The following is a 72,089-nucleotide window of genomic DNA, read 5'->3' as shown; positions in this document are numbered from 1 at the left end:
TATGGTGGAAACAATGGTGCAGGGATCAAGGGACTTCAGAGGGGTCCGTTACCTGGGAGAAGTTAAAGCAAGCCGTGCAGGGGAGATATTTGCCACCTGCATATCGTACACAGAAAATGAATGAGTTCTATGAGCTAAAACAATTAGGACTCACCCTTGACGCTTACTACTCTAAGTTTGTCTCACTCTTAAAGTATGCGCCACAAATGGACACGACGCAGCAGGTGTCCAAATTTTGCGCGGGCTTAAACCCACCTGTAAATACTCGTCTCGAATCTATGCGACCATCAGATCTTCAGGATGCACTCATTCGAGCGGCACCTATAATTCAGGAAGTGCAAGCTAGACCGAGGGGTAACAAAAATTGGTCTTATAGCGACCTGAACAGAGGGGCATTCAGACCCCAAGTTAAGAGAGTTCAAGGCCACAATCAGGGACAAAGGAAGAAGGCAAGGACAAATAACGTCAATAACTTTGTTCCTACTCACAGTAATGGCCGAAACCTCCGATGTTTCCACTGCAATGAACTCGGTCACTTCAAAAGGCAATGTCCCAAGCTCAGCGAGGGACACCGTCAAGGTGCAGGCCACGGTCAAGGAGCCGCCACCCGTGGAAGAGGAAGAACTGCCTGCATTACCAATAGGCAAAGATGTGAAGCAGAAGAAGAGGAAGATCCGACTATGGAAGCAGAGTTCGAAAGAGCGACAGTCCATGCCGCTTTACACAAGAAGGGGCCGAATCGCCAGTTCTCGGTGATTCAAACACCGTCGGACTATCAAGGTAAAGGTTTCAAAACCTTGATTGATTGTGGCAGTACACATTCCTTTATCTCACCAGCGTGTGCTAAAAGATTAGGGATAGCCACAGTAGAAGCTCCTACCCTACTTGTGGAATTGGCAAACGGTCGTGAGGTAACTTGTACCAGGCAAACTGCTAAGGAGGAGTTCTATCTGGGAGGAAAGAAAACCTCAGTCAAATTCAGAGTCATGAACTTAGGTATCCATGAGTGTCTACTCGGGATGGATTGGCTTAAGCCTAATGACGCCCACATCCACTGTGGAAAGGGTTAAGTTTCCTTTCGGAACTCTGAAAAAGAGTTTGTTACGACTCAAGGTGAAGCGGGACTGCCAAGAATCCAGTTAGCCAAAGTATCGCGGATCATAAAAGGGGCTAGAAAAGGATTACCTGTGTACCTGATCAAACTCAACAAATTAGATCAAAGCCAAAAGTCTCATGAGGGACCCTCTTGGCTAAAGGAATACGCTGACGTATTCCCTGAGGAATTAACTGAACTTCCACCTCCAAGAGAAGTTGATCATGAAATAAGGCTAATACCTGGAGCTGCGCCAATTGCAAAGAGACCTTATAGAATGTCCATTCCGGAAGCTATTGAGTTGAAGGAACAACTCAAGCAACTGTTAAACCAGGGTTACATCCGGCCTAGCAACTCACCATGGGGAGCTCCAGTTCTATTCCAGAAAAAGAAAGATGGGACACTTCGACTATGTATTGATTACCGGGGGCTGAATCAATCAACAATCAAGAATAAGTATCCTATTCCTAGAATAGATGAGCTTCTTGATCGCCTTCAAGGTGCAAAGATCTTCTCCAAAATTGATCTCAGATCAGGTTACTATCAAATCAGGGTCAAGGATGAAGATATTCCAAAAACGGCCTTCAATACAAGATATGGGCACTTTGAATTCTTGGTTATGTCATTCGGGCTTACAAATGCACCTGCCACCTTCAATAGATTAATGCAGGATATTTTTAGACCATATCTTGATGATTTCGTGCTTGTCTTCTTCGATGACACTTTAGTCTATTCTAAACAGGAAGAAGATCATGAATCTCAACTTCGGATTGTCCTTGAGACAATGAGGTCTCATAAGCTGTATGCAAAAATGAAGAAGTGTGCATTCTTCAAACGTCAGATTGAATATCTAGGATTCATAGTATCATCAGAAGGGATATCAGTAGACCCAGCCAAAGTCAAAGATGTGCTTGAATGGCCAGTACCAGTATCCGTCAAAGAAATACGCAGTTTTCTTGGCTTGACAGGATGGTATAGGGTCTTTATCAAAAACTATGCTTTGATTGCAGCACCTCTTACCGACTTACTAAAGAAGCAGACTTCTATTACATGGTCAACTCCCGAGCAAAATAGCTTCAATCAATTGAAGCAATGTTTGATATCAGCACCTATTCTAAAACTTCCTGACCTCAATAGGGAGTTCGAGGTAGTAACTGATGCCAGCATTCTTGCCTTGGGGTGTGTACTTATGCAGGAAGGTCATCCAGTAGCATATTCTTCAAGGAAATTGAAGAGTCATGAAAAGAATTATGCCACGCATGATCTGGAGTTATTAGCTGTCATCCATGCTCTAAAGCTTTGGAGACATTACCTCTTGGGTAACAGGTTTACTCTAGTAACCAATCATAAGAGCCTCAAATGGATTTTTACCCAGAACGAGCTCAACATGAGGCAACGTCGATGGATTGAAGTATTGGAGGAGTATGATTTTGAAATCAAGTATCGACCAGGGAAAGAGAATGTAGTTGCCGATGCACTCAGTTGCAAGGCATTCCTAAATTCCCTAATCTTGCAGAATCCATCAACGGCCAGATCTCTGGCTACAAAGGTATCTATGCCAAGCAACCCTATACTCGAACTAGCTAGAGAGGAAGCATGCCATGATTTGGCCTACCAAACCATGATAAAAGAAATATCTACCAAGGAGCAGAATCTGAAGTCACAAGCTAAGTATCGGGAATTTTCCATTGATAATGGACTTGTCTATTACAGAACAAGGCTATGTATACCAACAAGCCAGTCACTTAAGCAAAAGATATTATGGGAAGCTCATGATTCCCCTTTCGCAGGACATCCTGGCTATGCTAAAACTCTTAATGCAGTTAGGAAGAGCTACCATTGGGAGAGGCTCAAAGGTGACGTTCTCAAATATGTCACTGAATGTTTGTCTTGCCAACGTATCAAGGCTGAACATGTCATGATGCCAGGAAAATTGCAACCACTTGATATTCCCCAGATGAAATGGGAATTCATCAGTATGGATTTTGTGGTGGGCTTACCCCAAGTCCAAGGAGGATACAACTCCATTATGGTTGTAGTTGACATGCTTACTAAGGTTGCACACCTGATTCCAGTAAAGACAAACTATAAAGCCTCCGACATTGCAAGAGTGTTTATCAAGGAGATATTCAAGTTACATGGGTTACCTAGAAGGATTATTAGCGATCGAGATTCTCTCTTCACTTCACACTTCTGGAGAGCTATCTTTGAAGCTATTGGAACTCAACTCTGTTTTAGCACTGCCTACCATCCCCAAACAGATGGACAAACAGAGCGAGTAAATCAAATCATTGAGGATATGCTTAGGGCATACTGCTGTCGAGAGCCGAAGAGGTGGATTCAGTACTTGCCGTTAGTAGAATTTGCCTACAATGCTTCTTACCAGCAGAGCATTCAAATGACCCCTTTCCAGGCATTGTATGGTCATGATTGTCGAAGTCCCCTAAATTTTTCTGATCCTACCCTAAGAGTGGAAGCTTCAGGACAAATGTTGGAGGACATGGATGACCAAATAAGGTCAATAAGACAAGACATACAAGCAGCCAAAGATAGACAAAAGGCATATGCGGATTTGAAGCGCCAAGAGAGGATCTTCGGAGAAGGAGACATGGTCTTCATTCGTGTACGCCCAAAGAGGAGTTCTCTATCTCTAGGAGAATGCAAGAAGCTAAGTCCAAGGTATTGTGGGCCGTATAAAATCCTCAAATGCCTGGGACCCAATGCTTATAAATTGCAACTTCCGGATAACCTAAAAGTTCACAATGTATTCCATATTAGTCTCTTAAAAAAATATGTACCCAACCCTAATCATGTACTTGATGACCAACAAATTGTAATGCCTAGTCAAGGAGTCCTTGAACTAAGACCGGATAAGATTTTAGATGTTAGAGAGAGACAGTTAAGATCTAGAACCTTGAAAGAATGCCTCGTCCAGTGGAAGGATTATCCCGAAGAGGATGCTACCTGGATGGATGAAAGCTCTCTCAACCTTCAATATCCCCAATTTATCTCGAGATGAGGACATCTCGGTTCTTCTAAGGGGGAGAGAATGTAATATTCCCACCCGTGAATATTGACTTTCTGCACACAACGTAAACCTTGTGTAGAGGTTATCTCTCGTATTGAAATTATCGGCGGTGCAATGTGTGACCTGCACGCGTGAAATGGGGTCCTCCGCATTGGTAAATCAAAACCGAAAGTTCGAAACCCCAAGTCTCACATAAACACCCTCTTGGGAGGAGCAATTTGAATATTCAAGGCAAATTTTTTTTATTTTTATCCCTTTTTCCCCAGCCGATGCACGACTGGAGAAAAGGGAGTGTGGGGGAATGGGTCAAGAATGAGTCGTGGGCTTGCATGGGAGGGGGGGAAACCCATGCAAGGGCCACGTGGTGGAGGCCTTCTTCCCCCCCCATGCTTATAAAATCATCCCCTACGTGCTGAGGGGAGAAGGTGGGATACACGTCGCCGTGCTGAAGAGGGGAATGCTAGTCGGAAGGCTACGTGAGGGAGGTTCGAAGGAGGAGGAGGCTGCCGTGACCACCGTCTGCTCCCGCGACCAGGAACGCCGCCGCCTTGCTGAAAGGCCCAGGCCGCCGCCCATCCTCTTCTTGACCACGACCTCCTTCCCAATCATTGGGACCCCCCGACGTTGCTGCTGTTGCCCAGAAGCTTCTAAGGATAAGGCCATAGGCCTTGATCCTATGCGGGCTTCTCAGTTTTAAAACCGGGATTGGGAAACTCCTATTCCTACGCGAGGAGAAGGTATCGACCTCCTAGTCGTCTCGAAGAGCAAGAGTAAAGGCTAGAGGGAATCTACGGGGTCCGTAATCACGTCTACAATGGCTCCCAAGAAGACGCAAGGCGCACCTGCGGGAGGTTCATCTCCTAGCATTCAAGTGGACATCTCCCCGAGCCCACAGACCCAGGTTTTTTTTTATGATTTTTGATTCTACGCAAAAGTAATGCATTAGGTATAATAACTCTCACGGAATAGAAAGCACATATGCATGTTCAAATTTACCAAGCCGAATTAAAAAGGCAATTGAGGAAAATTTGTCTATTTGATCGATTACTAGAATTAGCTCATGACATGAAATGGAGTTATTAACATTTTCAATATGATGAACGTGAGTTGTCTATCCATCTTACGACCCTAGTATTATGCTGCCTTATCATGCATTTCAAAGTGACGAGCCTAGAACACCTACCGCCTATCATTATAAGGCTGAAGTTATTAAGTGTATTTTTGACTAGACATGGAAAGAATAAGCTTATGTCGCAATTTAGGAAAAATCTTTATTGTAATGGTTCATGGGGAAAAGCTGTTAACACCCGTAGGAGGTTGTCCGAAAAGTAATGGTGGTGTATCAAAAATGAATCTAGGGATTGGCATGTGGCATGTGCTTGCAAGAAAGAATATACCAACACTAACTCTACAATAACCTCATTTAACTACGTTGTAGTTATGAAAGGGTTGCATGTTACACTTTCATCGTGCATAAAATTGATTCATCAAGTGTTGCATTTGGGAAAGGTTGCAGAATTTAAACAAAGCATGAGATTCTAAAGTGTAGATAACAAGGTAGTAGTCATGATTATTTGAAGTAAGTCCTAGTAGGTCCTAAGAAAGTTGGTACCCAGCTTATCATGTATTTTTACTTTACCAATAAAAGATAGAGTGAGTCGCATGTTTACATGTATTGTGGTAGTCGAAACCATTTTTCTTCTTTAGATCTAGTTTATTGTCTCTAGGGAAGGATTCATCCTTGTCGCGAGACAAGCATAGTGAATTACCCAAATCACCTAGCCGCAAAGGATTTGTATGGGCATGGTTCAGTCAATACGATAGATACCACAAACACGAACTAGGGATTAGCACGTTAAGGATTCGGCCAAGTTTTCCAATTGTCGCTAAGTCGAAACCTTCATGCCCAATAGTCCTAACCACATTCCCAAAATGTTGAGTTGATTGGATGCTCATGCAAACAATAATCTAGGGTTCCTACCTTAAGGACCAATCGTTCAAAATGATGAAACTCGAATTGAGTTGGAACCCTAGGACTAAACGTTGTCGATCTAGTGAAATTAGGGATGGGTTGGGTAAAAAGACGCCCTAAACCCTGCATCTCGTCTGAAGATAATTCCGTGACCAGAAAACGCCATTTAATAGGTGAAATGGTCTCTTGGAATGGAGGCGACACTTGTGCAACAAGTTGCAACGTCGCATAGCCTTGTGGTTTGATCGCAAGAAAGTTTTGCCATTTCTTGGAATGGCGTTGGCAGATTCTTGCGCAAGTTTAACTTGCAAGGGGATGGTTAGTCATCCTGTTACATCGCCCTCATTAGGGAAAATTTGCCAAGTTAAGGGAAGTTAAGTAATTGCTCGGACGCAAATGATTAATCAATAAATTAAAGCGACATGGCCGCCGGGATTTACTATTAATAAAACCTAAAGCATTGGTTAAGTTGGGTTAACAGGGTATGACCCTAACCCAAAGACAATAGGAATCTTGCCAAGTTGCAACTGATTCCGGATCCAATGCTGGATGCATTCGGAGAGAAGGATTCACTTCTTAACAGTTTGCCAACTAAACAACCACTGGAATTGATTGTGCTTGTAACAGTTTAGAAAGCACTGTTTGCATTGTTTGTTCAAGGAACTAAAGGATGAAAGATATATAAATGCTTCAGGTTGAAGGCCTGAAGGGAGTGGCAGCTCAGTTACCCCCGACTGCCTGCCTGACCCTAACCAAGGGGGTTGTTGACCGCGCCGGGAACGTGGACCGAACCCGCCGCGAGAGGTCTTTCCGTTGAGCTCTACTTGGAGCACGAGGACGCTTGGGTGCCAGGGGGGGCTCTGGCCGTAAATCCCTCCCCTTCCGGGTCCTGCACAAGAGGCTAACGTGACTCGGGATTGGATCTCGAGGCCCGCATACTAGTCTACGGGTAGAAGCTTGGAATAGTGATCCCTAGCGGATCACTGATAGCCTTCGGGCGGATTATGAACAAGCCTACGGGCGGAATCCTCCGTATTTCAAAGATAAAATGGTGATATGATAATAAAGAAGTTGTTTGATATTGTTTTTCTATGTCACGTGATAAGATTACGTGAAGGAACCAGTGCTTAACAGGGCTAATCAAAGAAGCTGTTTGTTATATGTCAAATTAATGTGTTAGGTAATTACATAACTAAAACAAACCGAGGAAAGTGCGGAGGATGGACCATGGGTCCGTCCTATGGATGGGTGGTCCCGGTTAGCCGGGAACTTTTCTCAAAATCACTCAACGAATAGCGGGATGATCATCATCATCAAAGCTAATAATGAAAACGATGACCTAGAGTTACATCCTACCCGATTTACGCTGTTTTAGGGGAACGGAATGGGACTATGCTTTATGGCAGAGAGGTTGAGCCTTGCATCCCTCTCGTTTCCCACTCTCCTTGAACCAAGTGCAGCGTGAATCCGCTTCGGACCTGGTGTTCCTGCGTAAAGTAGTTCGCTCGGGTCTGACGCTAGTTGCTGTTAGCTAATGACCAACCAGGGAAACCCTAATTCCGGTCGATCCTAAGTGGGAAACGGCCAGGATACTTCCGCTACGTGGTAGACACGGGAAGACCTAGATTGCAAAAACCGTAACATTCCAAGGGAGTGCCGGGCGGAGTTTTCTAGACATTCTTCCCGATGGACTACTAAGACGTGTCCTAGATGATTCTAGTGGACACGTTACACTAACCAACTAACCTACCAACTAACATAAACACAAACTAACATTATAAAACCAGCCAGCTAATGACTAACCAATAACTACTTAACCTACTAACTAACGAACTAATCAATATAAAATAACATGTTACTAATATGACTAATAACAACTAAACACAAACATAAACTAATCTACTCTCTCATTGATATAACCAACATAACTAACCTACACACACTCTTTCTCTCCCATTCTCTCTCTCTCTCTCTCTCTCTCTCTCTCTCTCTCTCTCTCTCTCTCTCTCTCTCTCTCTCTCTCTTGCCCCCTTTGTTTTTAACTACCCAACCAACTAACCTATTCACCAACATGAACATAAACTATCATAAACCAACATCATAAATGTACAATAACTTACTAACTCACAAAAAAGAAGACAGAACCTACTAACCTAACTACCCAACTAACCAACTTACTTTTCTCTCTCACATCCTCCTCTCTCTCTCTTTCTCTCTCTCTCTTTCTTTCTCTCTCTCTCTCTCTCTACCCAACTAACCAACCCATAAAATTTATTAGAGAGAGACAGAGAGAAGAAGATGAAGAAGGAGAAGAGAGAGAGGGAAGAAGAAGAAGAAAAAGAAGAAGAAGAGAGAAAGAGAGAGAGAGAGAGAAGAAGAAGAAGAAGAAGGAGAAGAAGAATTCAAAGAGACAAAGAGAGAAGAAGAAGAAGAAGAAGAAGAAGAAGAATGAGAGAGAAGGAGACATCAAGGGGGAGAGAGAGACAGAAAGAAGAAGAGAGAACCTACTAATAGCTAACCAACTAACTAATATGATATATATATCTCTCTATAACCACCGAACTAACTAACCTACTAACTAACGTAAACACAAAGTAACCTACTAACCAAAAAACTAATTAACATAAAACAACATGTTACTAATATGACTAATAACAACTAAACACAAACATAAACTAATGTACTCTCACTAACATAACCAACATGTAAGTAATCCACATGCTCTCTTTGTTCCCCGTCCTCTCTCTCTCTCTCTCTCTTCTCTCTCTTCCCCATCCTCTCTTTCACTCTCTCTCTTCTCTCTCTCTTTAACCACCCAACCAACTAACCCACTAACCAACATAAATAAAAACTAACATCATAAATTTACAATAAACTCACAATAAAGAATGTACATAGACTATTTGAAGAGCTATACAAATATTTATTATGCTTTCACAATGGTACTCTCTAAAGAAAGTAATCTAACATGGAAAGAATCATTAAGAGAAAAGAGAGATCACATATAATCATATCAAAAGTGAGTGATTTAAAAAGTTTAATTATTAGGAGGAAAGGAAGGTAGTAATCTAATAAGTAGAGCATCATTTGGAGGAAAGGAAGATATTGAAATTCTCTCATCATATTGCCCAATCATTCAATACTTGATATATTACCCAACCCTAAACCTTCAATCAAAATAATGAGGCTTATAAACAAACATTTAGCTTTGGAAGGTTACATTTTGTAATAGAAATGAGTACTAACCTAACCACCCAACTAACTAGCATACTAACCAATCAATCTACTCCTTTCTTTCTTTCTCTCTCTCTCTCCCTCCAACTCTCTCTCTCTACTCAACTAACCAAACCATTAAATTTGTAAGAGAGAGAGACAAAGAGAAGATGATGAAGAAGGAGGAGAGAGAGAGAGAGAGAGAAGAAGAAGAAGAAGAAGAAGGAGAGAGAGAGAGAGAGGAGAGAGAGGGGTAAGAGAAGAGGAAGAAGGAGAAGGAGAAGAGAGAGATAGAGATAGAGAGAAGAAGTATAATAAGAACAAGAATAAGAGGAGAGAGAGAGGGAGAAAGGAGGAGGAGAGAGAAGAAGAATGAGAGTGAGAGAGAGACAGTGGGGGGGAGAGAGACAGAGAGAGAGAGAGAGAAAAAGAGATAACCTACTAATAGCTAACCAACAAACTAATATCATCTCTCTCTTTCTCTCTCTCTCTCTCTCTCTCTCTCTCTCTCTCTTTGTAACTACCCAAACAAGTTACTCGGGTAAGTTACTCATGATTATATGTGTGCATCACGTGGGTTCAAAATAAGGTATTTTTAAAATACCAATTGTATGCATTCTTTACATACGAAAGGGTTTAATATAAAGGGGTTATTTACAGATTGAATAGGAAAGGGTTATGTTTTAGTCAGGAAAATTTCATAGATAAGGATATTTACAAATAGGCTTTGAATGCACGTGATGTAGAGGATATACATATAGTAACTTCCTCAAGACAACTAACTAACCTACTAACTAACATAAACACAAACTAACATCATAAAACCAACTAACTTAACAACCAACTAATAACTAACTTGTAATGAGCAGGATATATAGGAACTAGCGGTTGGACACCCACTGATTGGGATATATAGGCTGTAACAGTCCTAGTTTAGGGCAACCAATGATTATCAAGAACATACTCTTTGCCTTTGTCTTTAGCTTCCATGGCTTCCTCCTACTTTCTCCTCTCTTTCATGTTCTCTCTCTTCTTCTAGTCTTTCTTTGTCTCGTTCTCTCTCTTTAGCTCATTATCCTCTCTCCTCTCAGTTTCATTCATTATAAGTGATATCAGAGCATCAGGCTTTGGTCATTTTCTTCTTTCCTCTTTCAACCTTTTCACATCCCAAAACCCTAGTTACTCCGATTACAAGTACAGGTACAAATAGAAAGGACCATAGTTAGTCTCAGCTTTTTGGAGCAAGTAGGAGGTATGGTTGGAGACTTAGATATATCCGGAGGTAAAATGGCTAACTTAGCAGGTTGTCACTCCTTTCCATACAAATTTTAGGGGTTCCATGCCAAGTTTAGAGACTGAGAATCTAAAAGAGGGAAAAAATCTTAGTTACTTTTTGCATCAGCCCTTTCTCTCTCTCCTACAAGCTGCCATGGCTGACAGTCCCTATAACCTCCCAAATCTTGCTCTAGTCTGCTCTAGGACATCAACCACCACTAGGAACACTAATCCCCTACATCTCTAGATTTGTTGCAGATTGAGTACCTTGGAGGCAAGGAAAGCCTAGCCACAAGCACAAGGTAGCAACCCGCGATTTGTGACACGAATTACGCTGTTGTCCCTGACCTCCTCTTGCCTTCTTCTCTATCATCCTGCAATGCCTTTGGCCTTGACCCCTAGGAACCCTTGGGAAACTAGCTGAACCCCCTAAGAAAGATTAGTACCTTCTCCTCCAACATTGCGCTCTTGTATATGAAAACCCTGTTGTACACTATTTGAGGTAGTCATTGAAGTTGAGTCCAAGCTCTTAATTCAGCCCACAACCTCTAGAAACTTAGCCCTCAACAGATCCTTCATCCCTTTTGCCCTCTTTTAATTGGATTGAACACATGGAGCTCAGTATGCATGGGATTCTTATGGGTAGCCATGAATGCTCCATTTGAAACTTTCTAATTTGAGACTCAAATGGGAGCCCCATCATTAGTGGAAGCATTCAAAAGCTTGAAGTCTTCATCCATCGGAGTGCTCCAACCAATCGGGCCTACTTGATGGAGTAATTGGCATCATGATGGGTTATGATTCAACTATCTTCCCTAAACATTGAAGAGGTATGCCAATCTAATTTTAATATCTCACCTTAATCCACTCACTGAGCTTAATCCTTTTTGTTGGAGAGATTAAGATTGCATAGGCTTTACAAGTTCAATCCCTCATTCTATGCATGTGTCCACTCAAAATCAATATCCCATTTGCCTCCTAATGCATCATAACTAATCCTAAATCAATTTTATTTGCTGACATTAACCCCTCTCTTTATCTTGTGTGCCTTGGATTAATCTCAAGTGAGTAATAGACCTTTGTAAATGGGTAAGTAGCAACCAGTGAGTCGCTGGACTGTCAAGGTAATCCCTATCCAAGCTCTTGTTCATCCATGCATCTCATGAAATGACCCAATGCTTCTTTTCCAATGCATCTCATGAAAATTTCTTAATAAAAATGTCTACCATTTATACCTTGGCTAAGGAAAAAGGCCGATACTAGGCAAGGTGGTAAGAGAAAAGAGAGATTACCCTCTCTTACCACTTAAATCCCTGAAGGGGTGCACAACCCAACCCTCGAGGGGGAACTTTATCCACCTCTCAGTGATCGAGAGCCCGATACTTGTATGCACTTGCAAGTACTGTCCTATAATGACCACCTCTCCCAATGAAATGATTCCCCTTGAATACCCTTTTAGTGCTAATGATGGTACCTATGTATGACACTTGAAGTGTATGCAATCAAAAGAGATGTATGGCAGTACGCTTGACTTATGCAGTGATGATGACAGAGTAGATGGACATGCAAATGTGATTGGGATGGTTATTATTAAGCTTAGGATGTTATTTATGATGTTGCTCAAGCTCCTCAGTATATGAGCCATTCATATAGTACTTTTGCATTAAGGGACAAACAATGTTTTTAGTCATAGTCAACCAAGACAATCATAAGATTCAATTACACAAAATTTTGTATTATACTTAGGAATAAACCCTATAGCTCCTCTTGAAGAGGGATTTTTCCCCTCCGATTTGAAAAAAAACTCCCCAATCAAAGCTACAATCTTTCAAAGTTATGGCCATTTTTATGCACTAAGGTCACTATGGACAGGGTGCAGAGACCACTCTCTAGAATAGACACAAAGATCCCATTACGAAATATTATGATCATTTTTTGTCACAAATCTTAATAGCTCATCTCAAAGAGGAAGTTTTTCCCTTTGATCAAAATCTCACCAATCGGAGTTTCCCACCAAAAGTTACATCCTATTTACTAATAGCAGTGGGTCTTGTGGATTACATCCAGATGACTGGTTAGAAAAGTAAAAGTTAGGCCCATGAAGAACTCCAAAGGGATATTAGAGACTCTAGGACCTCCATGAATGATGAAATGAGCTCAACACAAAATTTCCATGGTGATATGCATGAGGAAATTCCTGATGCAAATTCATATAGCCTCCTTAACCACACCTTATGTCAGCATGAGCTTTGTCACATGGAGAGGCATAATGACATGGTCACCAACCACTGCCAAATGATTTCCAAGTTCGATGAAGCAATTGAGAAAATGTCCCTCTCAAAATCTAGGACTTAACAAACCTTGGAGCAACTCACCACTCTTGTTAGTCAACTAGCTACAACTTTATCCCAAGAGATAGCAAATGAATGTCCCTCTCAAACTCTAGCACTCAACAAACCTTGGAGCAGCTCACCACTCTTGTTAGTCAACTAGCTACAACTTTATCCCAAGAGACAACAAATGAATCTAAGTGCGAATCTAGATGCCTGCCACCATTGGAGCCCCTGCATGGCCCATGGGGCATCCATGGATCTAAAGGTATTCCCCCTTCTACCTATGAGGTTGCTGAACCCTCTCATGCTCATGACAAGCTCCTATTGAGCTCCCCCCCATCAAACATGTAGCCAAACTCCCACTAAGGCCCTCTCCTACCATTGGTAGAAGCTTCCCCACTATTCCTTGGAGCCCCAATGGAACTTATATGCATCAGTTCCATCATGGATAGTATGGTATTAATGGCCAGCATGGCAATTAGGGGTAGCATGGAAATAATGGGTCGCATGGCTATAAGAGTGGACATCAAGGAACAAATGCACCACATCATATGTATGGGCAATAAGGTATGTATGGACATCATGGGATGTATAGATATCTAGAGTTTCATGGGCAACAAGGCCCTCATGATCTACATGACAATATTCTTCTCACTAAGTACAATGGAAAATCTCCCTCACCATGAGACTTGGAGGAACGGATGTCCAAGTTAGAGTCCTACTTCAATATCTACCCCTTTACTAATGATTAGAAAATTATCTTTGCCTCTCTCCACTTAGAAGGATTTGCCCACACATGGAGGCACTATATCAATCAAGAGAATCATCAGCTCATTAATTGGGAAGAATTTAAAATGCATATGGTTCAAGTATTTGTATCCCCCATGGAAAAAGAGTGGTTGCCAAGACGATGGTACACTCTTGACCGATGTAATCTCTATTGGTTACTGCGAGGAAGATGAGAGATGAAAGGAAGAGAGGAGAGAAGAGAGATATGAGACACTAGAAGTGGAACCCCAAAAGTATGTCAACTAAACACACATGATAGGAATATATAGAGGGGACCTGGGGTGCTATATATATATAGACAGACTATATATAGCTAACACCCCTGCTCAAATAAAGGTCCCTTACTATGGATGAAAAAACCCTTGGGGGCTCAAGGGAAAAACCCACAGCTCTATAGGCCTACCGTTATATTAATATTCAAATTATAAAATTACAAAGTTGAACTTACAAGAGCCTATTCATAGGCATCAAAGGAGCTACATCACTCAGGAGCTACATCACTCCTGAATTACAACAGCCTATTCAGAGGCATCAAAAGAGCTTTACCACTCCTAAATATACAACATGTAAAATAAGGATAAGCGACATCACTGCAAAAGATAAAATCTCCTAGAAATTCCTTCAACTAAACTTGGGATGTAAGCAGTATATCTGTCACATCAAAACTTAAAGAAAAATGTTACAGTGACATTAGAACAACACAAGGTCTATAGAGACAGTTCGCGACGCCGCTCTATAGACCACATAACACATGTGGGGCCCCATGAACAGAATATAAATAAAAAAATTTGTCATCAGCTAGAATATAGACGCTCATCAGCTGGAATAATGAATGAGGACGCTCATCAATGGAATAACGAACGAGGACGATTAGCACGAAGCATGGCAATATCAACATCCAAAATTAATGTTGATGTTGAAATGTAGAGAGAGAGAGAGAGAGAGAGGAAGCTTATCTGCTAAGAAGCTCTCGTAAGCTACTAGGTTTCTAAATAACCTCTATGTATCATCTCCCACTCTTATTTTGGGCAAATACAGAATGGCCTTCTTAACATCGAAACTGACTGAGTTCATGTAACCTGGTGCTACAGGTTGGAATTTGATACCACAATTGTGAAGATCAACTGCAGATGGGAAGTGAGTTGGCTTCTCCACAAGCTTTTGAGTTTGGGAGCCTTGAGTGGCAATACCCAAGTAGCCTGGTAAACGACTGCAGTAGGGTGATGACAATACATATCATCTCATTATCATACATATCTCAGTCCAGAGAATTCTCATAGCTTAAACTTTCTTGGGGCTGTGCAGAGGGCAGTACCAGGGACACAGCCTCCTAGAACAGTAACAGAGATACATCACCGTGATAAATCACCAATACAACCTAGCCCTCTCTTACAGTGTCAATGAGCTTGCATACACCACGACCTTTGCCTCAGCTCTTGCCTCCTACACAAAAATAGCCATGTTTACAAGAGTCCATTCCTAATTATTGCTTGGATCCAAAGTGCAGGAAATCTAGATTTGAAAGAAATCTCATGTCACTGTTAAACGATTGCAGCCACTGCTAATCTGAGTAGCCTGGCAGAAAACGGGTGGCCCAAGCCCCCCTCTCCAGTTGAATTGCCCCCAATTTGCTTGTTGCGGTCTGAGCACAGTAGAAAAAGAATTGCAGCTATTAGCTTGTCACCAAGATTTAAAGTCTCTGCTTGCAATAGACCCATTTTACACCTGAGTGCAATAACTTCTTTGGCTAAACTTGATGGAAGCTGTTTTTCCAAATCAACAGTGTCCATATTAGAAATAGCAATCACATGCTTAGATATAGACTGTAGTGAGGCATCCTCATGTACATCTGTTGCAACAAGAACAGGAAGGACCTCATCAACATGTGCCTTTTCCACCATAGTGTGAAGTTGATACTGCCAGAAAGCTTTTTGTTTTCTAGGTTCCACATTGTACAGTGGCTATTAATGTCGGTTTGTATTTATGAGTGCTTTGAGAAAAGAAGAACAGAGATCAGGATCTATAGCTAGTTTTGTACTGCTTGAAGTAACCACGCTTTGTGGGACAGTTGATGGGAGGGGTTGCCATCCCTAACAAATAGGAGTTGTAAACACAATATTAGTGAGTTTGGGAATCTCCCAATTTCCATTTTTTGAATACAAAAAAGGTGGCACCCGGATAACATACTCATAAGTTTCTCAAAACCATTTGATGTGACCTATCATTGGAAAGCACTTGAAAAATGGAATCTATTGAGCTATAGAGCACTCGATTTGGAGTTATAGTGTTCAAGTTATGACAAATCCAAAGATTTGACCATGTGTCCCAAACTTTGGAAAATTCCCATATTCCCCAATATGGTGTTTGTATGAGTCTGAAAGCTCGTATTGTTAGAGTCTCAGCCATGGTTGCTTCAACACCAAATTATCTCTGAAAATGGTAAATTTTGAGCTTGAAGGTTAGTACAAGTTTGTTTTGTTACTTAAACCTGAAATTAGAGAAAATATTATTATCAAAGATCTTGATACATATGAAGATGTAGTCCAGAAATCCAAAGAAAAGCAAAGGAAAATACAATTGAGGTCAGATCAATCAAGAGGTATTGCTGTGCATGCATTTTTATGGCCTAATCAGGTTGACATTGTTGAAGGAAATCCAGGACAACAAGTTATGAATTTTCGTGGGGCATTTGAAAGAGTGAAGAATGGGACTCAACAAGGCCATAGGAAACCTGACGATGATGTGGTTAATAAACTGTAGGAGCAGTTGGAAAATCTGAATTTGAATGTGAGCCTATTACAGGCAAGGTAGCCTCAAATTCAGCCTAGATGTAGAGGATCTCTAAGAAATAGATGGGAAAACTTTGAATGTTTTAATTGTATGGGTTGATAGTAATCACCTATTTCCAAACCCTCCCTCCTCAGCAACTCAGAAAACTGTTCATGGAACGTGAGAAGAGGAATTGTGGGTGTCTGTACAAGAAACAACACATTCTCCTTTGTAGCAAAACTCCCCACTACAGAAAGCGTTACAGGAAGGGGTTGTGCTTTTGTTGCAAAGTTCTTGATGACATTGTACAACTTGGTTGGCTCGAGATTGGAACTGGCAAAGACAGTAATATGAGGCTGTGCTTCAACCTCAATCAGCTGTGAACTAATTTGCCTTCTTGCCAATACATTCCAAATCTTGAGTACTTGATTTTCAAGCACAGGATCAAAATAAAGCTCAACAGAATAGTTCTTGGGCATCCTGGGACCTCTTAGTTGAAGTACTGTATTTCCCGATGCTCTCTGGCATGTTATGTTTTTAATAAGAAGCCTTCCCATGATAGTTCTCCTAGCGGAAAAGAAAAATGCTCTCTCACAAGAATATTTTCTAACGAACCAATGTCAAACAATGCCCATTTAAGGGCAGCTTAAAGTCTCTCAGAATGGAAAAGACGTCTGTCATGCGACCTTTGGGAACATTATCAATGGGGAGGAGGCAACTATGGCAGGCGTCCTCTTCATTATCTTGAGTACGAACGTCTCTTGCCCAGTCACTTTCGGCATCGTCTTCTTTTTCCTTCAATCCTCTTTCCCCTCCTAAATTCGATCACAATAACATCTCCCCCCATTGATCGCTCCCATCAATCGGATACAAAGTAGGTCGAAAGCCTCCTTTGGAAATAGCCATTCATCCCCTTTCTTTCTGCTTTTTCCTTTCCCCTCTATTGTTACCAGCACGATGTCTGGAATAGTGTTTTCCCCAGCTATAGAGTGGCAAAGCACAAAACCTTCAAGGCTATCACTCCCATTAGCTTCTCTGTCAATCATGTCCATTATATCCTCTTCAACCTGATCCCCCTGATGGTATCCACTAGCCCAATTATTTCCTACGCCACCTCCGTGATAAGCAACAAACACATTTTCATGGTTGTATAAGTTCCTATACTCACTGTTTTGTATTCCATTGATGACCCTGGGCCCCAATCTAACAACAAGAAGCTCAAGATTATGCCTTGAAAGGACGATGGAGATCATCCTGTGTAACATATGCAAGAGTCTCATTGTCAATCCATTCCATATACTCAGTGACTCCATGAAAAGGCTTTCCCACAAACTCACCAGTCTTTGTATCCACAGTATAGACCATGTAAACCTCTTCACCTTTTGTATCTTCAACATAAGCAAACAGCTTGAGAAGCTTGGGAAAACCATACTCATTGCAGATCTAGAGCCCATTCTCCTTCTAAATTGTTTGTTACAAATATCAAATTCACTCCCAAACAGTACTTGTCTCTTCTATGAAATTGAACATGAACCAACTGAAGGCAAAATGTTCAGGCACAACAAAGCATAACATCTAAGTATGTACAAAGTAACAAATGTCATATACACAACTTTTTGGTGGATTCCACACCTTGGATGTGCAGCAATATGACAACATAATAGTTCATAACTTTCTAGCCATATATCAAATTGCCAAGCTTCAAAAAGGAAAGTTGTAGCTCTCTTTCCAATCTATAAGTCTCTAGAACAACCTAGAGCCAGATTCTTTGATTTGCTTTCCTAAAATAGCTTTGAACAGTGTGTAGTCCTAAATTTCTGCATGCTCTATACAACACACACAACTTCTCTATTCCAAGAAGTCCAAACTTACAAATAGTAAGACACTTTCTTTGATTTCACATTATCATTTCAACATAATAGCACATACATCTCAACATATCTTGCATTAGTGAGGAATTATGGGAGCTTCGAACTTTATGAACTCTGATTCATCATTTTCTTGGCTGCAAATCTTTCCAAATTTCTACTAACTTGAGTCTGTGCACTCAACATCTACCCATAATACATATTCTCTACCACATATCCAATTTTAGAAGTAGAGATCCTTTACTTCCGTTCTTATCTGTTGACGGGAAGCCTCATGCAAAAAATTAACATATATCACTCTTAGCACGATGAAGAACAACCCTCTGCTGTTTTTCACTCGTATCCATACATCAAAATAGATTTGCATGAGGACTTGTATCACTCCATTAACTTCAACAGCCTTGCCATCATGCTCCACGACTCTAATAACTTTAGCTTCACGGCCTCATTCTTCTAAGAATTTGTTCTTCTTCCTCTGAGCATTAGATTTCTCCCTTCTCTTTAGGCTACAAGATTCTTCTCTCTCTCTCTCTCTCTCTCTCTCTCTCTCTCTCTTATTCTCTCTTGTGTCGAACCCTCTTTTCTTCTTCTTAATAAAAAAAACTCCTCATGTTTTTTCTTTTTTCCCTATTTGACCAAGCTGCCCCTTGCTTCTCCTTAGTTGTTAGATGGCAAGCATGACCCTTGCCACGTAAAATTCCACTCAATGACTCAAAATGGGACGTGAGAATACATTTTCTTATCTTCCTACATGAGGCGCGTGTCTCAAAACAGAAATATCACATTTACGTGTTCAATATACATGGTACCACTTGGGATTCTCATTTATCAACCTGAATCTCGCTATGGGTAGGTGTTAGAAAGACAAAAAAATGATATTTGCACATGTTACTCCACTTGACTTGACACAACATCATGTCCCCGGTCACTCATTTTCACCCAACAATGTAACCTATACAAGGAGAACTTGGAAGTGTTTGTATGGTCTTATAAAGATCTGAAGGAGATTAATCCCATAGTATGTCAACACTATATCAACTTAGAGCCTAAAACCAACCTAATATGACAATGTCAAAGGTACATCAATCCAAATCACTCACCCTTTGTCAAAGAAAAGTTATCGATGCTCTTAAAAGTTGAGTTAATTTATCTAGTGGCCAATAGTAAATAGGTCTCACCTATCATGGTAGTACCCAAGAATAATGGGAAACTACAAATCTATATGAACTTTTAAAAGTTTAATTCCAAGACAAAGAATGATCATTCTCCTATTCCTTTCATAGACCAATTGTTAGATACAGTGGAGGTAGGACACGAGCTCTATTCCTTACAGGTGGATGGCTTAAGGAGTTACAAACAAGTCCAGATAATAGAAGAGGATCAAATCATCTTGCTGCTCTTCTTCAATTTAAGAGATCTACAAGAGATTCGACTAGTATATGGGAGCCACTAGGCTTTGTGACTACTTCAAACTAAAACTCCTGGAATAGTAATAACCATCTCATCATTTTGCCTTTCACATCTTTCTTATTCATCAAGAAGGATAGCACCTCATTATCCACATAAAAATTGAAGTGGGTTGATAGTAAATAGTGCTAAAACTTCTCCAAGGAAAACACTATCACCACGTACTCTAACTCTATCACTATATAGTTCCTCTCTCTATTAGTGACTTTACGACTTACATAATAGATAGGTTGATCCAACTTGCCTTTCTAGCAAAGGATTATGCCTAAGCCTTTGACTGATATATCGATATACACATGAAACACCTTTGTCCAGTCAAGAGGCTACAAAATGGGTATCTTAATGAGACATTGCTTCAAGATGTTACAGCCTTCTTCACAATCATCTATCCAAATGAACTTTGTATATTTCCTTGAGAGCTTATGTAGAGGGATTGCCTTTATCGCAAAATGTGTGATGAACTACATGTAATAGCCCACATGGCCAAGGAATTCCATCAATTGTTTGAGGTTGGTTGGAGATGTTGAAGCTTTTATCTTCTTAAACTTTGATGGGTCTATCGCTAACTTGTATATGGGGAGTCAATATGGACTAATAAAACTCCTGAAGAGACTCAAAAGATGCATTTATCGAGGTTAAGGGAGATCCTGTTGCAAAGATCGGATGAAGACTTGTGTGTAGTGAATCAAAGAAGCCTTCTCTTACACTCTTTTCTTTAAAAAATTGAAAGCACAACTCATAAAACTCAAAATTGACTAAAAGAAGAGTAAAGTAAGTTCGAGAAACACATTATTGGTTGCAATTGCCCCCTGTACATGGAGTGGGCATCTCTTCCATGATGTATTTATAATATTAAAGTGAATCTTGCTTTGCCCAAAGATAGTCCCTTTACAATCACTCTTTTCATAAAAGAGTTTGTGTTAATTGAATCAATGGTTACAATTAGTTGCACAAACCCACAACTGCTTAAAGCCATAAAATATTTCTATTAAAATATCTATAATATATCTCCTAAAGTCTCAAATATTAATAAATATTTACAAAGAGGATGTATGTATGCCTTAGGATAAATGACGATGCATTTTATTTAAATAATTTAATGAATAAGTCTTTGAAATAAAGTGTGCTTTCTGTGAATATCCATTTCATCTTGCTATACACATCAACTGTTGAAAATTCAAAAAATCATGCTAGAAAAATAATTAACTAAATAAATATAGCTAGACACAATCAATCAATTAGTCATTAAAACTCGATAAAATAATCAATTCTCATAGACATTAACACTTGAGATATGAATATTGTGGCATCACCCACTTATTGCTTCGCATGCATTAACACTTGCAAGTCTCACATCTGAAAATGCTAGGTGTCCCCATCAACCTTCCACCCAAGATTCGCTCTTTGGAATGTGCCCTATGTTAATGGAGAACCATTTAAGGCACTCACGTCATCAACGTGCACAAAAGGGAGAACCATTGAAGGCGCTCATCTCCTCATGTAGATGCCATCTGGCAACATATCCTTGGGGTGGGATAGCAATTGTCCTCAATTGCCATTGGTGGGATGTGGAGTCAATAAATGTGGATAATCACGCAAAGCATGAGAAATTATCCATTGAGCATCCTCAATAGGATGGTTTTGAAATTTTACAAGATAGCAAGGATAAGTATTGCCAGTGCAGGTGGTCATGTAATTAGTGTCAATAATAGAGTCAGGAATTAAAAGCTCATTATCATCTTCAAGCAATGGTGGAAAATCATACACAAGATGGATAGGTAATGAACCTTTAAATGGATGGAAGACTAATATGAAAGATATTATGAAATTTTCAATGTGAAGACAACTCTAATTGAAAAGCAATATCATTATACAATGAAGAATTTTGAATGGTCCATAAAATCTAGTTGTAAGTTTTACATTTTTTCTCAATACTATGTAATCTTAGTTTCTCAATTCCCAACCAAACATAATCACCTTCTTTAAAATGCATACCTTGGCATTTCTTATTAGCTTTCTTAGCATAGGATTGTTGAGCCTTGGCAATCAACTATTGAACTTGGTCAAAAATAGTGGAATGAGCATGAATCCAATTATCAGTAGAAGGCACTTTCTGATTTAAATGAAATATTGGTGTTGGCCTTTTCTGACCATAGATAACTTTAGAAGGTGCTTTATCAGTGGTAGAGTGAGGTGTATTATTATTAAAAAATTGTAAAAGATGCAAATGTTGGTCCCATATATTAGGTGAAGAAATAGTATAGGCATGAATCAAATAAAAAATAGTGTTATTAGTAGCTTGAATTTCACCTAGTTTCAAGATGAAAGACTGAACTAAAATCAATTTAGTACCAAGGCTAGAGAACAAAGTGATCTAGAAGAAATTGCAAAAATAGGGATCAAGATCAAATACAATAATGGTTGGTAAACCATGATAAACAAAGATATGCTTAAGAAAAAGATTAGCAGCTTGTGATGTAGTTAGAGTTTTCTTGTATGGAATAAAATATGCTTGCTTACTAAATCGATCAATAATAGTCTAAAGTATATGATTTTGTGAAGAAGTCAATGGCAAACTAGTAATACTAGTAATAAAGTCCATTGAGATTTGTTCCCAAGGTGAGTTCAGAATAGGTAAGGGATTAACAAACCTACTGCTTACCATAATATCTTTTAATGTATTGACAAGCAAGATATTCAGAAATAAAGATACTATTAAGACGATTCTTTTCAAATTGAAAGTTGGAAGTACGAAAAGAATTAAAACAAGGACTATTGTTACCCCTATTATTTTCCATGAAAGCTAGAATTTGTCATCAATCTTTAGTTTATTTCTTTTCAGTATCATGTGCCAAAGAGATAGGCTCGTCCAATGTAATAGTCTTAAACATGTTGATCTCAACTTGGAAAAATTGAAGAAATTGGGACATATACTTCCTTTTAAAAGTGGATTCAGCCATAGTTGACCATTTGAAGTTGCAGCAAAGTATTAAAAAATCTTTCGGTGTACTGAGGAATGGTCTGTCATTCTCACTACACAAAGACATCCTATTGTTGTTGCATACAAAGCTCAAATTGGGCAAGAAAATTAGTAAGAACCTTCTTATGGAATGCTTTCCACCATAAGAGGACGATCAATACTCTTGAGTGTGACACCCCACTATAAAGAAATTTTGTTGATAAAATAAGGTAAAGCACACTTGATTTTATCATTTTCAGCATAACTTTCAATATTAGCAAAATATGAGGCGAATTGACTTTGCCAAGAGAGAACTTTATGGCCATCTTTAATACCATCATAAGTATTAAATTTAAAGGTAAGTTTCCTTATCTTCACCTCTTTGTAGTTGGATTGAGCTTCAAGGGTGGCATTGATGGTACGGACCTAAGCATCATTGTTAGAAGAAATTTGGGACAATGAATGCTTGAGAGATCATAGCTCTTGCTCCAGTTGGGCTTGATGTTGAGGCTCTTCTTCTAGTTGCATGGTAAATAAATCCATGTGTTGCTCCATGGTTGGTTTAGGAAGTAGTGATGCAGAATCAAAATTTGTAGTATCCGATGGTCCTTCATGAGATATAATGATTGTGAATGACGATGATATTCGAGTAATAAAGATGCCTTGAAGGCACACTTTGCCCGTAACAATAAATTTTTGTCATATTAGCACCAAAATAAAGAGCGGCTTTTTAGCACATTGATAATACAAAATAGGCCTGAAGAACTAGATTTCTTAATGATATTTTGATGAATATCCGTAGCTCCAGAGTGACTATGCAAAAATCACCTCTCTTAGATGCTGAAAGTCACTGGTGGCTTGGACTGATGTGCATAATCTGCAAGTGACTTGGAGTAAAGAGGCTTGGAATTGGGTAAGTTGAGAAAGATTAAGCAAGGCCTATAGCGTTTAGCTAAAGATTTGATTTGTAGGACATAAATATGGCATTGTTTTATAGTTAAAGGTCCAAAAATGCCTCCCCTTTCCAAAAATTAGAAATTGAAGCTTTTAAGCTTCTTAAAATTGACTTAAAACTAATTAATAAATCTTAAGTAATATTTTCAAACGTTCTTTTGTTATAAACTTCACATAATGATAGCACCATGAGTGGGGGGTTGATTTTTTCAATCTTGACCTAAATTGTAGAAATTATGAGCAAAGATAGAGGGGTTTGGGGTTTTGAAGTCCTGGAAATCTAGCTATGTAGTTGGTTTGGACTATATAGCCCAATTACTCCAAAGAGCTTGCCTTCGTAAAAGATGATAAGTGATTGGAAGCCCCAAATGTAAGCTAAGTTCTGATATCACTATTGTGCAAGATCGGATGCAAGACTTGTATGTAGCAAATCAAAGAAGCCTTCTCTTATACTCTTTTCTTATAAAAATTAAAAGCACGACTCATAAAACTCAAAATAGACTAAAAGAAGAGTAAAGTAAATTTGAGTGATATATTATTGGGTGCAATTTTTCCTTGTACATGGAGTGGGCATCTCTTCCATGCCCTATTTATAAGATTAAAGTGAATCTTGCTTTGCCCAAAGATAGGCCCTTTATAATCACTCTTTTCGCAAAAGAGTTTGAGTTAATTGAATCAATGGTTACAATTAGTTGCACACCCCACATAGAAAGAGGATGTATGCATGCTTTAGTATAAATGGTGGTGCATCTTATTTAAATAATTTAATGAAAAAGTCTTTGGGATAAGATTAAAGTGAATCTTGCTTTGCCCAAAGATAGGCCCTATTTATAAGATTAAAGATCTCTTCCATGCCCTATTTATAAGATTAAAATGAATCTTGCTTTGCCCAAAGATAGGCCCTTTACAATCACTCTTTTCGCAAAAGAGTTTGAGTTAATTGAATCAATGGTTACAATTAGTTGCACACCCCACAATTGCTGAAAGCCATAAAATATTTTTAAAATATCTACAATATATCTCCTGAAGACTTAAATATTAATAAATATTTAGAAAGAGGATGTATGCATGCTTTAGTTTAAATGGTGGTGCATCTTATTTAAATAATTTAATGAAAAAGTTTTTGGAATAAATTACTCTTGTTGCGGATATCCAATTCATCTTTCTTGATACATCAAATGTTTAAAATTTAGAAAATCATATTTCAATAAAGTAACTGAATAAATGCAGCTAGCCATAATAAATCAATTAATCATTAAAATTTCATAAAATAATCAATTCATGTAGACATTAATACTTGAGATATTAATATTGTGGGGGCACCTATATATAGTTTAACACTTATGAGTCTCATGTTGTTATGCTGCTATGCTGATAAAATGTGAAAAAACTTGGAGGGTATCATCATTCGGCTTTCTTATTGATTTAGAGAGACAATGTCATCGTAGTCATTAGTGCTAGTGTCCCTGGTATAGATGGTTAAAAAATACTAGAGTTTTTTATAAGTTTACCCTATTTTTGATATTTTGGATATTAGTTTTTATAAATATCCCAAAAATGTATAGAAAACTTCTAAAATAGAGTGATATGCAAGATAACAAGTTTCTTTTTCAGCCAGTTTGGGGAGATTTTATGTAAAAAGAGGGATTGGCAAAATCGCGCGTGGCACAATCGCAGTTGAAGACAACAAACAACACACTAAACTGGGAGAAGAAGAAGCAGTGATTTGGAAGAATTTTGATCATGTGTCATGTAGTTTTACCCCCCTTTCGGAGCCAACAAATGTAAAAATTTACTCGGCGCAGCGAAAAGAATCTGAGATAGAGATAGAGATAGAGAGTACACAACAAACAAGAGGAGAATCAGTAATTTCTTTAGCTCCAAACAACTGATACAAAGATGGATCTATCCACCCGTGCGCTTTCACTGTGTGAAGCTTAGATGGTAGAAGGTAGGTGAAGAGCTTAAGGCTAGTTGGAACAACAACTCTAACTGGGTGAAAGATGAATGATAGATGGCTGTGAAGGGGTTTAGCTTTTATAGACTGCGAAGGCCGTTAGGTCGGCCTGACTGACCTACCATATGAGCCTCCACTAGTCGGCCAGGGAATATTCCAGGGAACGCTTCCGCGGCCCCCAGACCCCAAAATAGGGGCTCCTTTTAACTCCCTTACCTCACAACTTGATGCAATGTGCCTCGAGTTGCTATCAGCTTAACCACTCCATCTAACCCAAAGATTAGACCCACAATGGTTACCTTTTTGCCATCCAGTCACATAGACCTGATCTGATATACAAGTTAGGACTCAACCAATGTCCGGGCTCACATTTGGCTTCTCCTCATAATGGGGGCCTTACAACTTTGAGCCCCATGGATCATTGGTGGCACCTAATGAGGGTGGGGCATTGATCATATCTAACACCCCCCCTCAATGTCCACCCATAGGTAAACTATCTCCTCGGTCCAATGCCGAGTCTCTGAAGATGAACTTGAAGGAGATCCTTTGTAAGTGCTTTGGTGAAGATATCTGCTCCGTTCTCCTCTGTTGGACAGTAGACTAGTTCAACTATCCCATCCTTCATCAAATCATACACATAGTGATACTGGATCTCTATATGTTTTGTGCGTGCATTAAACACTGGATTTTTGGCAATGGCGATGCAACTCTGATTGTCACATCTCAGCACAGTTGGTTCTTCATCCTGCACTCCCATATGCCATAGAATCCTTCTCAACCATTCTGCTTCACATGCAGCAAAACAAGCTGCTTGTACTCTGCTTCGGTAGAAGACAATGCCACTGTTGGTTACTTCTTACTAATCTAAGAGAAAATTTCTGAACTCAAAGAGAAACAATAACCAGAAAGTGACTTCGTGGAATCACTGTCTCCTGCCCAATCTGAGTCACAGCTCCCCACAAGAGAAGTTCTGAAACTGTATGTGATACCATAGTCAAGAGTTTCCTTCAAGTATCTGAGCACCCGCATCCGAGCCTTCCAATGACTCTCATGAGGTTTATTTGAGAACCTGCTCAAAACACCAACATCAAAACTTATATCTGGTCTGGTGTTACACAAGTAGATCAGACTGCTGACCAACCTCCTATACCTCCCAATGTCTGCTAGTGCTGATGTATCCTCGACGGATAACTTTGCATTCACCTCCATAGGTGTAGCTATCTCCTTGCACTTGATCATGCCAAATGCCTTCAAGATCTCCCATGCATAGTTCTTCTAAGAGATGAAGATCTTTCATGGCTCTTGCCAGACTTCGATCCCCAAACAATAGTGTAGCAAGCCCAAGTCTGTCATTTCAAACTCAGAATTCAAAGCCTTTTGAGTTTGGTTAATCATATCTTCATAGTCACCTGTAATAAGAAGGTCGTCCACATATAGGACAATCACTACAGACTTTTTACCATCCCTGTAAACATACAAGTTAGCATCTGAGGCACATCTTTTGAAGTTAAGGTTTAAAAAGAACTTATCTATTCGCCACTGGTACCATGCTCTGAGGGCTTGTTTCAGTCCATATAATGCCTTCTTCAGCTTACACACTTTGTTCTCAGAATGGGGGGCCTCAAACCGTGGTGGCTGAGCCAGGTACACCTCCTCCTTGAGGTCACCATTTAAGAACGCTAACTTAATATCCATTTGGTACACTGGCCACTTCTTGTGGATAGCCACTGCAAGTACCATGTGAATAGTGGTCATTCTGGCAGTTGGGGCAAATGACTCTTGAAAATCAAACCCTTCAACTTGCGAAAATCCTTGGGCAACCAGTCTAGCTTTGTACTTTTTTAAGGTACCATCAGCCTTGTACTTTACCTTCTAGATCCATTTGGTGCCAATAACCTTCGCTTTGCTGGTCAATCCACTAGCTCCCAAGTGTCATTCTTCATTATGCTGTCATACTCCTTTGCATAGCAGCCTTCCATGATGGATCTGCAAGTGCTTCTTCTAAGTCAGTTGGCTCCTTTACTTCTCTCATAATCTCAACCATCAAGGCCATATTGATTATGTGAGTAGAAGCCCTCCTTTGCTCCTCTATTCTCTGAGACCTCCTTGGTCCCGTCTGCCTTCTCCTCAACAGATGCAAGCATATGATTATTGTGGTCATAGAGTTGCTTCACCCAGCACAGGAATGGATTTTTCGGTGGGGTGACATGAGGTTGGTGAACTTTTTCCTCATCATCTGAAGATGATGCTTCCTCCTCCTTAAGGATAGGGACAGCTCTCGGTACAGGTTCATAGTGGACTACTTCTTCGCTTGATGATAAAGTGGAAGAACTTGCCTTCTTCTCCTTCACTGTATGTAGCTCCTCCTTGAACACCACATCACGGCTCGTGATGATCTTCTTTGCCTCTTGGTCATATAATTTGTAATCCTTCTATTCATCACTATAACCGAAGAAGATACATTTTCTGCTTTTTTTTTAAAACTTGTTTCTCTTCTCATCTGGAACATGTGCATAAATTCACATCCAAAAATTTTGAAATGTGAGACAGATGGTTTCTTACCAGTGTAAGCCTCATGAGGTGTTTTTTCCTTGAGAGCCTTTGTGTAGCTCTGATTTAGAATGTAGACTGCAGTATTAATAGCTCCAGCCCAAAAATGGTTAGGAAATCTCTTGCCCTTTAGCATGTATCTTGCCATCTCCACAATGGTGTGATTCCTGCGTTCCACAATACCGTTCTGCTGAGGTGTGTGAGGCGTCGTCAATTGACGCTTGATCCCTTTGCTCTTGCAAAAGTCTTTAAACTCCTTTGAGTTGAACTCACCACCACCATCTGTTCTACCTGTTTCATTCTCAACAAGTTTTAGCCATTCTTTAAACTTACCAAAAGCTTGAGCCTTATCACGAAGGAATTACACCCACATCTTCCTACTGTAGTCGTCGACAATCAATATAAAATGAGAAGATCCCCCCAAGGCCTATGTAGGCATCTTACCACACAAGTTAGCATGCACCAACTCTAGAGGAGCCTGTGCTCTATTCTTACTTCCTTGTGGAAATGTCTTTCTCTATTGCTTGCCCATCATAAAAGCTTCACATGGTTCCTTCAATTCAATTATTGTACATAGGTGAGCAACCATACCTTGCTTTTGCATCTCCTTCAACACTGCAAATCCGATGTGTCCAAACCTTTTATGCCAAAGCTTACTTGTGCCCACTCCAGCGGTGGATGTAAGAGCACTTAGCTCGTATAAGTTGTTCCTTCTTTCTCCTTTGCCAACAATTGTGCCAGCACTATCAAGAATTTGTGCACCTGTCTTCTTGAACCTCACTTCATGACCAAGATCAGTTATGACAGCAACTGATAACAAATTTCTCCTGATTTCAGGAACATACAACACATTTGAAAGCTTTTTAACTTCATCATTTGCAGCAACAAAAGAAATAGTACATGTGCCCACAGCAGGGCATTTAACATCATTTTCAACCGTCACAGTGATGGATTCTTGTAGAGGCTGCATAGAACTGTATAGACATTTCTTGTTGGTCATGTGACGGGAGGACTATCCAACACCCATGAGTTAGTGGTAGATTCTTCTTGCGCCGAGGAGCATAATTCCTCAATGGTTGCCATGAATAATTCCAACTCTTCTTTAGCGGTATTAGCTGTCTCTTTCCCTTTACTTTTAAGGGTACCATTCTTTTCATATGCCTTCTTGACACGACAATCTGCAATTGCATGTCCTTTCTTCTTGCAGTAGAAGCACTCTCCTTGAAACTTCTTCTTGACGCCCTTCTTCTTTTTGGCACCATCATTTTTGGTGGAGGATCCACCTTTGCCTTTTGCATTGGCAGAGAATGCAGCATCTCCATTGTTGCTTCCTTCTCGGACTTTCAGCCTCAACTCCTCCTCCATCAGTAATGCACAAAACTCCTCAAAAGTCAAAGCTTGAGGTCTTAACTGAGTATTAAGGGCACTTACTAGTGCATCAAACTTTTGTGGACAAATCCGAAGATATCTCCGAGCTAGCTCTTCGCTAGTATTTTGTATCCTAGCGCCAGCCATCTGGTCGTGTAGATTCTTAATTCGAGTGATGAATGCTTCAACCGTTGTCGTATTGCTGCGCATACAAGGTGTGAAAACCACCCGAAAGTTGTCTGTGTGATTTGATACTTTGTACATACTTAATCCTTATGTTTGCTCTTTTACTTTATGTGGGTACTATAGTGAAGAGGGGTTTGAAGCAAGAGGAAGAAATAATTCGTGATGAGTTGACATACATGACTACTCTTCAAGCCTGTGGTGCACTTACAGATGTAGAAGCTATTGTTTGGAAGGAACAATTGTCTCTACTTGGGTTTCTGGAAATTGGTTAGACATTGCATCATGATGCTTGTATGATGGGTTATACTTCAGATGTCTTTGTTGGTAATGGCCTCGTGAGTATGTATGGAGTACATGGGACCATACAAGAAGCAGAGAGTATGTTTATTGGCTTACCGTTTCGAAATGTCATATCATGGAGTGCAATGAGACTTTTGGACTTGATCTAGGAGAAGAATTGATGAAAGATGCAAATGCTTGGACTGAGCGCGGTGCAATCCAAGGCTTGGATCGAAGCTAGTGCTACATACGCAAAGCATTGGTTTTACCAGCTCGCCCTTCAGGCCGTTGGCTTAAGGTGACTATTTTGCTTCATCACAGCATGATCAAGGAGACTGCCAACCCAGCCGGTGCTGGATACTGAACATGTAAGAGTTCCTTTTTAGGGGTTAAGGTGACTCTTCTGCTTCATCACAGTATGAACAAGGAGATCGCTACTCGGCGGAGGATATTGAACATATACAATAAGCGAGAAGAAGATTTCCCATCACTGTGTGCTTACAATGATTACTTGGAAGAAGTTGAGGATATAATCTTCAATTTGATAGAAGGAGTAGATGTTCAGGGTACTGAACAGAAGGTGAAAGCATATCAAGAAGAAAATGCTGATCAAATCATTGCATCCAATGCACGGAAGGCAGAAGAGCGATCAATGGCTCTAAGAAGACAAAATGCACAAGGAACTACACAAGCAGCTCCTACTGTGGAAGAACCTTCCGACCAGACATCTGGACAACCAAGTGGAACATATGCACCAGCTGTGGCACCTGGTGCTGTCTTCATGTAGCCAAAACCCACTGGTCCTGCATCACATTCTGGTCAAGATCGTGATGGCATGTTTGAAGATGAGGAATCAAGGAAGCAAAGAGAAGAAAAAGCAGCCAGGGCAGGAGGCTGGACTCCTGAATTGGGTCGTAGAAGAGCTTTTGAAGAGGCATTTGCTAGTTTGTTGGTGAACTGAAGCAATCAGCCTTTGATGTTAGCTATGATTGATCGATTCACTTGCGGTGGCCCACTTTCTTGGGGAAAAAGGGGCTGCTTTTCCTCGGAATTCTACGACTGGGACCAGGGGTGCTTTTCTGGTTCTGGGAGGAAAGCCAATTTGGGGGGAGGAACAAAAGAAAAATCACGGAAGGAGGCTGCGACTGGGAACGGCGGCTGGTGGAAGGTTTCTATTCGGAGATTTGAGGTCGAGCATCCTCCTCTCGGTGGACATGGTGACATCTCCAAGAGCAGTGCAATCAGACGTCGAATGGGATAAAAATGATGTACTGCTTGCGAGTCGGACCAGAAAGTAGAGGAAGATCTTTTATGCGTGATTACAACTTCATGACGAAAATGCTTGTACCATGTGGCTATCCACTTGAAAAAGAGGAAGATTAGACAATCTTCTCTAAAATATCTACTCTTCAAAGTCTTGTTCATGTATTGGACATTGCAACAACTCTCTGTTAAAAGGAAAACAGAGGAACAAATCGAATGCTGGAAGAGGAACAGCGATCAGGGAACTCTGATGATCATGGCAGTGAGGGCAGTAAAGGTTCGAAGAACCACCATAGCAGCAGGAACCGTGGTGAGGATGAGAGACCTCATACTCACCCAGAGAGAAGGATTTGGAAGCCATTAATAGGACAGCTATTTTACCATCACTATATGCTGCTGATTGCAGTACATGGGCTTTCAAAGCTCTATTAATGACAGGTCTTACGGATTTAGAGGATTGATAGTTACAGAAGATGAATCCGTATCCTTGTTGCAGCAAAGGGAAGTGGTCTGGAATAAAGAGGATGGACTAGCATCTATAATTGAGGCATTAACTGCTGAACTTCCTATAGAGAAAGAGGATGTTTTAGTAGCGAAGGATGAACATGGCTTGGCTGAATGGCTGAAGGATCATATTCTGAAACTCAAGACAACCCTCTTACTGGTCAGTCTAGAAGAGGTTGCAGCTGTATAAACTCTGTGACTACTCGATGCTAACTGAATAGGCCCATCCTAATAGTCAACAACAAAAAAAGGACAATACTAATAGGTCATAAGGTGCTCTGAAAATTTCAAAGCCTTCTTTTAATCTACCAAAGTTAACATCAGCGTTTGATGGCATTGACTGCATTAGTACTCGGATTGGATGGTGAAGAGATTTAGTCTCATCAAATTCCATTCCCTCTTTTACTACTTGGACCAGGCTAGAGCTTTACTGGACTGCCAAAAAGGCCATGAACAACAACTCTGAAATATCTATGTGATACAATTATTACTTTCTTAAGGGCTATGGTGACTAAAACCAAATTTCTTTGCAGAGATTTTTGAGTTTAGAAGTCATAATGCAATTTGAACTTGCTTGATTCTCTTTGAAACCATGATTTCACTTTGTCAATGAGTAAGAAGCTGAAGCTATTAATGCCATTATCTGAAATTGAGGTTCCCTTCTTTCAAATTGAATCGTGATCTCACGTGATTGATCTTCTATCCTGAAATTAATCAAGGTCCTCTGTGGTCGCGACTTTGCTTGCGAAACCCTTCGACATCTTTGGTGAAGAAGACGTGAAAGCGTCGCAAAAATTTCAGGATGGGAGACACTTCAGCCTTTATTTCAGCCTCTTCTACAATTCCAGCTGCGTCTACTTCAGCTCCATCAATGACTGCTCCGTCAAGTACTTCAATAGAGGATCTAAAGTAGATTTTGCAGAATATGTCCATGTATATGCAGCTCCAAAATCAGCAGACACAATTGTATATGCAGCAGCAGCAATAATTGCATCAATAGCAATTGTCTCAGCAAAGGCAACTCTATTCGGAGCAGGAGAATGCAAACAGCGCGACTAAGGCTATTGAAGCAGTTGAGAATGATAAGAAGCTATTTGATGGCCGTAATGTTTCAGCATATTTGAAGACATATGAGATCAAGATGGGGTTTTTTGGAGTTCCAGCTGGACTTATGAGTAAGTACTTCCTTCGTCTTGTCACACCCGCTTTGAGGGAAAAAGTGACTGATCTTTTTATTCAAAATACACATTGGCAAGATTTTAAGAAGGCCTTGAAAGAATAATATTTCCTTGAGGACTTTGGTATGGCTACTCGGCGGTCATTCCGAGAGTGGGTTTACATGCCAAACAAAGGTCTAGCTGCTTCGGAGTTGATTGGAGAATTTGAAGAAAGGTATAGTCAGCTTGATGCCATTGAACAAAGAGCATTGGATGTTGAAAAAGTTGAGCTTTTCTTGCAAGCTGCAGATCCTGCTCTTCAAGAAGAATTGGGTGAGCTTCTTGAGGATCGCACGAAGCCTATGGGTCTTAAAACAGATTGGCAGGATGCCCAGGATGCAGTCTCGACTTTGACCAAGAGGAGGATATGGAAGACTCGCCTACATAATGATTCCATGACACCTACACCATCATTTACTCCTATGCCTACTTCTATTCCTGTTATTGCTTCTCCTCCTCTGCCAGTTTCTTGGCCTATGCCAGTGCCTACTGTTTCCACTCCACCTATTCCTCCTGTTCCACGACCGATGCCTACACCTTCTGCTCCAAAACCATCCGCTCCATCGGTGCCTACCTCTCTTGATGACATAATCAAAGGCATAACAGATTTGACACTGGATTCAGTCAAAGCGGAGTTAGTGGGAAAGTTGAAAGAGCAGTTTGCTTCGACTGCGCCTACTACTTCTTCTAGTGCTCCTAGTGCACCTAGGAGTGCTCCTAATGCACGTAGGAGAGATCGGAGATGTATTTGGTGTGATAATATGGACCATCAGCATTGCAGGGATTGTGAATCTTTTCAGGATGCAAGGACGAAGAATTTGGTATATTGGGGGCAAGATGGTAAGATTTGATTGACTGAGACAGGAGCTCCACTTGCTACCAACTTTGGTAAAGGTGGAATGAAGAAGTTAGTGGATGACATGGCTGCGCGTACTTCTTATGTGATAGCTAGAGGTGATGCTTCTGCATATGGAGTCCAGATTGAGAAGGGATCAGAAACTCAGTCAGCACTATGGACTTATGCTATGGAGACTGTAAACAAGGGAAAAATTCAGTAAACTGTTTTGACTAGTGGAGGCTCTAGCATCAGATCAGAGACAGGTTGGGACTCGCCTGTTGACAGGTACTCTATTTATGCTTATTTGGCTAAGTCTCAGGGTGCAGATGTACTTGTTGAGGAGAAGCGTAAGAGGGATGAAGAAAATCCAAGTGCAGCTAAGAAGACTAGAGGGGGTGAGTTTGTTACTCCACCAACTGGAGGACCGTCTTCAAGACCAGGGCCAGATCGACAAATGGAAGATGCTCAAAAGAGAGAAAAGAGGCAAGAGCCTAGAGAGAGAAAGCAGCCAGGGTTTAGATTGATGTCCGATATTGAGACATCTATGGACATGAAGAAAATCTTTAATAATAAGATACTTGGCAGTGAGGTGACTTTCACTATTTCTGAGATTTTGGGCATCTCGAAAACAGAGTTTCAGGAGGTCCTAAAGAGAAAAAGACATGCATTGTCTACCACTGATACACACGGAGTTTTGATTGGGGAGTTGGATGAGGATGAGGATGAGGTTATGGTTGAAAATGCTTCTGTTTTTCCGCAGGTAGAGAAGAGGGTTCAGCCTACGCATTATGCTGAAATTGATGAGCCTGTCTTGATACTGCGTAGTCACTTTTCGCGGAGCCATTGGGCTAGGGCAACTACAGAGACGATGGTAAAGATTGGAGAGAAACAGGTGGCTTATGTTGCATTGGTGGATCAGGGTTTAGAGATTAATCTCATAGTTCGTGGAGTTTATGAGAGTAACAGATGGCCTATGGATGTAGAGCATGGGTGGCGTATGAGAGCCGCCAATAACACTGCAGGTGATTTGTATGCTGCGTGTCCTAGTGTCAGGGTTTCTATTGCTGATGTAGAGGAGGATTTTCATTTCTTTGTGCAAGATTCATGCTCTTATCCTATAATTCTTGGACAGCCATTCATCACACAGATGCGCATGGAAACAAAGGTCATGGATGATGGATGTGCTTATACACGGATTCGCAGTAAAGATGGTATGAGAACAGTTCAGTTTATGACTGTGTGTGTGAACCATGTTAGAAAACAGGGATACTCTCAGAGATGCACCTTTGCCCACTGTGAGGGATTCGGGTTTTCATTAGGTACCGCCGTTTCGCGAGACGACGGTGGTACAGAGCAGAGGAGATTGGAGTTCTCGTCTCCTGGCAGCAGTGTTTTCTCCTCCGGTTTTGTTAGGATTTCAACAAATAGTTCAATGGGCTATCAGAAGACTTCTAGGTTGCCTAGAGCTGCTAGGCAATATATATGCAGGAAGGAGAAAAATTTGAAAAATGCAGGAATTTTGGAGGATGATGAGCACATAGATGGGATGTATGATAGTGTGATTTGTGCAGATACGATGACAGAGATGGGAGATATGCTGAAAACTAATATACAAAATTGTCACAGTAATGTATTAGTGCAGTCCCTGGACATGTTTCATGAAATTGCAAATTTTGTGTCACAGATTGAGTCAGAGGCTGAGGTAACTCAGCAAAGAGTGTTGAGTGCTGAAGAAATTCAGCAAACAGAGTTTCCAGCTGGTTATGATTAGCTTTCAGAGACACAGAGGGCTGAAAACTTTCAGCCAACAGAGTTTACTGTTGAAATATTTCAGCATCCAGAGATTAGGGTTGTATCTATGCAGTCCATAGAGCAAAGGGCTGAGGATATTCAGCCATTAGAGTGCAGAATTACTGATTTACAGCAAGATTTGAGTAATGCAGAAGAGTATAATGAAGCCAGGGTTGACACGAAATACAAAACTGTGGATAAGAAGGTGAAGCCGGTTGCTGTACCGCTTCCACCTGACAGTGATCAGCAAATAGAGAGGGCTGCTAAACAGCCAATTTTGAGGAATCCGGAGCATATTGGTCATAAATTTTCAGCAGAGACTCTTGCTGAATTGAAAATTGGAAATGGTGATTTTTTGCTACCCATAGAGAAGCAATGCTTTCAAGAGATGCTTGAGCGACATGGAAGGGGATTTGCTTTTTTTCCGCATGAGATTGGATGTGTGAATCCTGATATTATTGCTCCTATGGTCATTTTTACTATTTCTCATATCCTATGGAATCTCTGACCTATTCCAGTGCCTAAAGCATACTTGCCAAAGGTGATTGATTTATTGAATGAGAAAATCAGAATGGGAATTCTTGAGCCTTCATCTGTACCATACTCAAACAGGTGGTTTACAGTTCCAAAGAAGAATGGTACTCTCCGATTTATTCAGGATATGCAGCCAGTGAACAGAGTTACTATCAGGAATGTTGGTATAGGTCCAGTTGTGGATGAGTTTGCAGAAGCATTTGCTGGACGTGCCATCTATTCTTTAGGTGATTTGTCTGGCTTTGGAAAGCAGGGACATAACCACCATGAGAACTCCTATTGGGCTTATCAGGATGTGTACCTTGCCTCAAGGTGCCACTAATTCTGTTGCGCATATGATGAATGCCATGCATAAGGTCCTTCGTGATTATATACCTCAGCTTACCATGCCTTTCTTGGATGATGTGCCCATTAAGGGGTGTGCAGAAGAAGAGAAAAATGAGAGTCTAAATGAGCAGGGATGCAGATCCTTTGTGGTTGATCATATTTCAGCATGTGAAAAGATTTTGGCCAGGTTAGAAGAAGTGAACTTGACACTTTCAGGGCAAAAATCTGTTTTTGGAGTGAATGAGGTTGTCATTGTTGGACATATGTGTGGGTATTATGGTAGGAAACCCTCACCTGATAAGGTGAATGCTATAGGCAAGATTTTACATGTGTTTTATATGATTTGGATACCTCATTTTGCACACATAGCAGATTGTTTATATCAGCTGCTTCGAAAGGGGCAGAAATTCTATTAGGACGAGAGCCACACTAGAGCCATGCGGAAATTGAAGAAGTTATTGCAGGATGCTCCTACTCTCAGGAAAGCAGATTATAATTGTGGAAGGCCTATTGTATTGACAGTTGACACTAGTCCAATTGGCATAGGTTGGGCTGTGGGTCAAGATGATGTAGATGGAAATAGGTATGTCATTCGGTTTGGGGCGAAAGTCCTAAACGAGAGACAGAGGAGATATACACAAATCAAGAGGGAGTTATTGGGGATTGTTACGGCTCTCAAATGTGACAAGGAGTACTTTATTAGAGCTTCAGTTGTGGTAGAGACAGATTGCTTGCCATTTATTGGTATGATTACGAGTTGCTCTACTCCGGATATAGCCATGTTGAGATGGATTGCATACATCAAGTCATTAAATCCGGAATTTAAACACATAGCAGGGAAGGATAATCCAGTGGCAGATATGTTGTCTAGAGCCAGATATGATGATGAGGAGACTCTACTTGCAGAAGAGGATGATGCAGAAATTTCAGCCACTATGGTTGATCATGTTTGTCATGTCTATGATATTGTGGCTTTCATAGAAGAACTCTATGTTGGATATTGGTTGCAGATTGGCAGGTACCTTAGTACACTAAGCAAAAGAGATGAATGGACAGATGAAGAGTTCAAGAATATCAGAAGGAAAGCCTATGGTTATTTTCTCAAGGACGGATTTCTTTGGAAGCATCCAAAGAAAAGAGGCGGATTACCTTTGCGGGTTGTCTGCGATAGAGAGACACAGTTACAGGTGATGAGGGAGTTTCATGAGAGTCCTTGGGCTGGTCATAGAGGAGTGTGGGCTACTTATGAGAAAATCAAGGAGAAATATTGGTGGAAAGGCATGTGTAGAGATGTTTCTCACTTTGTTGAGACTTGCAGAGACTGCCACATGTATTCCGTAGTGCGTCATCGAGATGAGCTTCATCCGACCTATCCTCTATGCATTCATTATAAGTGGGTAGTTGATTTGGTTACCATGCCTATGGGTCTATGGAAAATGAGGTATATTGTTTTGGCTAGAGAGGATCTTACCAATCATGTTGAGGGCAGATCTTTGAGAACGAAGACCACTAGTGCAGTGTGTAAGTTCTTATTGGAGGAAATTTTCTGCAGGTATGGTTGTGTGAGTAAGATCATTGTGGATCGTGGTGAATTGGATGCAGATGAAGCTAGGGAGTTTTTCTCTCAGCTAGGAATCAAGTTGGCTCTGACTACAGCATATAATCCAGAGGGAAATGGGAACAGTGAAAGAGGGCATCCCCCGATAGTGAAAGCATTAGCCAAAGCATGCAGAGGATGGATTGGAGAATGGCCGAGACTTCTACCATTTGCTTTGTGGGCTGATCGTACGACTCATAGTGTTACCACAGGATATATGCCTGCAGAGTTGATGTATGGTCAGAAACCTGTTATGCCGACTGAGACTTGTGCTTTGACTTGGCCAGTTCTACCTTGGCAGGAGGATTTGACGAGGGAGGAGCTCTTAGCTCTTCGGATTCCACAGTTGGAGAGAAGACCAGAGGATATTCAGCTAGCTATTGACAGGTTGAAGGTTGCTAGACTAAGAAATAAGGACAGGTTTGACAACACGCATCGCTTGCGGCCTAGAGCAATAGAAGAGGGAGATTGGGTATTGGTCTTTGATAGCAGCCTTGAAAATCAACATAGTGCACTTCGGAAGATGGTGAATAGATGGTTTGGGCCGTACATAGTCAGACATGTTTTTGATAATGCAACATATGAATTGACAGAATTGGATGGGACAGTGCTTAGAGTGCCTATTGCTGGAAAAATAATCAAGATTTTCAAGAAAAGAGATGATGAAGATTATGCATTGGAAGAATTTGCAAAAGAGCAACGAGAAGAAACTCCAATGGAAGAGACAGATGATATGACAGATAATCTTGTTGATATACCGGAAATGCATAATGAAGAGATTGATCTGTTTGTGGATCTTGATGATAATGATCATGGGTAGTTGGCCCATCCGGAGGATGCGCAGGATTAGAGGGGGTGGATGTCGTATTGCTGCGCATACGAGGTGTGAAAACCACCCGAAAGTTGTGTGTGTGATTTGATACTTTGTACATACTTAGTCGTTATGTTTGCTCTTTTACTTTATGTGGGTAATATAGTGAAGAGGGGTTTGAAGCAAGAGGAAGAAATAATTCGTGATGAGTTGACATACATGACTGCTCTTCAAGCCTGTGGTGCACTTACAGATGTAGAAGCTATTGTTTGGAAGGAACAATTGTCTCTACTTGGGTTTCTAGAAATTGGTCAGACATTGCATCATGATGCTTGTATGATGGGTTATACTTCAGATGTCTTTGTTGGTAATGGCCTTGTGAGTATGTATGGAGTACATGGGACCATACAAGAAGCAAAGAGTATGTTTATTGGCTTACTGTTTCGAAATGTCATATCATGGAGTGCAATGAGACTTTTGGACTTGATCTAGGAGAAAAATTGATGAAAGATGCAAATGCTTGGACTGAGCGCGGTGCAATCCAAGGCTTGGATCGAAGCTAGTGCTACATACGCAAAGCACTCGTTTTACCAGCTCGCCCTTTAGGCCGTTGGCTTAAGGTGACTATTTTGCTTCATCACAGCATGATCAAGGAGACCGTTGGCTTAAGGTGACTATTTTGCTTCATCACAGCTTGATCAAGGACACTGCCAACTCGGCTGGCGTTGGATACTGAGCATGTGAGAGTTCCTTTTTAGGGGTTAAGGTGACTCTTCTGCTTCATCACAGTATGAACAAGGAGATCGCTACTCGGCGGAGGATATTGAACATATACAATAAGCGAGAAGAAGATTTCCCATCACTGTGTGCTTACAATGATTACTTGGAAGAAGTTGAGGATATAATCTTCAATTTGATAGAAGGAGTAGATGTTCAGGGTACTGAACAGAAGGTGAAAGCATATCAAGAAGAAAATGCTGATCAAATCATTGCATCCAATGCACGGAAGGCAGAAGAGCGATCAATGGCTCTAAGAAGACAAAATGCACAAGGAACTACACAAGCAGCTCCTACTGTGGAAGAACCTTCCGACCAGACATCTGGACAACCAAGTGGAACATATGCACCAGCTGTGGCACCTGGTGCTGTCTTCATGTAGCCAAAACCCACTGGTCCTGCATCACATTCTGGTCAAGATCGTGATGGCCTGTTTGAAGATGAGGAATCAAGGAAGCAAAGAGAAGAAAAAGCAGCCAGGGCAGGAGGCTGGACTCCTGAATTGGGTCGTAGAAGAGCTTTTGAAGAGGCGTTTGCTAGTTTGTGGGTGAACTGAAGCAATCAACCTTTGATGTTAGCTATGATTGATCGATTCACTTGCGGTGGCCCACTTTCTTGGGGAAAAAGGGGCTGCTTTTCCTCGGAATTCTGCGACTGGGACCAGGGGTGCTTTTCTGGTTCTGGGAGGGAAGCCAATTTGGGGAGAGGAACAGAAGAAAAATCACGGAAGGAGGCTGCGACTGGGAACGGCGGCTCGTGGAAGGTTTCTATTCGGAGATTTGAGGTCGAGCATCCTCCTCTCGGTGGACATGGCGACATCTCCAAGAGCAGTGAAATCAGACGTCGAACGGGATAAAAATGATGTACTGCTTGCGAGTCGGACCAGAAACTAGAGGAAGATCTTTTATGCGTGATTACAACTTCATGACGAAAATGCTTGTACCATGTGGCTATCCACTTGAAAAAGAGGAAGATTAGACAGTCTTCTCTAAAATGTCTACTCGTCAAAGTCTTGTTCCTGTATCGGACATTGCAACAGCTCTCTGTTAAAAGGAAAACAGAGGAACAAATCGAATGCTGGAAGAGGAACAGCGATCAGGGAACTCTGATGATTATGGCAGTGAGGGGAGTAAAGGTTCGAAGAACCACCATAGCAGCAGGAACCGTGGTGAGGATGACAGACGTCATACTCACCCAGAGAGAAGGATTTGGAAGCCATTAATAGGACAACTATTTTACCATCACCATATGCTGTTGATTGCAGTACATGGGCTTTGAAAGCTCTATTAATGACAAGTCTTATGGATTTAGAGGATTGATAGTTACAGAAGATGAATCCGTATCCTTGTTGCAGCAAAGGGAAGTGGTCTGGAATAAAGAGGATGGACTGGCATCTATAATTGAGGCATTAACTGCTGAACTTCCTATAGAGAAAGAGGGTGTTTTAGTAGCGAAGGATGAACATGGCTTAGCTAAATGGCTGAAGGATCATATTCTGAAACTCAAGACAACCCTTTTACTGGTCAGTCTAGAAGAGGTTACAGCTGTATATACTCTGTGACTACTCGATGCTAACTGAATAGGCCCATCCTAATAGTCAACAACAAAAAAAGGACAATACTAACAGGTCATAAGGTGCTCTGAAAATTTCAAAGCCTTCTTTTAATCTACCAAAGTTAACATCAGCGTTTGATGGCATTGACTGCATTAGTACTCAGATTGGATGGTGAAGAGATTTAGTCTCATCAAATTCCATTGCCTCTTTTACTACTTGGACCAGGCTAGAGCTTTACTGGACTGCCAAAAAGGCCATGAACAACAACTCTGAAATATCTATGTGATACAATTATTACTTTCTTAAGGGCTATGGTGACTAAAACCAAATTTCTTTGCAGAGATTTTTGAGTTTAGAAGTCATAATGCAATTTGAACTTGCTTGATTCTCTTTGAAACCATGATTTCACTTTGTCAATGAGTAAGAAGCTGAAGCTATTAATGCCATTATCTGAAATTGAGGTTCCCTTCTTTCAAATTGAATCATGATCTCACTTGATTGATCTTCTGTCCTGAAATTAATCAAAGTCCTCTGTGGTCGCGACTTTGCTTGCGAAACCCTTCGACATCTTTGGTGAACCCGACGTGAAAGCGACGCAGAAATTTCAGGATGGGAGATACTTCAGCCTCTATTTCAGCCTCTTTTACAATTCCAGCTGCGTCTACTTCAGCTCCATCAATGACTGCTGCGTCAAGTACTTCAATAGAGGATCTAAAGCAGATTCTGCAGAATATGTCCATGTATATGCAGCTCCAAAATCAGCAGACACAATTGTATATGCAGCAGCAGCAACAATTGCATCAACAACAGTTGTCTCAGCAAAGGCAACTCTATTCGGAGCAGGAGAATGCAAACAGCGCGACTAAGGCTATTGCAGCAGTTGCGAATACGAAGAAGCTATTTGCTGGCCGTAATGTTTCAGCATATTTGAAGACATATGAGATCAAGATGGGGTTTTTTGGAGTTCCAGCTAGACTTATGAGTAAGTACTTCCTTCGTCTTGTCACACCCGCTTTGAGGGCAAAAAGTGACTGATCTTTTTATTCAAAATACACATTGGCAAGATTTTAAGAAGGCCTTGAAAGAAGAATATTTCCTTGAGGACTTTGGTATGGCTACTCGGCGGTCATTCCAAGAGTGGGTCTACATGCCAAACAAAGGTTTAGCTGCTTCGGAGTTGATTCAAGAATTTGAAGAAAGGTATAGTCAGCTTGATGCCATTGAACAAAGAGCATTGGATGTTGAAAAAGTTGAGCTTTTCTTGCAAGCTGCAGATCCTGCTCTTCAAGAAGAATTGGGTGAGCTTCTTGAGGATCGCACAAAGCCTATGGGTCTTAAAACGGATTGGCAGGATGCCCAGGATGCAGTCTGGACTTTGACCAAGAGGAGGATATGGAAGACTCGCCTACAGAATGGTTCCATGACACCTACACCATCATTTACTCCTATGCCTGCTTCTATTCCTGTTATTGGTTCTCCTCCTCAGCCAGTTTCTTGGCCTATGCAAGTGCCTACTGTTTCCACTCTACCTATTCCTCCTGTTCCACGACCGATGCCTACACCTTCTGCTCCAAAACCATCCGCTCCATCGGTGCCTACCTCTCTTGATGACATAATCAAAGGCATAACAGATTTGACACTGGAGTCAGTCAAAGCGGAGTTGGTGGGAAAGTTGAAAGAGCAGTTTGCTTTGACTACGCCTACCACTTCTTCTAGTGCTCCTACTGCACCTAGGAGTGCTCCTAATGCACCTAGGAGAGATCGGAGATGTATTTGGTGTGATAGTATGGACCATCAGCATTGCAGGGATTGTGAATCTTTTCAGGATGCAAGGACGAAGAATTTGGTATATTGGGGGCAAGATGGTAAGATTTGGTTGACTGAGACAGGAGCTCCACTTGCTACCAACTTTGGTAAAGGTGGAATGAAGAAGTTAGTGGATGACATGGCTGCGCGTACTTCTTATGTGACAGCTAGAGGTGATGCTTCTGCATATGGAGTCCAGATTGAGAAGGGATCAGAAACTCAGTCAGCACTATGGACTTATGCTATGGAGACTGTAAACAAGGGAAAAATTCAGTAAACTGTTTTGACTAGTGGAGGCTCTAGCATCAGATCAGAGACAGGTTGGGACTCGCCTGTTGACAGGTACTCTATTTATGCTTATTTGGCTAAGTCTCAAGGTGCAGATGTACTTGTTGAGGAGAAGCGTAAGAGGGATGAAGAAAATCCAAGTGCAGCTAAGAAGACTAGAGGGGGTGAGTTTGTTACTCCACCTACTGCAGGACCGTCTTCAAGACCAGGGCCAGATCGACAAATGGAAGATGCTCAAAAGAGAGAAAAGAGGCAAGAGCCTAGAGAGAGAAAGCAGCCAGGGTTTAGATTGATGTCCGATATTGAGACACCTACGGACATGAATAAAATATTTAATGATAAGATACTTGGCAGTGAGGTGACTTTCACTATTTCTGAGATTTTGGGCATCTCGAAAAGAGAGTTTCAGGATCAGTTTCAGGAGGTCCTAAAGAGGAAAAGACATGCATTGTCTACCACTGATACACACGGAGTTTTGATTGGGGAGTTGGATGAGGATGAGGATGAGGTTATGGTTGAAAATGCTTCTGTTTTTCCGCAGGTAGAGAAGAGGGTTCAGCCTATGCATTATGCTGAAATTGATGAGCCTGTCTTGATACCGCGTAGTCACTTTTTGTGGAGCCATTGGGCTAGGGCAACTACAGAGACGATGGTAAAGATTGGAGAGAAACAGGTGCCTTATGTTGCATTGGTGGATCATGGTTTAGAGATTAATCTCATAGTTCGTGGAGTTTATGAGAGTAACAGATGGCCTATGGATGTAGAGCATGGGTGGCGTATGAGAGCCGCCAATAACACTGCAGGTGATTTGTATGCTGCATGTCCTAGTGTCAGGGTTTCTATTGCTGATGTAGAGGAGGATTTTCATTTCTTTGTGCAAGATTCATGCTCTTATCCTATAATTCTTGGACAGCCATTCATCACAGAGATGCGCATGGAAACAAAGGTCATGGATGATGGATCTGCTTATGCACGGATTCGGAGTAAAGATGGTATGAGAGCAGTTCAGTTTATGACTGTGTGTGTGAACCATGTTAGAAACAGGGATACTCTCAGAGATGCACCTTTGCCCACTGTGAGGGATTCGGGTTTTCATTAGGTACCGCCATTTCGCGAGACGACGGTGGTACAGAGCAGAGGAGATTGGAGTTCTCGTCTCCTGGCAGCAATGTTTTCTCCTCCGGTTTTGTTGGGATTTCAGCAAACAATTTAATGAGCTATCAGAAGACTTCTAGGTTGCCTAGAGATGCCAGGCAGTATATATGTAGGAAGGAGAAAATTTTGAAAAATGCAAGAATTTTGGAGGATGATGAGCACATAGATGGGATGTATGATAGTGTGATTTGTGTAAATACGATGACAGAGATGGGAGATATGCTGAAAACTGATATGTAGAATTGTCACAGTAATGTATTAGTGCAGTCCCTAGACATGTTTCATGAAATTGCAGATTTTGTGTCACAGATTGAGTCAGAGGCTGAGGTAACTCAGCAAAGAGTGTTGAGTGCTGAAGAAATTCAGCAAACAGAGTTTCCAGCTGGTTATGATTAGCTTTCAGAGACACAGAGGGCTGAAAACTTTCAGCCAACAGAGTTTACTGCTGAAATATTTCAGCATCCAGAGTTTAGGGCTGTTTCTGTGCAGTCCATAGAGCAAAGGGCTGAGGATATTCAGCCATTGGAGTGCAGAATTTCTGATTTACATCAAGATTTGAGTAATGCAGAAGAGCATAATGAAGCCACGGTTGACAGGAAATACAAAACTGTGGATAAGAAGGTGAAGCCGGTTGCTGTACCGCTTCCACCTGACAGCGATCAACAAATAGAGAGGGCTGCTAAACAGCCAATTTTGAGGAATCCGGAGCATATTGGTCATAAATTTTCAGCAGAGACTCTTGCTAAATTGAAAATTGGAAATGGTGATTTCTTGCTACCCATAGAGAAGCAATGCTTTCAGGAGATGCTTGAGCGACATGGAAGGGGATTTACTTTTTTTCCGCATGAGATTGGATGTGTGAATCTTGATATTGTTGCTCCTATGGTCATTTTTACTATTCCTCATATCCCATGGAATCTCCGACCTATTCCAGTGCCTAAAGCACACTTGCCAAAGGTGATTGATTTATTGAATGAGAAAATCAGAATGGGAATTCTTGAGCCTTCATCTGTACCATACTCAAACAGGTGGTTTACAGTTCCAAAGAAGAATGGTACTCTCCGATTTATTCAGGATATGCAGCCAGTGAACAGAGTTACTATCAGGAATGTTGGTATAGGTCCAGTTGTGGATGAGTTTGCAGAAGCATTTGCTAGACGTGCCATCTATTCTTTAGGTGATTTGTATTCAGGATATGATCAGTTTTAGTTGGCTTTGGAAAGCATGGACATAACCACCATGAGAACTCCTATTGGGCTTGTCAGGATGTGTACCTTGCCTGAAGGTGCCACTAATTCTATTGCGCATATGATGAATGCCATGCATAAGGTCCTTCGTGATTATATACCTCAGCTTACCATGCCTTTCTTGGATGATGTGCCCATTAAGGGGTGTGCAGAAGAAGAGAAAAATGAGAGTCTAAATGAGCAGGGATGCAGATCCTTTGTGGTTGATCATATTTTAGCATGTGAAAAGATTTTGGCCAGGTTAGAAGAAGTGAACTTGACACTTTCAGGGCAAAAATCTGTTTTTGGAGTGAATGAGGTTGTCATTGTTGGACATATGTGTGGGTATTATGGCAGGAAACCCTCACCTGATAAGGTGAATGCTATAGGCAAGATTTTACATGTGTTTTATATGATTTGGATACCTCATTTTGCACACATAGCAGATTGTTTATATCAGCTGCTTCGAAAGGGGCAGAAATTCTATTGGGACGAGAGCCACACTAGAGCCATGCGAAAATTGAAGAAGTTATTGCAGGATGCTCCTTTTCTCAGGAAAGCGGATTATAATTGTGGAAGGCCTATTGTATTGACAGTTGACACTAGTCCAATTGGCATAGGTTGGGCTGTGGATCAAGATGATGCAGATGGAAATAGGTATGCCATTCGGTTTGGGGCAAAAGTCCTAAACGAGAGACAGAGGAGATATCCGCAAATCAAGAGGGAGTTATTGGGGATTGTTACGGCTCTCAAATGTGACAAGGAGTACTTTATTGGAGCTTCAGTTGTGGTAGAGACAGATTGCTTGCCATTGATTGGTATGATTACAGGTTGCTCTACTCCAGATATAGCCATGTTGAGATGGATTGCATACATCAAGTGGCAGATATGTTTTTTAGAGCCAGATATGATGATCCAGTGGCAGATATGTTGTCTAGAGCCAGATATGATGATCCAACAGGGAAGGATAATCCAGTGGCAGATATGTTGTCTAGAGCCAGATATGATGATGAGGAGACTCTACTTGCAGAAGAGGATGATGCAGAAATTTCAGCCACTATGGTTGATCATGTTTGTCATGTCTATGGTATTGTGGCTTTCATAGAAGAACTCTATGTTGGAGATTGGTTGCAGATTGGCAGGTACCTTAGTACACTAAGCAAAAGAGATGAATGGACAGATGAAGAGTTCAAGAAGATCAGAAGGAAAGCCTATGGTTATTTTCTCAAGGACGGATTTCTTTGGAAGCATCCGAAGAAAAGAGGCGGATTACCTTTGCGGGTTGTTTGCAATAGAGAGACACAGTTACAGGTGATGAGGGAGTTTCATGAGAGTCCTTGGGCTGGTCATAGAGGAGTGTGGGCTACTTATGAGAAAATCAAGGAGAAATATTGGTGGAAAGGCATGTATAGAGATGTTTCTGACTTTGTTGAGACTTGTAGAGACTGCCAGATGTATTCGGTAGTGCGTCATCGAGATGAGCTTCATCTGACCTATCCGCTATGCATTCATTATAAGTGGGTAGTTGATTTGGTTACCATGCCTATGGGTCTATGGCAGATGAGGTATATTGTTTTCGCTAGAGAGGATCTTACCAATCATGTTGAGGGCAGATCTTTGAGAACGAAGACCACTAGTGCAGTGTGCAAGTTCTTATTGGAGGAAATTTTCTGCAGGTATGGTTGTGTGAGTAAGATCACTGCGGATCGTGGTGAATTGGATGCAGATGAAGCTAAGGAGTTTTTCTCTCAGCTAGGAATCAAGTTGGCTCTAACTACAGCATATAATCCAGAGGGAAATGGGAACAGTGAAAGAGGGCATCCACCGATAGTGAAAGCATTAGCCAAAGCATGCAGAGGACGGATTGGAGAATAGCCAAGACTTCTAACATTTGCTTTGTGGGCTGATCATACGGCTCATAGTGTTACCACAGGATATATGCTTGCAGAGTTGATGTATGGTCAGAAACCTGTTATGCCGATTGAGACTTGTGCTTTGACTTGGTGAGTTTTACCTTGGCAGGAGGATTTGACGAGGGAGGAGCTCTTAGCTCTTCAGATTCCACAACTGGAGAGAAGACCAGAGGATATTCAGCTAGCTATTGACAGGTTGAAGGTTGCTAGACTAAGAAATAAGGACAGGTTTGACAGCAGGAATCGCTTGCGGCCTAAAGCAATAGAAGAGGGAGATTGGGTATTGGTCTTTGATAGCAACCTTGAAAATCAGCATATTGCACTTCGGAAGATGGTGAAAAGATGGTTTGGGCCGTATATAGTCAGACATGTTTTTGATAATGCAACATATGAATTGACAGAATTGGATGGGACAGTGCTTAGAGTGCCTATTGCTCGAAAAAGAATCAAGATTTTCAAGAAAAGAGATGATGAAGATTATGCATTGGAAGAATTTGCAAAAGAGCAACGAGAAGAAACTCCAATGGAAGAGACAGATGATATGACAGATAATCTTATTGATATACCGGAAATGCATAATGAAGAGATTGATCTGTTTGTGGATCTTGATGATAATGATCATGGGTAGTTGGCCCATCCGGAGGATGCGCAGGATTAGAGGGAGTGGATGTCGTATTGCTGCGCATATGAGGTGTGAAAACCACCCGAAAGTTGTGTGTGTGATTTGATCCTTTGTACATACTTAGTCATTATGTTTGCTCTTTTACTTTATGTGGGTAATATAGTGAAGAGGGGTTTGAAGCAAGAGGAAGAAATAATTCGTGATGAGTTCACATACATGACTGCTCTTCAAGCCTGTGGTGCACTTACAGATGTAGAAGCTATTGTTCGGAAGGAACAATTGTCTCTACTTGGGTTTCTGGAAATTGGTCAGACATTGCATCATGATGCTTGTATGATGGGTTATACTTCAGATGTCTTTGTTGGTAATGGCCTTGTGAGTATGTACGGAGTACATGGGACCATACAAGAAGCAGAGAGTATGATTATTGGCTTACCGTTTCGAAATGTCATATCATGGAGTGCAATGAGACTTTTGGACTTGATCTAGGAGAAGAATTGATGAAAGATGCAAATGCTTGGACTGAGCGCGGTGCAATCCAAGGCTTGGATAGAAGCTAGTGCTACATACGCAAAGCACTGGTTTTACCAGCTCGCCCTTCAGGCCATTGGCTTAAGGTGACTGTTTTGCTTCATCATAGCATGATCAAAGAGACTGCCAACCCGGCCGGCGCTGGATACTGAACATGTGAGAGTTCCTTTTTAGGGGTTAAGATGACTCTTCTGCTTCATCACAGTATGAACAAGGAGATCGCTACTCGGCGGAGGATATTGAACATATACAATAAGCGAGAAGAAGATTTCCCATCACTGTGTGCTTACAATGATTACTTGGAAGAAGTTGAGGATATAATCTTCAATTTGATAGAAGGAGTAGATATTCAGGGTACTGAACAGAAGGTGAAAGCATATCAAGAAGAAAATGCTGATCAAATCATTGCATCCAATGCACGGAAGGCAGAAGAGCGATCAATGGCTCTAAGAAGACAAAATGCACAAGGAACTACACAAGCAGCTCCTACTATGGAAGAACCTTCCGACCAGACATCTGGACAACCAAGTGGAACATATGCACCAGCTGTGGCACCTGGTGCTGTCTTCATGTAGCCAAAACCCACTGGTCCTGCATCACATTCTGGTCAAGATCGTGATGGCCTGTTTGAAGATGAGGAATCAAGGAAGCAAAGAGAAGAAAAAGCAGCCAGGGCAGGAGGCTGGACTCCTGAATTGGGTCGTAGAAGAGCTTTTGAAGAGGCATTTGCTAGTTTGTGGGTGAACTGAAGCAATCAGCCTTTGATGTTAGCTATGATTGATCGATTCACTTGTGGTGGCCCACTTTCTTGGGGAAAAAGGGGCTGCTTTTCCTCAGAATTCTGCGACTGGGACCAGGGGTGCTTTTCTGGTTCTGGGAGGGAAGCCAATTTGGGGGGAGGAACAGAAGAAAAATCACGGAAGGAGGCTGCGACTGGGAACGGCGGCTGGTGGAAGGTTTCTATTCGGAGATTTGAGGTCGAGCATCCTCCTCTCGGTGGACATGGCGACATCTCCAAGAGCAGTGAAATCAGACGTCGAACGGGATAAAAATGATGTACTGCTTGCGAGTCGGACCAGAAAGTAGAGGAAGATCTTTTATGCGTGATTACAACTTCATGACGAAAATGCTTGTACCATGTGGCTATCCACTTGAAAAAGAGGAAGATTAGACAGTCTTCTCTAAAATGTCTACTCGTCAAAGTCTTGTTCCTGTATCAGACATTGCAACAGCTCTCTGTTAAAAGGAATACAGAGGAACAAATGGAATGCTGGAAGAGGAACAGCGATCAGGGAACTCTGATGATCATGGCAGTGAGGGGAGTAAAGGTTCGAAGAACCACCATAGCAGCAGGAACTGTGGTGAGGATGACAGACATCATACTCACCCAGAGAGAAGGATTTGGAAGCCATTAATAGGACAACTATTTTACCATCACCATATGCTGTTGATTGCAGTACATGGGCTTTCAAAGCTCTATTAATGACAAGTCTTATGGATTTAGAGGATTGATAGTTATAGAAGATGAATCCGTATCCTTGTTGCAGCAAAGGGAAGTGGTCTCGAATAAAGAGGATGGACTGGCATCTATAATTGAGGCATTAACTACTGAACTTCCTATAGAGAAAGAGGGTGTTTTAGTAGTGAAGGATGAACATGGCTTGGCTGAATGGCTGAAGGATCATATTCTGAAACTCAAGACAACCCTTTTACTGGTCAGTCTAGAAGAGGTTGCAGCTGTATAAACTCTTTGACTACTCGATGCTAACTGAATAGGCCCATCCTAATAGTCAACAACAAAAAAATGACAATACTAACAGGTCATAAGGTGCTCTGAAAATTTCAAAGCCTTCTTTTAATCTACCAAAGTTAACATCAGCGTTTGATGGCATTGACTGCATTAGTACTCAGATTGGATGGTGAAGAGATTTAGTCTCATCAAATTCCATTCCCTCTTTTACTACTTGGACCAGGCTAGAGCTCTACTGGACTGCCAAAAAGGCCATGAACAACTACTCTGAAATATCTATGTGATACAATTATTACTTTCTTAAGGGCTATGGTGACTAAAACCAAATTTCTTTGCAGAGATTTTTGAGTTCAGAAGTCATAATGCAATTTGAACTTGCTTGATTCTCTTTGAAACCATGATTTCACTTTGTCAATGAGTAAGAAGCTGAAGCTGTTAATGCCATTATCTAAATTGAGATTCCCTTCTTTCAAATTGAATCGTGATCTCACTTGATTGATCTTCTATCCTGAAATTAATCAAGAACCTCTGTAGTCGCGACTTTGCTTGCGAAACCCTTCGACACCGTCTCTCCTTTAGCAACCTTCTCCGCTGCTAGTTGATTCTCCAAGTTTTGAATCCTCGTATTGACTCCTTAATACAGTCAAAAAACTGTCAGAACAGCTTGTAACTAAGGCACACAATGCATCTGCATTCCTTTGTTTCTAGCTCGTAGAAGATCTGCATTCGGAGGAATCATCACACTAGAATTTGATGGGTTGGGGGTAGGATGTGGTTCTGCGTCAATCCCCAGCACAATCTCAAGAAGCTCATAAGAATCAAGGATAGTTGTAATTTTGGACTTCCACAAGGTGTAGTTTGTACTATCTAACTTGCCTTCACTGAAGGTTGGTGGACAAATCCTCAGTTTTTGAATAGCCGCTATAGCAGCATCACCTCCTGCACCACTTCCTAATGCGCCAACACCGCTTCCGAAAGTCAACATAGTTTCTCTTTGATGTTGAAGCCTTTACCTCTTGCGCACTCTCTCATCTCTAGAGCCCCCTGGGCTCTGATACACAACAGATAGAGAGTACACAACAGATAAGAGGAGAATCAGTAAATTCTTTAGCTCCAAACAACTGATACAAAGATGGCTCTGTCCACCCGTGCACTTCCACTGTGTGAAGCTTAGATGGCGATCTAGACAGAAAATAGGTGAAGAGCTTAAGGCTACCTGGAACATCAACTCTGACTAGGTGAAAGATGAATGATAGATGGTTGTGAGGGTTTAGCTTTTACAGCCCGCGAAGGCCGTTAGGTCGGCCTGACTGACCTACCATATGAGCCTCCACTAGTCGGCCAGGGAATATTCAAAGGAATGCTTTTGCGGCCCCCGAACCCCAAAATAGGGGCCCCTTTTAACTCCTTACCTCGCAACTTGATGCAATGTGCCTCGAGTTGCTACCAGCTTAACCACTTCATCTAACCCAAAGATTAGACCCACAACGGTCACCTTTTTGCCATCTGGTCACATAGACCTCATCTTATATACAAGTCAAGACTCAACCCATGTCCGGGCTCACATTTGGCTTCTCCTCATAATGGCGGCCTTACAACTTTGAGCACCATGGATCATTGGTAGCACGTAATGAGGGTGGGGCATTGATCATATCTAACAACGGAATCATCAGATTTGCAATCTGAGCAATAGAGAAGGATCTACTATTTTGATACAAGTTTTTGGTCCACAAGGGAGCTTCAAGAGATCTTATGCTATTGCTTCTAAGTAGTGCAAGCCAAGGAATTTGTTTATCTTCTAAGATTCTATCAATACATTGTTCTTTGTCTTTATCTTGTGTACCTCTTGTCTATTCTTTTTCTTCTCTTTTGTCTCCTATTCTCTACTTCCTTCTATCTTTAATCCCCGATGGATATGACCTTTGGACTAAAACCCCTTTGACATTGGTGAACCCAACATGAGAAAGTTCGTTAGAAGGAAAGACAAGATGGGAGAGCCTTCAAGCACAGTTTCTAGTCATGTTTTGTAGTAGTTAGTGCAAAACATGAATATGCTTATGCAGGTATAACAACAACAGGTGATGCAAGCTTCTACTCAAGCAAAAAGTGTTGTGATGAATACTCCACAAGCAGTAGAGCATGAGACGAAGTTGTTTAATGGCATGAATGTATCTTTATATTTGTATAACTATGCTCAAAATATGGAATGCTTTGAGATGACTCAACTTGTGTGGATTCGGTATTTTGTGCGGGTCACTATACATGAACTGAAAGGTCAAGTTACTCAATTATACATGCGGAATGCTGACTGGGTAGCTTTCTAGAAGACACCCAGGGACGAATTTTACATTGAAGACACTAGTTTGATTACCCATAACACTTTTGAGGAGTGGGTTCTACAACCCAATAAGGGTCTTGTGGTTAAAAAGTTATTAAGAGAATTTGAAAGTCGGTTTGAGAAATTAGATCTTGTAGAACAACAAGCTCTTGCAAGTCAAAAATTTGAATTATTTTTATAAGCGAGAGATCCTGAGCTTCAAGAAAATCTTGATGATTTGTTAGAGGATCTCACTATAGAGACAAGACTTAAAACAGGGTGGAGGTGTGTTAAGGAAGCTAGTATTTCATTGGTTAAAAAGCGTAGAAGAATAGAAAGATTGCATGTATCTAGCTTGCCCATTGTTACATGCAAAACAATTGATGTATCTAGTAAGTCATCCACTTCTGTGGCTAATCCTATGGTTGCACCTGATGTTCCCAAAGTTAGGGAGAATGATGCATTAGATGAATTGGTTAAAGACATGCACGATCTTTAGTTGAAGGTTGTAAAATTGGATGAGAAAGAACAAGAGAAAAGGGGACGAGAAGCAGCCCCTAAAACAAGGAAAAGATGTATGTGGTTGATAGTTTGTAGCATGAAAGAAAGGATTGTACTGCTTATCAGGATGCCTTAGCATGCCATCTCATCTTTTGAAAATATGGCAAGATCCATCCACAAGAAATAGGATTGCCTCTTGCTTTGAATTTTAGAAAGGGAGCATACAAAAGTTTTTGGAAGACTTGGCTGTTTGAAATGCTTATGCGACTATACATGCTACTAATTTTGGTCTATAGTTGGATAGAATTCCTGACCAAGTGATGGTTGGTCCAAAGGCTTCAATATGGACACATGCTTTGCATGCAGCCGAAAAGAGAAAAGTTACTGATAGTGAAATGTCTCATGTAAGGCAAGGCATTCATGACATAACTGGCTGGGAATTTCTAGTAGATGCATATTCAATGGATGTATATTTAGCAAAAGTGAAAAACAGAGATGTACTTGTGGAAGAGAAACAGAAGAGAGATGAAGATAGTGCAAGGACATCTAAGAGAATGATAAGAAGTGTGGATCAGCCTAAAGCTACAAATTAGCCACCTCTCAAGGATGTTATGGAAGAGTTTTTGCAGGAGCAAAAATAGGATAGCAAGCAAGAGAATAAGCATCTAGGATATAAGGTACATCCTACTATTGAGAGAACCACCACGGATACCTTGGAAGATCCTATAGTGGAAGATTTAGCCATTGCATATGTAGATTTTCTTAATGCAACTGAAGAGATTTATGAAGCTCATATTTTACTTGATGTAGGGACTCCAAGGGAGATTGATGAAGTGTTGGATACACATGATTTCCAGGATGCAATTATCATTTCTAAGACAATTCATGAGCTTGTGAATATGCCTTTAGAATATGTTAGATGTAATGCTCCATAGTTGGCAAATGTTTTAGATGCTTTGTAAGTGGCCTTAATAGGCAATTCAAAGATGCTTCAAGATGTGGACTACTTCACTATTTTTGGTAATGGTCAACATGTGTTTTTATGTTTGATGTGGTATACAATTGTCATATTCTGATTTTCCAAATACACACATGAACTGCCTTTATAAGTCATGAGGATAATTAAATGATTAATGTAAATTTTTTTAATAATCCCTCTCTCCTCCAGCCAATTGTCATACTGGAGGAGAAGGAAATAGCAAGGGGTGAGTAAGCTCCTTGCTGGAGCTTGCTGAAGGAAGTAAGCATGCGAGATGCCGCGTGGGGGAGGGAGGATCCCCCTCCCCTCACCTATATAAATGGTATGGGACATAGCCAGGGAGTAGTGGCTGTCGTGAAGCAAGAGGAGGACACTGTCAGACTATCGTCGAGAGAGGGAGAGATTTCTGACGCTTGCGTTGAAGCACTGCTACCGAGCGAGAGGAGAAAGGCCATCACTCCACTGACTCGAGGAGCTGCCGTGGAGGGGAGGAGTTCACTGCCGTCTGTTAGTTCACTGATGCCTTCTCTCTCGCCACGTGGGGCTTCCACAACTTTACCAGAAGCATCAGAAGCTTCTTAGGAAGCTTCTATAGCCTCCTAAGAAGCCCCCCTTCATGTGGCCTATTTAAGCCCCTTTCATATTACACCCCCCCTACAAATTGTCCTTGTAGGCTTCCACCTAGCCTTGTTCATGTGGGCTCGGTAAAACCCTTTTCCCCCCACATAAAATACCCTTTTTAAGGGCTTATACACCCCTTGCTTCCCCCTTCTTTCCGTGGGGTCTCGGCAGACCTTGGAAAAGGCCATTAAGCCCTTTCCTGTGGCTTTACTAAGCCGTACCCTCGAAAGGTTTTAAAACCCCCTCCCCAAGATTTAAACCCTTCCTGTGGGTTTCTCCCCTCCTCCACAGAAATATCCCTTCAAAGGTCTTTTATACCCTTTGCCCCCTTTTTCAATCCGTTAAAGTCTAGTTAGTACCCCCTTTCCGGTGGGTCCTATCCGAGGCCTTTAAAAAGGCTCATTAAGTTTGTCCCCTTGGATTTCCTTCAATCTCTCAATTAGCCCGAGTACTAAACCCCTTTCCGTGTATTAAAAAGGCCACATTCGCGATGGCTCCTAAGAAAGCACAAGGCGCAACCGCAGGAGGATCTTTTCTAACATCCATGTGGACATTTCACCACAAGTCTAGGTTTATTTTCTAATTTTAACTTACATCGTTATAATTCAATCGTGCGTGGATCACTTTTTTTATTTAAATACTTTGACTAATTTAAAGGAAAGAGCATCACGATGAAAAAATTCGGTCATTAGTATTTTTTTTCCAATAAAAAGAACAAAGTAAAGTCAGCATAAGATTTCTAGCAAGTGGTTTTTATGCATTGCAAGGAAAAGAAATTAGATTAATTAATGTCCATTTTTACAAAACGAAATGATGATAGTACACTTCAATTAAACATGGAAGGAATAAACCATTTATCATATTATTGAACATTTTTGTCGAGATGCCTCTTAAGGAAAGTTACTAGCAACCGTAGGAAATTGCTAGGGCTGCATGAGGAAGATTTAACTCTAGGTAAGTGACCTAAAACTCAAATCAACAAAAGGTTGTGTAAGTTCTACATACGACAAATTCATTTGGAAATGAAAGTAGAAAAAGGCTACATGTTTAAACATAAAAACCTAAAGCCTAGTAGCATGAATGCATGTTATAAAGAGATCAAATCGAATTATGCTATAACTTATCATATGTTTTGATTTTTAATCCAAAAAGTTAGGGTTGTAATTCAACTTATACGTAGGCAATGAATCATGTGGTTACGAAAATGGCAGTGTAATGATCTTCAAGAATAAACAAGTTGGTTTAAACCTAAACACCTAAAAACCACGAAGGGACTTGTTTAGAAAGAGTTCAATCGATGCAACACATCCCAAAGAGCTAACTAGGATTTAACACGTTGACGATATTACCTAGTCGCTCGTAATTCCCAAAGTTGAAACTCCTATACCCTAAAGACTTGCCCACATTTAGGAATGTAGGGACATTGGAACATACTTGCGAGGAGTGATCTAGGGTTTTCTTAAGAATCTCTCGCTAAAAAGAGGAAACTCGAAACCCTAGGACCGAGAATGTCGGCCTAATGCAATCAGGAACGGATTGTTATATCTAATCATGATACCGTGATTAGAAGACACCGTTGATGGGTAGAATAGTCCCATAGTTGATACGACACTTGTGCAACAAGTTGCAGAGTCGCATGATCTTTGTAACGTGTCTACTTGTATCTTCAGGACACGTCTTAGTAGTACATCGGAAAAGATGTCTAGAAAGCTCCGCCCGGCACTCCCATGGAATGTTACGGGGTTTGCGATCTAGGGCTTTCCGTGTCTGCCACATAGCGGAAGTATTCCGACCATTCCCACTTGGGATCGACCTGAATTAAGGTTTTCTTTATTGGTCATTTCCTAATGGCAACTAGTGTCAGACCCAAGAGAACTACTTTACGCAGAAATGCCAGGTCCGAAGTGGATTCACGCTACACTTGGTTCAAGGAGAATGGGAAAGGAGAGGGATGCAAAGCTCAACCTCTCTGCCATAAGGCATAGTCCCATTCCGTTCTCCTAAAACAACGTAAATCAGGTTTAATCATAACTCTAGGTCAATGATTTGGTTGTGCGTGTCTTTGACAATCTTCTCGTTGTCCATCGTGATTTGAGAAAAGTTCGCGGCCAACCGGGACCACCCATCCGTAGGACGGACCTATGGCCCATCCTCCGCACTTTCCTCAGGTTGACTTACTTATTTAATTACCTAACACATTAGTTGGACATGTAACAACTAACTTCTTTAATTAACCCATTAGGCACTGGTTCTTACACATAATCTTATCACTTGACATAGAAACACAATATCAGACAAGCGTCTTATTAACAGGTTATCATATTTCTCTTTGAAATACAAAGAGTCCAGCCCGTAGGCTTATCCACAATCCGCCCGAAGGCTATCCAACAATCCACAGGGATCACTAATCCAGGTTTCTGCCCATAGACTAGTATGTGGGCCTCGAGATCCAATCCCAAGTCATGTTAGCCTCTTGTGCGGGGCTCGGAAGGTGAGGGATTTACGGCCAGAGCCCCCCCGGCACCCAAGTGTCCTCCTGCTCCAAGTAGCGCGCAACGGAGAGACCTCTCACGGCGGGTTCGGTCCAGTTACCTGGCGTGGTTAACAACCCCCTTGGTTAGGGTCAGGCAGGCAGTCAGGGCTAACTGAAGCTACCTGTCCCTTCAGGACTTCAACCTAAAGTATAGATATCCATTTATCTTTTTATTAATTAATCAAACAAAGCCAAATAGTGCTCTAAAATATGTAGCAAGCACACACATTTCCATTTATCATTTTTGTTGGCAAACTGCTAAGAAATGAATCCTTTCTTTTGAATACGTCCTGCACTCGATCCGGGATGACTTGCAACTTGGCAAGATCCCCTATATCCTGGGTTAGGGCATACCCTATTAAGCTGACTTGGCCAAACCTTAAGTTCATAGGTTATTTTAGTTTATCGGCTAGTATTTAGTTTCCAATCAATCTTCTTTACTCAAGAAAGACCACTAAATTAGGATGATTATTCATCTTCTTTCAAGATAACTTGTGTAAGGACATGCCAGCTTCATTACAAGAACTTGGCCATTCCCTTGTGATCCCATTACAAGAGCATATGACTCCGTACTTGTTGCGCAAGTGTCGCATCGAAACTATGAGACAATGGAGTCATGAAACAATCTGTTTCACGTTACTAGGCTGACGTCGTTAGACCTAGGGTTTCCAAGTTTCATCTTGTAAGATTCTTAGGGACAAACCCTAGCTCACTTTCCAATTACATTTTCACTGTCCCTACATTCAGTGAATGTGGGCAAGTATTTAAGGTATAGGAATATTAGTTTTAACAATACGTACGATTAGGCCACGTATTAAATTCCCTAGTGAATTCTTTGGAATTCAACTTTTTCTAAATGAGTACTCCGCGGTTTAGGTATTTTAGATTTATGCCAATTTGGTTAACTCTAGAAGATAATTTCAAGATTACTTCCACATGATTCGTTGTCTATGCGTAAATTGATTTTTCAACCCTAACTTATCGATTTGAGGTCAGGCATAGGTTAGGTTAATTTCAACTAATCTTCCCTTTACTTTGCGAACAAAATTTATGCTAAATAAGTAACCTTTTACTTGATAATTTATGCAGTTGACAAATGGTAATTTCATAGAGTTTATGCATCATAAGGATCATTTCATGCTTTGCACTTTCCATGATGATTCATTGCGAAGAGTATATGGGTTAATAGTGCGAGATGCAGTTTATACTTCTAGGCTTAATCGAAGTATACTATTTTAATAGGTAATAATCTAGCTTAGAATTCATTTCAATGCATAAAGCTATTTGCTAGAAATGCATTTATGCTTTCTTTTATTTTTTTGGAATGTTTTATTGAAGTATTAATGACTAAGTTCCTTCGTCGTGATCATTTAGAACAAAAGATATATCCTATTTCTAACAATTAACCTTGGTGATTGAATTACAACAATACCAAGTAAAAATTAGGAAGGAAAGCCTGGGATTGGGGTGAGATGTCCGTGTGGATGCTGGGAGATGACCCTCCCACGGCTACGCCTTGGACTTTCTTAGGAGGCATCGCAATTGTAGTTTTTCGGAGGTGGAAGCCGCTTTACAACTCCTCTTTGGAATTCCACTGTCGCTCTCTTGCACCGTCCGTCGAAAGTAGTTTTTAGAAGGCTCCCTCCTTGAAGTAGGGATTTCGAAAGGGGATGCTTCAAAATTTCTCACTACTAAGACCCATTGAAGCCATGGGGAAGGCTTAATGGCCCTTGTAAACTCGCACCAACGGGGAATAGAAAGGTGTGGAAAAGAAACAAGGTGCACGAGAGCTCCAAGGGTTATTTTTGCATGGCCTAAGGGGAATTTTTAACAAAACATGGGGAAAAAGGAAAAGTTATTTGGAATAACCTTTTATGGGGGAAAACCCTAAGGGGGAAACTCCAAGGAAAAAGTAACCTTAAAGGTTATAAGTAAGGGTCTAAGGACCGTTAGGCAAGTTTGGAGAAAAGGGTTTCAAGAGGCCACTGAAAAGGGGCTAAGAGAAAGAAAAAAAAAGGGTCTTATGAGTTTAAACACGGGGGGAAAGGGTGGTTTTGAAGCCAAGGGAAAGGAGCTTATAGGGGGTTAAAACCGGGGGGAGGGAGGGGGAGGAAAGGGTTTTAGAGCCTAAGGGACAGGGGCTTATAGGGGGTTAAAACCGGGGGGAGGGAGGGGGAGGAAAGGGTTTTAGAGCCTAAGGGACAGGCTTAAGGGATAAAACACGGGGGAGGGGGGGGGGAGGGGTGATAAGACCTTTAAGGTTTGAACTCTTTTTGGGGGGGGGGGAAAGGTGTTTATAAAGTTTAAAACACAGGGGGGGGGGGGGGGGGGGAAGAAAGGTTTCAAAAGGCACAAGAAGGGGGCCTTGGGAGGTTTTACGACACGGGGGGTGAAAGGGGGCTTATCTAGCCTTTAGAAGCTTCCCCCCAGGAAGATTCTAAAGCTTCCCACGTGGCTCAACGACGACTGGCGGCGACCAGCTTGACCTCCCTCCCTCTCTGCAGCAGCAGCGGAAACGCCGATAATGGCAGCCCCTCCTCCTTTGTGATAGGCGACAACACCCTTCTTTACGATTTCTGCACCTCCATCAGTCGTCACGGCAGCCCACTCTCTCCACCTCCTTTTTTTTTCCATTGCGGCAGTGGCCCAGGGTTTAAATAGGGGAGGGGAGGGTGATCCTCCCTCTCCTTCGTGTCAATTGGCATGGCATTAAGGCTGAGCAAGCTCCAGCGAGGAGCTTGCTGGACCTTCTATTCCCCTCTCCCCCTCCAGCATGACCGTCGGCTGGGGGGGATAAGGAAAACAAAATTCCCATTATCCTTAGTAAAAAATTGCTATATCATTATCCTTATTTCCTATAAGAGGTAGTTCACGCGAGAAAATTTAGAACGTTACATTCTCTCCCCCTTAGAGGAATCGAGATGTCCTTATCTCGAGATAAACTAGGGATATTGATGGTTGAGAGTGCCTTCCTCTACCCAAGTGGCATCCTCTTTGGGATAATCTTTCCACTCGACGAGGCATTCTCTCAGGGTTCTGGATCTTAATTGTCTCTTCCTAACATCTAAGATCTTATCAGGCCTTAGTTCAAGGACTCCATGACTAGGCATGACAACTTGTTGGTCATAAAGTACATGGTTAGGATTAGGTACATACTTCTTCAATAAGCTGATATGGAATACATTGTGAACCTTTAGGTTTGTAGGGAGTTGCAGTTTATAAGCATTAGGTCCTAGGCATTTGAGGATCTTGTATGGTCCACAATATCTTGGACTTAGCTTCTTGCAATCTCCTAAAGATAAGGAACTCTTTTTAGGGCATATGCGAATGAAGACCATGTCTCCTTCTTTGAAGATTCTATCTTGACGCTTCAAATCCGCATATGCCTTCTGTCTATCCTTGGCCGCTTGGATGTCTTGTCTTATTGACTTTATTTGGTCATCCATCTCTTCCAACATCTGCCTTGAAGCTTCAACCCTTAAGGTTGGATTTGAAAAGTTTAGGGGACTTCGATAGTCATGACCATACAGTGCTTGAAAAGGAGTCATTTGAATGCTTTGTTGGTAAGAAGCATTGTAGGCAAATTCAACCAAAGGTAAGTATTGAATCCACCTTTTCGGCTCTCAACAGCAGTATGCCCTTAGCATATCCTCGATGACTTGATTTACCCACTCTGTTTGGCCATCCGTTGTTGGGGATGGTAACCGGTGCTAAAATAGAGTTGAGTCCCAATAGCTTCAAAGATAGCTCTCTAGAAGTGTGACGTGAAGAGAGAATCACGATCACTAATGATTCTTCTAGGTAAACCATGTAGCTTGAATATCTCCTTGATAAAAAATCTTGCAATGTCTGAGGCCTTATAGTTTGTCTTTACTGGAATAAGGTGTGCAACCTTAGTAAGCATGTCAATCATAACCATGATGGAGTTGTATCCTCCCTCGACTTGGGGTAGGCCTACAACAAAATCCATACTGATGAATTCCCATTTCATTTGGGGAATGTCGAGCGGTTGCAGTTTTCCTGGCATCTTGACATGTTCAGCTTTGATACATTGACAAGACAAACACTTGGTGACATATTTGAGAACGTCACCTTTGAGCCTCTCCCAATGGTAGCTCTTCCTAAGTGCATTAAGTATTTTGGCATAGCCAGGATGTCCTGTGAAAGGGGAATCATGAGCTTCCCACAATATATTCTGCTTAAGTGACTAGCTTGCTGGTATACACAGCCTTGTTCTATAGTAGACAAGTCCACTATTGATAGAAAATTCATGATACTTAGCCTGCAACTTTTGATTCTGATCCTTGATAAAGATCTCCCTTAGCATTGTTTGGTAGGCCGGATCATGGCATGCATCCTCTCTATCTAATTCAAGTATAGGGTTGTTTGGCATAGACACTTTTGTAGCTAGAGATCTGGTTGTTGATGGATTCTGTAAGATTAGGGAGTTAAGGAATGCCTTGCGACTAAGTGCATCGGCAACTACATCATGGTTTATGCCTGGATATGCTATTTGAGAGCTATTGAGCCTTGATTTGGATGCGGACACTTTGTTGTTGGTTGAGATTTATGCTACCTTGGTTGATAGGCTATTTTACCTCTAGTTTGGTTATGCCTATGGTCTACGAGTGCTCCCGACTACTCAAGATGATATGCTAATGTATTTGGATGATGCCACTTTGATGTTTATGCTCCCATACACTTCTTGAGAAAAGAGTAGATCTCAATTCTTGGTTCACTGTCATTTTCTTTGCAATTGGCATTTCACTTGACAAGGTTTATGCCCCGTGCTACCCAAATGGGACTGATGTCTGATGTGGATGCTTTTGGGTTCGGTTACAGTATGGCAGATGTTTGGGTTTGAATCGACTTGCATTTGAGAATTTTGTGGAGTAGTTTGCATTTTGTTGGCTTATCACTTATGCAGCTTGGATGCTATTTGGTCCTTAATGCCTCGATTATGGATCTTGGATTATCACTTATGCAGCTTGGATGCTATTTGGTCCTTAATGCCTCAATTATGGATCTTGGATTATCACTTATATGCAGATACATTCTCTTTTCCTAATCGGTACTTGATTTCAAAGTCATACTCCTCCAACACTTCAATCCACCGACGTTGCATCATGTTGAGCTCATTCTGGGTAAAGATCCACTTGAGACTCTTATGGTCAGTTACTAGGGTAAACTTCTTACCCAACAGGTAGTGTCTCCAAAGCTTTAGAGCGTGGATGACAACTAGCAATTCTAGATCATGTGTAGCATAATTCTTTTCATGACTCTTCAATTTCCTTGAAGAGTATGCTACTGGATGACCTTCCTGCATAAGTACACATCCCAAGGCAAGTATGCTAGCCTAATTTAGTGGTCTTTCTTGAGTAAAAAAGATTGATTGGAAACTAAAGACTAGTCGATAAACTGAAATAACCTATGATTTTAAGGTATTGAATAAGTCGGGTTAATAGGGTACGGCCCTAACCCAGGATACAGGGAATCTTGCCAAGTCGCAATTAATCCCGGATCGAGTGCTGGATGCATTCGGAAAGAAGGATTCGCTCCTTAGCAGTTGGCCAAAAATAACGACTAATGGAAATGATTGTGCTTGTAAAAGTTTTAGAGCACTGTTTTGCTTTGTTTGCTCAAAGAATTAAAGGATAAATGGATATCTATTGCTTGAGGTTGAAGGCCTGAAGGGAGAGGGAGCTTCAGTTACCCCCGACTGCCTGCCTGACTAACCAAGGGGGTTGTTAATCACGCTGGGAAGGTGGACTGAACCCACCGCGAGAGGTCTCTCCGTTGAGTACTACTTGGAGTAGGAGGACGCTTGGGTGCCAGAGGGGGCTCTGGCCGTAAATCCCTCACCTTTTGGGCCTTGCACAAGAGGCCAACATGACTCAGGATTGGATCTCGAGGCCCGCATACTAGTCTACGGGCGGAATCTTAGATTAGTGATCCCTGTGGATTGTTGGATAGCCTTTGGGCGGATTGTGGATAAGCCTATGGGTTGGATTTTATTTATTTCAAAGATAAAAATGATAACTTGTTGAAAAGGAACTTGTTTGACATTGCTTTTCTATGTCAAGTGCTATGATTGCATGAAGGAACCAGTGCCTAACGAGCTAATTAAGGAGGCTCATTTGATACATGTCCAACTAAATGTGGTAGGTAATTAGATAACTAAAACAACTTGAGGAAAGTGCAGAGGATGTGGCCATGGGTCCGTCCTATGGATGGGTGGTCCTGGTTGGCCGGGAACTTTTCTCAACCATGATGGACAGCAAGAAGACCGTTCAAAGAACATGAATAGCAAGAGCATTGAGCTAGAGTCTAAGTTATAAATGATTCCGATTTGCGCTGTTTTAGGGGAACAGAATGGGACTATGCCTTATGGCAGAGAGGCTGAGCTTCGCATCCCTCTTATTTTCCATTCTCCTTGAACCAAGTGCAGCGTGAATCCACTTCGGACCTGGCATTTTTGCGACGCTAGTTGCCGTTAGGAAATGACCAATAGAGAAAGACCCAATTCAGGTCGTCCTAAGTGGGAACGGCCAGAATACTTCCGCTATGTGGCAGACGTAGAAAGTCCTAGATCACAAACCCTATAACTTTCCATGGGAGTGCCGGGCGGAGCTTTCTAGACGTCCTTTTCGATGGACTGCTAAGACATGTCCTGAAGATAACAGGTGGACATGTTACAGTTGGTATCAGAGCCAACCAATGAAGGATTTGTTTTTATGAAACCTTAATAAGATGATGTAAAGCAAATGTTACTGTTCCAAACATTTCCTTACTTTCAATGCTGTCTTGCAGAACTATAAAGCATGCAACAGGTTCTTAGTATTCCGAGTCATGTTTATGACTGCGATGCATTCCCCGCATTATCGACAAAGGGTTGAGATGATGAACATCCTAGAGCGTATCTATAATCAATCGCCTTTGTACATGGAACAAAGATGGACAGGTACCTCAGGAATCTACTATATAGCTGCCCACCGGTTTGCATACCTTCAAACCAACCTAAAGAGGATCAAGTGGTTGAAAGACCTGAAAGTTGTGAAGCTGTTCATTTTTGTGGAAGGTCACGTGAACTCAACTTTACATATTCGAGGTCGGAGGGTTGAGCTGAACTCATATGTATATGAGGAAGTGACCCGTGTAATTCTCGCCGACAGGATCAAGGTGTTCGGGTGCCATGAGAAGAATGGGTTCCAAAGGAAAGGATACCCTGATCTTCCAATGACTTACCGATTTCTGAAGATCCATGACCCGAAACCATACTATTATCCAGTTCCTGTAAATAAATGTAATACAATATTATTCTCTCCAAACTAAATGTAAACAGTTGGCTTATCATCCCAAGACATGTTGTATTCCGAAAGGGCTATGCCCATATAAATATAATAAGACTTCTTTTTATCAATGTTTGATTGTGCATGTAAATTGATAAGAAGTTAAGTGGTCAGATTGCTTGGTTGATAGCGGAAATGGAGATGAAATATAAATCGTAACGATTAACGAGTAATAACGTTAAGAAACCTTTATCCAGGCACAACCCCAGGTACAGGTTCCCAGTTTGCCTCCCACATCAAGTACTGCTGTAATCCAAGACAAGAAGTTTCTTCTCAAGCAGATTAAGCCACCCAAATTTGACGGGAGAGGCAGGTCCGTCCAAGCAGATGCTGAAATTTGGATTGAATCCATGGAGGATTACTTTGAAGCAGCCATTACTGCACCCGCCAATCAGGCTATGCTCGCCAAGCTGAAGCTCACCGGCGAAGCCACGCTTTGGTGGAAGCAATGGTGCAGAGATCAAGGGATGACGGAAGGATCCGTTATCTGGGAGAAGCTAAAGAAAGCCGTGCAGGGAAGATACTTACCACCTGCGTATTGCACGCAGAAAATGAATGAGCTTTATGAGCTATAAAACATTTGGGACTCACTCTTGACATATACTATTCTAAATTCGTCTCACTTCTTAAGTATGCGCCACAGATGGATATGACACAGCAGGTGTCAAAATTTTGTGCTGGTTTGAATCCAGTAGTGAATACCCGTCTCGAATTAATACGCCCATCAGATCTTCAGGATGTACTCATTCGAGCTGCCCCTGTAATTCAGGAGGTGCAGGCTAGACCAAGAGGTAACAAAACTTGGCCTTATAATGACCCAAACAGAGGAACATTCAGGCCTGAAATGAAGAGAGTTCAAGGTCAGAATCAGGGACAAAGAAAGAAAGCAATAACTAACAATGTCAACAACTTTTTTCCTACTCAAAGCAATGGCCGAAACCTCAGTTGTTTCCACTGCAACGAGCCCGGTCATTTCAAGAGGCAATGTCCCAAGCTTGGAGGAGGACATCCCCAAGCACCTTTCCAAGGAATTGGCCATGGTCACGGAACTGCTACCTGAGGCAGAGGAAGAACCGACTGCGTTGCCAATAGGCAGATGTGTGAAGAAGAAGAACATCCGACCATGGAAGCAGAGTTCGAAAGTAGAGACTGCCAACCCGGCCGGCGCTGGATACTGAACATGTGAGAGTTCCTTTTTAGGGGTTAAGGTGACTCTTTTGCTTCATCACAGTATGAACAAGGATATCGCTACTCAGCGGAGGATATTGAACATATACAATAAGCGAGAAGAAGATTTCCCATCACTGTGTGCTTACAATGATTACTTGGAAGAAGTTGAGGATATAATCTTCAATTTGATAGAAGGAGTAGATGTTCAGGCTACTAAACAGAAGGTGAAAGCATATCAAGAAGAAAATGCTGATCAAATCATTGCATCCAATGCATGGAAGGCAGAAGAGCGATCAATGGCTCTAAGAAGACAAAATGCACAAGGAACTACACAAGCAGCTCCTACTGTGGAAGAACCTTCCGACCAGACATCTGGACAACCAAGTGGAACATTTGCACCAGCTGTGGCACCTGGTGCTGTCTTCATGTAGCCAAAACCCACTGGTCCTGCATCACATTCTGGTCAAGATCATGATGGCCTGTTTGAAGATGAGGAATCAAGGAAGCAAAGAGAAGAAAAAGCAGCCAGGGCAGGAGGCTGGACTCCTGAATTGGGTCGTAGAAGAGCTTTTGAAGAGGCATTTGCTAGTTTGTGGGTGAACTGAAGCAATCAGCCTTTGATGTTAGCTATGATTGATCGATTCACTTGCGGTGGCCCGCTTTCCTGGGGAAAAAGGGGCTACTTTTCCTCGGAATTCTGCGACTGGGACCAGGGGTGCTTTTCTGGTTCTAGGAGGGAAGCCAATTTGGGGGGAGGAACGGAAGAAAAAGCACGGAAGGAGGCTGCGACTGGGAACGGCGGCTGGTGGAAGATTTCTATTCGGAGATTTGAGGTCGAGCATCCTCCTCTCGGTGGACATGGCGACATCTCCAAGAGCAGTGCAATCAGACGTCGAATGGGATAAAAATGATGTACTGCTTGCGAGTTGGACCAGAAAGTAGAGGAAGATCTTTTATGCGTGATTACAACTTCATGACGAAAATGCTTGTACCATGTGGCTATCCACTTGAAAAAGAGGAAGATTAGACAGTCTTCTCTAAAATGTCTACTCTTCAAAGTCTTGTTCCTGTATCAGACATTGCAACAGCTCTCTGTTAAAAGGAATACAGAGGAACAAATGGAATGCTGGAAGAGGAACAGCGATCAGGGAACTCTGATGATCATGGCAGTGAGGGGAGTAAAGGTTCGAAGAACCACCATAGCAGCAGGAACCGTGGTGAGGATGACAGACCTCATACTCACCCAGAGAGAAGGATTTGGAAGCCATTAATAGGATAGCTATTTTACCATCACTATATGCACATGGGCTTTCAAAGCTCTATTAATGACAAGTCTTATGGATTTAGAGGATTGATAGTTATAGAAGATGAATCTGTATCCTTGTTGCAACAAAGGGAAGTGGTCTGGAATAAAGAGGATGGACTGGCATCTATAATTGAGGCATTAACTACTGAACTTCCTATAGAGAAAGAGGGTGTTTTAGTAGTGAAGGATGAACATGGCTTGGCTGAATGGCTGAAGGATCATATTCTGAAACTCAAGACAACCCTTTTACTGGTTAGTCTAGAAGAGGTTGCAGCTGTATAAACTCTGTGACTACTCGATGCTAACTGAATAGGCCCATCCTAATAGTCAACAAAAAAAAAGGACAATACTAACAGGTCATAAGGTGCTCTGAAAATTTCAAAGCCTTCTTTTAATCTACCAAAGTTAACATCAGCGTTTGATGGCATTGACTGCATTAGTACTCAGATTGGATGGTGAAGAGATTTAGTCTCATCAAATTCCATTCCCTCTTTTACTACTTGGACCAGGCTAGAGCTCTACTGGACTGCCAAAAAGGCCATGAACAACTACTCTGAAATATCTATGTGATACAATTATTACTTTCTTAAGGGCTATGGTGACTAAAACCAAATTTCTTTGCAGAGATTTTTGAGTTCAGAAGTCATAATGCAATTTGAACTTGCTTGATTCTCTTTGAAACCATGATTTCACTTTGTCAATGAGTAAGAAGCTCAAGCTATTAATGCCATTATCTAAATTGAGGTTCCCTTCTTTCAAATTGAATCGTGATCTCACTTGATTGATCTTCTATCCTGAAATTAATCAAGGTCCTCTGTGGTCGCGACTTTGCTTGCGAAACCCTTCGACACCCTCTCTCCTTTAGCAAACTTCTCCGCTGCTAGTTGATTCTCCAAGTTTTGAATCCTCGTACTGACTCCTTAATACAGTCAAAAAATTGTCAGAACAGCTTGTAACTAAGGCACACAATGCATCTGCATTCCTTCGTTTCTAGCTCGTAAAAGATCTGCATTTGGAGGAATCATCACACAAGAATTTGATGGGTCGGGGGTAGGATGTGGTTCTGCGTCAATCCCTAGCACAGTCTCAAGAAGCTCATAAGAATCAAGGATAGTTGTAATTTTGAACTTCCACAAGGTGTAGTTTATACTATCTAACTTGCCTTCGCTGAAGGTTGGTGGACAAATCCTCAGTGTTTGAATAGCCGCTATAGCAGCATCACCTCTGCACCACTTCCTAATGCGCCAACACCGCTTCCGAAAGTCGACATAGTTTCTCTTTGATGTTGAAGCCTTTACCTCTTGCCCACTCTTTGATCTCTAGAGCCCCCTGGGCTCTGATACACAACAGATAGAGAGTACACAACAGATAAGAGGAGAATCAATAAATTCTTTAGCTCCAAACAACTGATACAAAGATGGCGTTGTCCACCCATGCACTTCCACTGTGTGAAGCTTAGATGGCGATCTAGACAGAAGATAGGTGAAGAGCTTAAGGCTAGCTGGAACAACAACTCTAACTAGGTGAAAGATGAATGATAGATGGCTGTGAGGGTTTAGCTTTTAGAGCCCGCGAAGGCCGTTAGGTCGGCCTGACCGACCTACCATATGAGCCTCCACTAGTCGGCCAGGGAATATTCCAAGGAACGCTTTTGCGGCCCCCGAACCCCAAAATAGGGGCCCCTTTTAACTCCTTACCTCGCAACTCAATGCAATGCGCCTCGAGTTGCTATCAGCTTAACCACTTCATCTAACCCAAAGATTAGACCCACAACGGTCACTTTTTTGCCATCTGGTCACATAGACCTCATCTGATATACAAGTCAGGACTCAACCCATGTTCGGGCTCACATTTGGCTTCTCCTCATAATGGCGGCCTTACAACTTTGAGCACCATGGATCATTGGTGGCACCTAATGAGGGTGGGGCATTGATCATATCTAACAACGGAATCATCAGATTTGCAATCTGAGCAATAGAGAAGGATCTACTATTTTGATACAAGTTTTTGGTCCACAAGGGAGCTTCAAGAGATATTATGCTATTACTTCTAAGTAGTGCAAGCCAAGGAATTTGTTTATCTTCTAAGATTCTATCAATACATTGTTCTTTGTCTTTATCTTGTGTACCTCTTGTCTATTCTTTTTCTTCTCTTTTGTCTCCTATTCTCTACTTCCTTCTATCTTTAATCCCCGATGGATATGACCTTTCGACTAAAACCCCTTTGACATTGGTGAACCCAACGTGAGAAAGTTCGTTAGAAGAAAAAACAAGATGGGAGAGCCTTCAAGCACAGTTTCTAGTCATGTTTTGTAGTAGTTAGTGCAGAATATAAATATGCTTATGCAGGTATAACAACAACAGGTGATGCAAGCTTCTACACAAGCAAAAAGTATTGTGATGAATACTCTACAAGCAGTAGAGCATGAGACGAAGTTGTTTAATGGCATGAATGTATCTTTATATTTGTATACCTATGCTCAAAATATGGATTGCTTTGAGATGACTCAACTTGTGTGGATTCGGTATTTTGTGCGGGTCACTATACATGAGCTGAAAGGTCAAGTTACTCAATTATACATGCGGGATGCTGACTGGGTAGCTTTCTAGAAGACACCCAGGGAAGAATTTCACATTGAAGACACTAGTTTGATTACCCGTAACACTTTCGAGGAGTGGGTTCTACAACCCAATAAGGGTCTTGTGGTTAAAAAGTTATTAAGAGAATTTGAAAGTTGGTTTGAGAAATTAGATCTTGTAGAACAACAAGCTCTTGCAAGTCAAAAATTTGAATTATTTTTATAAGCGAGAGATCCTGAGCTTCAAGAAAATCTTGATGATTTGTTAGAGGATCTGACTACAGAGACAAGACTTAAAACAGGGTGGAGGTATGTTAAGGAAGCTAGTATTTCATTGGTTTAAAAGCGTAGAAGAATAGAAAGATTGCATGTATCTAGCTTGCCCATTGTTACATGCAAAACAATTGATGTATCTAGTAAGTCATCCACTTCTGTGGCTAATCCTATGGTTGCACCTGATGTTCCCAAAGTTAGGGAGAATGATGCATTAGATGAATTGGTTAAAGACATGCACGATCTTTAGTTGAAGGTTGTAAAATTGGATGAGAAAGAACACGAGAAAGGGGGACAGGAAGCAGCCCCTAAACCAGGGAAAAGATGTATGTGGTTGATAGTTTGTAGCATGAAAGAAAGGATTGTATTGCTTATTAGGATGCCTTAGCATGCCATCTCATCTTTTGAAAATATGGCAAGATCCATCCACAAGAAATAGGATTGCCTCTTGCTTTGAATTTTAGAAAGGGAGCATACAAAAGTTGTTGGAAGACTTGGCTGTTTGAAATGCTTATGCGACTATACATGCTACTAATTTTGGTCTATAGTTGGATAGAATTCTTGACCAAGTGATGGTTGGTCCAAAGGCTTCAATATGGACACATGCTTTGCATGCAGCCGAAAAGAGAAAAGTTACTGATAGTGAAATGTCTCATGTAAGGCAAGGCATTCATGACATAACTGGCTGGGAATTTCTAGTAGATGCATATTCAATGGATGTATATTTAGCAAAAGTGAAAAACAGAGATGTACTTGTGGAAGAGAAACAGAAGAGAGATGAAGATAATGCAAGGACATCTAAGAGAATGATAAGAAGTGTGGATCAGCCTAAAGCTACAAATTAGCCACCTCTCAAGCATGTTATGGAAGAGTTTTTGCAGGAGCAGAAATAGGATAGCAAGCAAGAGAATAAGCATCTAGGATATAAGGTACATCCTACTATTGAGAGAACCACCACGGATACCTTGGAAGATCCTATAGTGGAAGATTTAGCCATTGCATATGTAGATTTTCTTAATGCAGCTGAAGAGATTTATGAAGCTCATATTTTACTTGATGTAGGGACTCCAAGGGAGATTGATGAAGTGTTGGATACACATGATTTCCAGGATGCAATTATCATTTCTAAGACAATTCATGAGCTTGTGAATATGCCTTTAGAATATGTTAGATGTAATGCTCCATAGTTGGCAAATGTTTTAGATGCTTTGTAAGTGGCCTCAATAGGAAATTCAAAGATGCTTCAAGATGTGGACTACTTCACTATTTTTGGTAATGGTCAACATGTGTTTTTATGTTTGATGTGGTATACAATTGTAATATTCTGATTTTCCAAATACACGCATAAACTGCCTTTATAAGTCGTGAGGATAATTAAATGATTAATGGCAAATTTTTTCAATAATCCCTCTCTCCTCCAGCCAATTGTCATACTGGAGGAGAAGGAAATAACAAGGGGTGAGTAAGCTCCTTGCTGGAGCTTGCTGAAGGAAGTAAGCATGAAAGATGCCGCGTGGGGGAGGGAGGATCCCCCTCCCCTCACCTATATAAATGGTATGGGACATAGCCAGGGAGTAGTGGCTGCCGTGAAGCAAGAGGAGGACACTGTCAGACTACCGTCGAGAGAGGGAGAGATTTCTGACGCTTGCGTTGAAGCACTGCTACCGAGCGGGAGGAGAAAGGCCATCACTCCACTGACTCGAGGAGCTGCCGTGGAGGCGAGGATTTCACTGCCGTCTGTCAGTTCACCGATGCCTTATCTCTCGCCACGTGGGGCTTCCACAACCTTACCAGAAGCATCAGAAGGTTCTTAGGAAGCTTCTATAGCCTCCTAAGAAGCCCCCCTTCATGTGGCCTACTTAAGCCCCTTTCATATTACACCCCCCCTTACAAATTG

At 41.4% G+C, this 72,089-nt stretch overlaps 3 protein-coding genes and 2 pseudogenes across 4 annotated transcripts; 4 read left to right on the top strand and 1 right to left on the bottom strand.

Moving 5' to 3' along the window:
• Positions 1-16,522: 16,522 nt before the first annotated feature.
• Positions 16,523-16,951, bottom strand: LOC148036753 (uncharacterized). Its single transcript, XM_087677032.1, has one exon. The coding sequence runs from the start codon at positions 16,949-16,951 to the stop codon at positions 16,523-16,525; it is 429 nt and encodes a 142-aa protein (XP_087533158.1).
• A 13,311-nt stretch (positions 16,952-30,262) lies between these two features.
• LOC148036752 (uncharacterized) lies at positions 30,263-31,021 on the top strand (annotated as a pseudogene). Its single transcript, XR_015690749.1, has 2 exons — positions 30,263-30,358; positions 30,447-31,021. The product of XR_015690749.1 is annotated as an uncharacterized LOC148036752 (transcript).
• Positions 31,022-39,688: 8,667 nt separating this feature from the next.
• LOC148036751 (uncharacterized) lies at positions 39,689-40,310 on the top strand. The gene has a single exon (XM_087677186.1). The coding sequence runs from the start codon at positions 39,733-39,735 to the stop codon at positions 40,099-40,101; it is 369 nt and encodes a 122-aa protein (XP_087533312.1). The 5' UTR covers positions 39,689-39,732; the 3' UTR covers positions 40,102-40,310.
• Positions 40,311-48,940: 8,630 nt separating this feature from the next.
• LOC148036750 (uncharacterized) lies at positions 48,941-49,569 on the top strand. The gene has a single exon (XM_087677185.1). The coding sequence runs from the start codon at positions 48,998-49,000 to the stop codon at positions 49,388-49,390; it is 393 nt and encodes a 130-aa protein (XP_087533311.1). The 5' UTR covers positions 48,941-48,997; the 3' UTR covers positions 49,391-49,569.
• A 16,528-nt stretch (positions 49,570-66,097) lies between these two features.
• Positions 66,098-66,641, top strand: LOC148036749 (uncharacterized; annotated as a pseudogene).
• Positions 66,642-72,089: the final 5,448 nt, after the last annotated feature.

This window comes from Lygodium microphyllum, chromosome 4, assembly GCF_053477565.2.
Source record: "Lygodium microphyllum isolate KBCC chromosome 4, Lygodium_microphyllum_v1.1.10, whole genome shotgun sequence".
Taxonomy (NCBI): Eukaryota; Viridiplantae; Streptophyta; class Polypodiopsida; order Schizaeales; family Lygodiaceae; genus Lygodium; species Lygodium microphyllum.
The sequence above is the reverse complement of the archived record's forward strand: the minus strand, read 5'-3'. Positions and strand labels throughout refer to the sequence as shown.

What these genes read in the sequence shown, in the direction of transcription:
- LOC148036753 (XM_087677032.1), bottom strand. Translation starts at nt 16,951, where the DNA reads ATGCCCAAGAACTATTCTGTTGAGCTTTATTTTGATCCTGTGCTTGAA.
- LOC148036751 (XM_087677186.1), top strand. Translation starts at nt 39,733, where the DNA reads ATGAACAAGGAGATCGCTACTCGGCGGAGGATATTGAACATATACAAT.
- LOC148036750 (XM_087677185.1), top strand. Translation starts at nt 48,998, where the DNA reads ATGACTCTTCTGCTTCATCACAGTATGAACAAGGAGATCGCTACTCGG.